Raw genomic sequence first — 70,708 nt, forward strand, 5'->3', positions numbered from 1 at the left:
TCCCAGGGGTGCAAGGTCGACATTTGGATGGAAGTGCTTGACCTGAGCTTTGCAAATTAGGAAGTCGCAGATACGTTCGTTGGCTGTCGCGAAAGCAGCTTCTCTCCTTATCTGCTCCTCCAAGGCGATGGCCTGGGCATCCTTCTCGGCCAAGAGTTTGCATTTCGATTCCAAATCTGACCGGACCTCAGCAAGTAACTCACATTTGGTCGCCAGCCTTTCGTGCAGATCGGAAATCTCCTTAACTTTGGAAGCAAGGCTTTTCTCCTGAGAAGCAATAGTGGCCTCCTTGGCACTAAGGTCTTTGCTGAGCCCCTCAACCTGGTTCTCAAGTCCCCTCTCCTTCTCGTCCGCCACAGCCTTTGCAATCATCGCTTCCGCGAGTTTTTTCTGAATCTTCTTTGTCCTATCCACCTTAGTGGCTAACTGGGCAGAAAACTTGGAGCAGGTCTCGTTGGCTTGAAGGTTGATGGAATGCAGCTTTTCCACCTCTTGGCGAAGCGCCGCAATTCTAGTAAGGGGCCAAGCCTGCCAAGCCACCTGGGCGAACATACATCCGGCGCGAAGGAGATTTGACACAGCTTCTTGGGCCACCTCTTGCGGGTTTTGGCTGGGCATTTCCCTCAACTTCTCAAGGTAAGGATGAGAGAGTAAAAAGGAGAAGGGATCGGCGGAAGAGCTGCTAGAGGGGTCCTTTGGGTGGTCCAAGGGAAGCTCTTCTTCCTCGCCGCCAACCTTAGGAGAGTTAGGAGGAGGTGAATCATGACTAGTTTGGACGGGCGGAGGAGACAGCGGGTGGTCAGTGGACAGAGCCTGCTGGCCCGCCATTGAGTCCAAGGGGCGAGAAATATCCACGGCAGGGGAGGTGCTGCCTCACCCTGGTGATCGGGCACCAGAGAGTCACGTGTGCTATCCGGGACAGCAGGGCGGACGCGATGGATCCCTCGCCCGTGGCAGTCAGAGGTGCAACCCGAGAGCCTGTCTCGCCTAGCTTCTTTTTCTTAGGAGAGCCCTCGCTTATCGGCGAGCCTTGCCTTTCTCCCTAGCTTGGGCCGGAGAGGGTACCTTGACGTTCCCGGAGAGGAAGGCCTCCAGCAGTTCGGAAGTAGAAAACTTCATGTTCCCTGAAAAGCAAAAGAAAGAGTCATCAGAAGCGAAGAGATTAAGAGGAAGGTGTGAAGAGGATGGTAAAGGGAAAACCTAATCGAGGAAACAGTTTGGATCCTGGGGAAACACCAAGTAGGTCAGTGCAACTGAAAAGAGGAAGTTGGGATAAGACACCAATGGCGAAATTCTCTCTCGAGGAAGAGCGCGTCTCGAGAGAATTGGATGTGGTTTTGGGACACTGTGTCCAATAAAGAGGGAAAAGGGCCTTCCCATCTTTCTGGGTAAATGACGAGGGGTAAGCAGGGTGGACGATGACCCGGAAATACCGGCGAGCCAGGCAAGATTCAGAGCCAACCTGGTGGGGAGCAAATCGTTCGCGACTTGCCCGGGGCACCAGGGTGACCCAGCCATGGGTCTCCAGAGATCGGGGATCTGCTTCGAAGAAAAAAGAAAAAATGGCAGGGGAAGGAACCACATCAACGCTGCGGCAGAGAATTTCGAAGCACTTCAGATAAGCCCAGGAGCAAGGGTGAAGTTGACAAGGAGAAACGTTAATATCACATAGCACTTGGGTGAGAAAGGGTGAAAAGGGGAGTTTAACACCAAGATCGAGAAACAAGTATTCATATACAAAGAAGAAGTGGGAATACTTGGGGTCGTTAAACACACAGTGTTGCCAAGGGCGATCTTGCTCTTGGCAGCCGGAGGTACGAAGGAGGCCCTCTAATAGCGGGGAACTGCAAAGCCCACCAGCCCTGTGGGCAAGGTCCGAAAGGGATCCGCTAGTAGAGAGCTCTGATGGTTGTTCAAGAACTCTCTATTCAGGAGCCTCAGAGATGGGGGAAGGAAGAGTGGCAAAGGTTGCCAAGCGATGGGCTTTGATCTCCTCCACGGAGGAAAGGGCCCCGCCGGAAGGCATCGTAAAAATAGAAGGAGAAAGAGAGGATAAGAAACTAACCAGGAAAGGACTGTGAGAGGAGGAGCAAGAGGGGCCGGAGCTTTAAGTTCGCAAGATCGGCAAGGGGAACCGGAGCGTGTGAGAGTCAGGAATGAATATAGGAGCAGTTGATGGGAAAAGGCAAAAAATGGAAGGAGAAAGAATTTAAAGGCCATGGAGAGTAGCGGTTGGGGAATCGTACGTGGCAAGGTAAAATGATTACTCAAGGGAGTGCGCCATGAGTTTCGGGAAGAAGAAAACAATGCATTAAACGAAGGGTTACAACAGTTAAAGCTTATTGGTTTGAATTCAAATTGTCAGACTCTACTGTGATTCGAAAGGACGTTCCAGAGATAGCGATTGAGATTCCCTGGATTCACTGGCCCTTGCATCACCTCAGGGCGCAACGCGTGGCGCAGGTTTGACACTTGTCAAAAGTTACGGTTCAGGGCACGTGCGTAACTATGGCGAGGCGAGCAGATCCAGCATCATCGCTGCAAGTTCGCTTGTGGGCTCAAGCCGCCAAGGGAGCGTAGCAAGGCGTTCAAAATTTCAAATTTTTAGGCTTTAAATTACCAAGCCATGTTGGCAATTGTTCCCGTACCTTATGTTTAGCATTAGTTAGCTTCTTACGTCCATCGTCTTGTCTCTTTTGTTTAAAGACACACTTAGCTCTCATGCTTCGAGCTCGGTGTCTTGTGGACTTGTGGACTGGGCGAGACCTCAGGGTCCCTCGCCCAGGGGCGCTGGCCTAAGGCGAGGAGCGCATCAGGGACTTGGGCCTTCGTCCCGGAGGCCCAACCGGCCCATTAGGATGGTTTAAAGGCGTTAGCCCCAACTCCCCCAACTATAAATAGGGGACGGTGACCAATTGTAAGAGACTCTTAGCTCATTTGAGAAATAACAAGCTAGAAATTCAGTGACTTTCTCTCTCTAAGCGGTTACACTCTCATTCTCTCTAGGAATCTCACATCACGTTACTTGCACCTTAGATACTATACTTCATCTCAATGTTCATGATGGAACACCCGACGTCGCAATAAGGCGCGTACGCGACGCCCAAATTAATCCATCCATAAATTGAAAGATGATTAAGTGCAAAACTGACAAACAACAACGAGGCTCATGCGGGAAGCGGAAGGCATCCGCCCAAGGGTAGACAATTTTGCTTAAGGCTTTTGTGGATTTTCAGCCACAAGCCTTGGGGGGTGTAGACCGTCTCGCGACTTGGACCGGGCGGACGAGGTACCTTTATCAGGCCGGTCGAGCTACCTTGGAGGCCCATCCACCCACAACCACTCTAGAGTCAACATAATAGTACGAAATCCTTCCGCAATCACGCAAGAGTAACATAGTAGTAGGAGATCCTTCTGCAATCACACAATAATCAACATAATAGTCAGGCATACTATAATCTTGGCAGGATCAAGGGGAAAGTCAAGATGTCCAACCTAATCAACACAGTTTGCGCCATATGGTCAGCCGACCATGTAATAGATGTAGAAGTTAGGGTTAGAGTGTCCACCCACTATGAAAGGGGGCCCTCCACATGTCTTAAGATCCATCCTTTTCATACATGAGCAATATACTAATCTATTTCATTTGTCTTACTTACTGAAAGTTCATTCATGAACAACACTTCTAAATAAAATTGAAGGGTAATAGTAATCTTTGACTCTAGAGTTTACAATTGTAATTATGCTACTATTTTTATCAAACACTCTTAATTTAATCATTTAAGTTAACAACTTTCAACTATCATCTTTCTTTTCTAAACTACATTTTCAACTTTCAAATAATTTTATCAAACATTGCAAATAGGTTTGGAGAAAAAAAAGAATACATGTGTGCAAATAGGTTTGGAGAAAAAAAAAACAATACATGTGGGTAAATTAAACTATGTAACATAAATACAAAAATACAACTCAGTAATTGATGTAGAGGCTGCATATATATAGATTGTGAGGGGCAGGGCAGAGAGTGATCATCGGTACTATGAGAAGGCACGGACAAGCTGTGGATCCTGATAAACTCTTAGGCGAAGGGACACATGATGAACTGATCTCACACCCAAATGAGAGGTATTACGAGATTGTATTGGTATGAGTTTATACAGTTAAGGAGGACATAAAGTACTTGATTGATACCACTAATGATAACAAGATGCATCTTCTTTTGAGTAACTCAATTCATAAAAACTCAAAGGTTAAGGAGGATGAGCAATATTTGAATATGTGACATCATGGAAGTTTTTTCAAGAAGCACGTGAGTCTACAAAGCGTGCCAGAAAAACTCGTATTGTTAGGCTAGTCGCCAGATCAAGATGTTACATACATCAATCGCATTAAAAATCTTTTCAAGTTATTGAAATCAAACAAATAACTAAACTAGAGCTGTCAATATGGGCCAGCCCTGCCCATATGGGTCAGCCCGTATGGGTTGGGTTGAAAACGGGTTGGGTTGTGTCAACCCGTGGTCTTAATTAGCCAGGAAAATATGAACCCAACCCGCTCGCTACAGGGCTAGCTCGCAGGTTGAGTGAAATAAATAAATAAAATAGAGAAATGTGCGATCTGCATCCCCTGTGTTTAAAATGTGCGGTCAAACTCCCTCATGTTTCTAAAACGGTTGTTTGAAGCCCTTCCGTCCATCTCCGTCAGTTGACCAAACGGAAATGCTGACATGTCACTTATTTAATTCATACAATATGAGCTACTAATTGGTGACGGAAATAATCCGTCACAAAACCCTTCAGCCAATACCTTTTTCTTCTTCCTCACATTTACGTTCTTCTTCTTCAAACACACTGCAACCAGCCCCCACCTCCGCGAGTCGCCACTGTCGTCCCAAGGTCAAGCCACCACTTCGTCCTTCTCCACAAATTCATCATCTTCACCCTCGATCATCTTCAACCCCATCAGCAAGGTTGCACCACCCAAATCCACCTGCAAAAAGACCGAAACCCACTTGCAACCGCAAATCCAACATCAACAGAAGCTACGCGCGGCGGATCTGGCAACGTGGAGCACGCTGGTTGGTTGAGCTTGCTCTTGCAGCCGCCACCGCTGCCATGGCGGAGGCCAAACTCACCGTCGGGACCAGATCTGGAACGAGAGGAGACTCCATCGTTGTTGGCGGCGACTGGATCGACGGAGCAGCGGACCTAGTCTCAGTAACGGCAAAGGCGTAATGAAGAGATGGGGGTCAGATCTGGAACTGAGGAGTTGGAGGAAAAGGTAAAATATTTCATGAATGAAAGCTAGTGAATTGGAGATTTCGATTCGCTATGCTTGTCTGATGCTGGATTGTCTGCTCTTGCGAATGGGTTTCCTAAGCTCCAGAAGCTGAAGTTGATTTGGTGTTCTAATGTCACTAGCAAGGGATTGGCATCACTTCTCGCAAATGCGAGTCTCTGAAAGCCTTGGACTTGCAGGTTTTCTTTAAATTGATTTTGTTTTCAACTGATTCGAATTCGATTTGGGATTGCTATCATTTTGCATTGTTATGTCCATGCATTTTGATGGAACTGTGTTGTGCTTCTTTGCAATATTTCATTGGATCATAGTCTGTTTAAGAATTTGATTCCTGACTTGTTGAGAAGGATAAGCATTTCAACTTATGTAGAATATACTTATAGTCATTGTAAGATCATTTCAAAATTCAATTTCCTGTAAGTGCTTGTGGAATAGTTTATCTAAACTGGCAATTGATCAATCACATCAATTGAAAAAAGTTCAAACTTTTCTGGTAGAAAAAATGTTTCATAGTGATTGGCCAAAGAATTTAGATGCTTCGAATGATAGTTAAGGTTATGTAATAGAAAAGCTAGAAGGGTACTTAATTTGCAGTTTTCTTTTTGATTGAAACGTTAGTTTATTATCAGTGTCCTTGTCTTCTGAAAACTATGAGATCTGAGTTTGCTTCTCCCTTCTCTCTTCTCCAATCCCCCTTCCTCACAAATCAGAAACCCCAAAACTCAAACCTAAACCCAAATTCTAACTCTCATCTCAAATCTTTTTCACATACAGAAATCTAAACCCCAAAAGACCAGTATTGCAATTGAGATGAAGACGAGAGAGATCTGAAGAGGGAGGTTCAATTAACTTGATATTTTGTAATTAATAAATATGTATTTTTTTTGGCTAAAGGGTTTTGTGACGGATTATTTCCGTCACCAATTAGTAGCTCATATTGTATGAATTAAATAAGTGACACATAAGCATTTCCGTTTGGTCAACTGACGGAGATGGACGGAAGGGCTTCAATCGACCGTTTTAGAAACATGAGGGAGTTTGACCGCACATTTTAAACACAGGGGATGCAGATCGCACATTTGTGAAACATCAGGGGCTCAAACTGGAATTAAGCCTAAAAATAATAATTTCAATAAAATACTTACAGAAATTGGTACCAACTCGTAAGAAAGAGGTTTATTAACACAATTACTTTTATCTCACATTTGAAATATAGAAAAAGAATTTAGTTTATAGGTTTTGAGAACACAATTATTTTACTGTCACATTTAAAATGAGATAAATAATAGAATAACAATAAATAAAACACAAAAAATCGGCTCAAATTCAAAAAAAAAAGAAGAAAATTTCCATTTTTCTATCTAAAAATAATCCATAAAACAAACCTGAAATTAAAGACAAATAAAACAATTTTTTTAATAAAAAATGACTCTAACCCCGACGGGTTGGCCCGTCTGACCCGCGGGTTGGCCCGTCTAACCCGCGGGTTAAACGAGCCGGGTTGCACTAACCCAAGTTCTTTTCGAGCTGTAATTTAACCAACCCAACCCGGCTCATTTAGCCAACCCGTCGAGCTGGCCCGCGGGTTGGAACCCATATTGACAGCTCTAAACTAAACTAATTAAGTTAAATAAACTTAGAACCTAATCCAATAAATTTTTTAGGTAATGTTTGAGCTTATAACATATTTTTTTCAGGCGCGTATCTCGGGAGGGGCTGACAGGGGCCACCGCCCCCAAGAATTTTGAAATTTCCACAGACTATAGATTTTATTTGTAGTCATAGTCTCGCCCCCCAAAATTTGTTGTTGTTGTAGAATTTTAGTCGGTTCTCTCAGTTATCACAAAACTTCATTATTTAAAACAAAATCAATTCAAAATCTGAAGTAATTGTTGAAAAAATCTCTGTTGATGCAATAATAGATAAATTTAGTACTACGAAAGAACGAAGAGTTGTATTTAATAATTTTTTATTAGTTAAAATTTATATAATATTCAATGAAAATTGTTTTAGTCTTATATCTCGCCCCAACAAGAAAATCCTGGATACGCCCCTGTATATTTTGATTCTCATTTTACCCTTACTATTTTAATTAAAACAACTTCTTAAATATTTCACAATATATATATATGTAAAGCTCACTTGAGCTTTTGCATTAAACTCATTAGCAAAGAGTATTAAATGCATTAAACCATATAATTCTTAAATTAAAAACTAAAAAAAAATATTGTCAATATTAAAAATTAATTTTGTTAAAAAAAACTGAAATTTTCTTTAGTTTTGCATTTGACAAATATTGAAAATTAAAATTAGTTAATAATAAAATAATATTTTTAATAAATAACGTAGATAAATAGTTTTAAAATTAAAAAGCGCCGCTAAAATGAATTTAAAGTTAACTATAACATATATGTGCATTATTGAAAAAATATCTAATAATAATTTTGATCTATGATATATTAGTAAAAATTACTTATCCATGAGAGGGTTGTTCTCATGAATCATTTGCTATTAATAATATTCATCTTTTGTTGTAAAAAAAAATTACTTAAGGAAGCATAATAGAGAAAAATAATAATGGTCAAAGTTGAATAAATGTTCGTTGTGAGAGGCATATCCATTTAATGTGATCGTAGAACCTCGAGAGATTATAAGTCTCTTGGCTATCGGCTTTGAGAAAACATTTGGAAACCAAATAAGTTAAATAAATTTAAATTCGCTTGATAATATTTTAAGCTATTTATGTTATCACATATCATAATTCTAAAATTTAAAATTAATTTATTCTTCTTGACCTTGACAAGTCACAACAAATGACTTTCTTGGTAAAAAGTTGGATTGGGCGAGCACCCCACACCCTAGAGGAACTTGCCCAAGGACGAACAAAACCTAAAAGAGAGGAACTCGCTAGGGGCGAGAGAAAGGACTTAGGAGATTAGGGACCCCTTAGGGCAAGCGTCAGGGGCGATTGATGTATGTAAGGGAGTTGGGCCGAGTGAGGTACGACCCAACAAGCCCCATTAGTGGCAAAGTTAGGGTTTCATGTAACCTCTATAAAAGGGAACTTTATGGTCATTGCAAAGGATCATTCGGCATTTATTCTAAAGGATTAGGCTATTACTAGACTCATGCTTTACTAGGGTTTGAGGCTTATACCATTCTTGAGTGTTCATTTCCAGAACAAAAGTATAAAAAATGATATTAAAATTTATTTCATGACACTAGCACTTAACATTTTTTACGTAATTTAAATATTTCAAATTAACTTAATAATTTTTCATAAACTTTTTTATTTCTAAAAATCATTTCTATGCTAATAATTAAATATCAATAATAAAATTTGAGTAATATTAATTATTTATACAAAAAAATCTAATAATATTTATTGAAATGTCTTAACACAGTTTATTTACAATTATAATTAAAAAATATTTTTTTATTTATTTAAACTATAATAATTTATATATAATGTTAAAAAATATTGTAAGTAAACCCGTGCAACGCACGGGTATAATATCTAGTAACTATTATTCTTAAAAACTTAAATGTCATGATTATAATGATAAATATTATTATGCAAATAAATTAATGTTTTTCTGTTATACAAATAAATAAATTAATATTGAATAATTTATGCATAAATATTTTTTTTTGTAAGTTCATAATTCATATCACTACAGCCGATAATAAAATCGGGTCGGTACCCGACCCACCACCCACACAACGTGGCTCTATAAAAGTAACCAAAATGAAAATTAGGGTTTCACTGCTGGCTATTGCATTCCTTTCTTCGCTTCCCTTTCACTGTGCATACAGCGCCTCCGATCTCGTAACCATGGTACCCTTCTTCTCTTCCACTCATTTGATTCTGTAAATCAGTATTCTACTTTTCCTTTCTCTTCTTATTCTGCATCAGTTTTGAGTTGACTCTGTTCCGTTTTTGCAGACTAAGAGAACAAAGAAGGCTGGCATCGTTGGAAAATACGGTGTGTAATCCAATCCCCCTTCGATTTTGCTGAGATTTTCCTTACTTTTTTTATGTATATGTGCTTGATTTTCTAGAGGAATGGTTATTTCATTTCAGTTTTATTGTTTAGATTTGCATGTTGATTGATTGATTGGATGTGCTACAAGTTGCTAGAACACTTGTTATGTATGCACTCTGATAAAACATCTCAACTTTCTCCCTTGTGCATTATTTGATGAAATGAATTATGTTTAGATAATAGTGGAATCCTGATGGGTTTAAAGATTTTGGGATCATAAAATTGAGGTGCCTGACCTGGCTACTGTTATTCTTCTGAACCTAATTTATTAGTTGAAGTGTTTATAGATTGCTTTTATTTTTTACATCAACATATTTGGATTTAACAATAGCTTTTTGAAAATGGTGCTATATAATGTATTTTGATTGTGTTCCAATAATTCATGAGGTGCCATTTTTTCTTATATCAGGTACCCGTTATGGTGCTAGTCTGCGGAAGCAGATTAAGAAGATGGAAGTTAGTCAACACAGCAAGTTTTTCTGTGAATTTTGTGGAAAGGTAGACCTTGTGTTATATTTTATATCTATAGGACATAATCCTCTACCAACTACTATAGTGTTTAGTAGGCTGCTAGCTTTTTATAAAATGTTGGAATTCTGATTACAATTTTTACTTGCAGTATGCTGTGAAGAGGAAAGCAGTGGGAATATGGGGATGCAAGGACTGTGGCAAAGTGAAAGCAGGCGGTGCCTACACTTTGAAGTAATACTCTTCTCACTTTTTACTTCAACATTTTATTTCATTGATCTATGATGGGTTGCCTGACTTTGTTTTCGCTATTTGACAGTACCGCAAGTGCTGTGACTGTACGGAGCACCATCAGGAGGTTGAGGGAACAAACTGAGGGTTAAGCTTTTTGGTCGATTTGAGTCTTTTTCTATAAACTAGACTCGCGAGTTTCTCCTAGTTTCTTTTCAGAGAACTATATTGATTGTATTCGAAGTTAACTTTTATTTCAAAGTTTTACCTGTGATGACAAGTAATTTTGGTTGCCTGGAACTCTTTCTGCTAGAGCAACTTAGTTTCAGTTTCCTTTTGTTGTTTGCTGCTGCAATTGGCTCATTGTTTCTTTTAATGCTTGCTAAGCTAAGCTGAATTTAACTTGCCCCCCAAATGTTCTTGAGAGCTTTTACTATGTTAGTTTCCTATGATTTTGACGGGTTTTTGTTGTTAATCTAGTCTAGTGTAGGACTAGATTCATTAATATACTATTTTGGCCTTTTGATGATTGAATGAACAAAACTTTGGACAAGTTTCTTGTAAAATCCACAATGTTCAAGCAAGTTCATTTACAGGAGTTTTTTCCCAAAAGATTTTACCTTGTTTGAGAGTAAGGGTTTACTGCTTAGTAGAAAATCATCCTACTGGTTTAGAACTTACAGATGGTACAAAAGTCATGTACTTTCTTTTAGTCCCCCCTTAAGAACTTCCACATGATTTCTGTATTTTGTCGGGGTTCAAAATGAATCAGAGCCTATTTAAGCCTGACTTATTTAAGCCCCTATCATCAAAAGTTACAAATTTTACAGGGATGGAAAATACATTTAATCCTTTGATTTAATTTTGCATGAATCTTTATTCGTGATCCAAAATGATTGTTTACCTGAAACCCGTGTTTTAACTCCTCGAATGTTTGAAGCTATACAATTAGCCTGTAGTATATTTGTAATCTTGCCTATCTATCATCATTTCTAGAGCTTGTTGAACTGCCTTGTCAAATTGTTAGGGATGATAGTGAACAGGATCTAGGCAAGGTATTATAGTATGTTTGTCCACATACCTTTATCTACATCCAATATTCTTAGGCGTGGGTCACTACTTTAATACATGTGTTTTAATTAGCTTAAATATTGTTTTCTGTGGTTTCTGAAAAAAAATCGTAAAGCGAAAAAGTTGTCAAGCCTTATAACTTGGAAGTTATTAATGCTTAAGTTTCATAGTTTTTCAATATTATTTAATCACTGAAATCATACTCCTGTACGAGTTTGGACAGTGAGGATCCTGTTTTGGTTTTTTCTTTATGTTTCTGTTGTTTTTAGTTTCCTATCTACCCAAAAAATAAATTAAGCACTGAAATGGTAAACCATACTCCCTCCATTCCAAAATGGTTGTTGTTTAAGGTAATTCACACAGTTTAAGATTCAATTAATTGATATAATATTTGACTAATGCACCCCTATTTAAAGTTGAGTTTTACTCCCTCCGGTCCTATTTATAAGTAAAAAAAAAAATCACATAGTTTAAGAAATGTAGTTAAACTAGATAAAATGCATTAAATTTGACTTAAATTAAAATAAACTTTCAAAATTACCTTTTGTTATTAGTGTTGGAAAGTGGGAAAGAGAAAGAATAATTAATGAGACACATTTTACAAGTTAGAATTAATAAGGACATCATTGGAAAAAAATAATTTAGTTCTTATAAAAATGATCAAGATTTTTCTTCTCTTTCATGCTTATAAATGGTGCCCACTAGGGTGGGTAACCTTTTTTTTTTGGTCCATCGGTGCACCACGTTTAAATACCATTGGATCAAAGAATCTTGGAATATTCTTTGATCAAACGGTTAGGATTTGATGATGATTAAAAGGGCAAAAATGGAAATCCACAATCCCTCTTCTTTCTCCCTTCCCTGTTCCTGGCGTGTCTTCTCTACCCATTCATTTGTACAGTGATATTTTGCTGGATCATTATCTCAAATGATCTTAATGCTGAATTTCAATCCAAAATAAAAAAATTGGTGGCTGGATAGGAGCCAGAATTTATAAGCCTTGGAGAACCTTTTGATCGACTATACAATTATAAAATGTTAAATGCTCAAGCTTACTTATGTCAACGTGAAATTTCTCTCATACTAAACTCAATTCATCTTTAGTATTTGAAATTTGAAGGTCGTCTTCAAACTCTTCAAGCTTCTTCCGCAATGTCAGTAATTCTTCCCCCGCATCGCAGATACACGCAGAAAGAAATTCTTCACTTGTGTCTTTTGATCAGGTCTGAATGGATCTTTACCAAGTCCCTCGGCGTACAGAGATTGGCCAATTTTAACAACAGATGACCAAGTCACTTCTAAACCTTCTCTACACATTCATTCAGAAGCAATGTTAGAACTCAGAACAATGCACTGAAAACCTAAACAGAGAAGACATCTCCGACACCTAAAAACCTAGATCTGAAACACAACCTTCATGGTATCCCTTTCTTGGTGGTAGAGAAACGCTAGATCTGAGGGAGAATCTGTTTTTATGTTCCCAGATCTGTTTCCCCTTTGAAAATCAGAAACAGTTTCCCCTCTGAAAATCAGAAACCCAGACCCTCTTCATCTCAATCACAACATTGCTTTGATTTTCTGGGACGTGAGGAAGAAGCGTAGGCTTGGAAGGGAGAAGAGAAGAGGACTGGCTATGGTGTTTTCCGATAACCGTCGGCTTGGAGCTCCTGCGATCGAGTGGGTGGCAGTAACTCGGAGCTCCGGTGACTGGAGCCGCCGTGCCTCTTTCTGACCGTATGTGGTGTTTTGGGAGGCGTGAGGAGGGTACTCAGGGTAGAGGGGAAGGGAGAAGGAAAGAAGGGAAAAAGTCTAAAATACCCCCCGGTCCACCGGTGGACCAAAATGTTAATTCCCCACCCTAGTGAGCACCCTTATAAATATGACCGGAGGGAGTATTAAAGAAAGAGAATGATAGATATTGGTTAAGTGATTGGTGAGAATTGTGATTGGTGAGAATTGAGGGTGGTAGGTGAGAGATACAATATTAAATGAGGGTATATATGGAAGAAAATGTAATAAATAGTCTTGAATTTATAAAACAACAACCATTTTGGAATATATATGAAAAGCTAAAACAACAATAAATTTTCAAAGGATTAAATGTACTAACCATTTTAATGCCTACCCAACATACTTTTGTTATCCAACGAGCTAGTCTTTTCTCTTACTTTTTTTTATAGGCAAATGTTAGTAAATTAATATATATCATCTCTCCTCAGAGTTCGAATCCTGACCCTCCATTTGCAATTATTCTTAGCTCGATCATGTGAGCTGCCCACCCCACCAAGTCATTTCTTTTACTAAACTTTGAATGGACGAAACACACGAATATCATTCATGCTGTTTTTTAAAAAAATTAAAATAAATTTACACAATACCACTTGGAGGAAGACGGAATGCCTTTAGCTACCGGATATTGAAGATGGAAATGATTTTTTTTTCCTTGTCAAAAAATGGAAAATAAGTTACTCACTCCGGTCCTTTTTATAAGAAACACTTTGGAGATTTTTCTTGGTCCTTTTTATAAGAAACACTCTTATAAAATTAAGTCAAATAATCAATACCAATGCAAAGGGACTTATTCCCAATACAAAAATATGGAGGGAAATTGCAAGCACTCAATAGGTATGATCAACATTTATGGTAATTAGCATGATTGTTCTTGTAAAATGGAAAAAACATCATTGAAATTAAGCATAGTAGTTAATTTTATAAAAAATATTAGTTTCCTTGGTTTGTGTGATTTTGTCCAAGTTTTTCTTATAAAAAGGACCGGAGAGAGTATTATACAAATTTGAAAAGTCAAATGGAAGAATATCGAACTTGGCATGGAACCGCCCAAGAATTTGATAGAAGGGCAACTATTCTGATTTTTCATGGACAGCGAGCAAGATATGTAACGATGTAGTGCGTGATGAAGTGCGGTACAGTGGTGTGATGAAGTGTGTTGTAGAACCATCTTCATCGCTCTGCAGCAATCAAGGTTGGTGCAGCGGCGCAGGGTGATGCTGTTGCAGAGCGATGAGATGGTTCTAGACGGAGCTGGATAACGACGCAATGCGTGAACGTTAAAACAAAAGGGAAACCAAAGGGAGATCGTGGTCCAAATATCAGGAAGAGGAAAATTAATACAAAACCTCCCAAACCGTCAATTTTCACTGATTTTTCTAGTTCCCTGGTTTTTCTAATTCTTAACCGATTCTCTACTCATCTAATTTTTTGTGTGTAATGAACCGATCACCAGTCTGATTCCTGAACCGGTCAACAATCCGATTCCTGGTCCAAGCAGTCGTCCATTCTGGGTTTTTAAACCATAAAATAAAATGTTATTCGATTTTAAAAGAAATATTGGGTATAAATTTATTCTACTTAGAAAATTTAACATAACTTTAGCTTAATTTGAAATTTAGGCCTTTTATGAAAGAGCTTATAACATAAATATTCATGCAACTGATTGAAAAACTTTTTTAATAACTCATAGTATACGTGTAATTTTGACCTTATTTTCATTAGTTGGTAATATTCATTTTTTACGATTCTTCTAAAGCTATGTTTAGATATGAAAAGTAAAACCCTCTTTTCACTTAAGGAGCTCAAATTAGTGATCATTTTTTTCCGTGCTTTAGAAATCAAATTAATGATCATTGAGCTATATAAACTTTACAATTATTATTCAAAATATTTATATATTATTATTCATATTTAACTTTACTTTCATTTGGTTATGCTTCAGTTGTGTTTATATTATATGGATATGATACTTTTAGTCGGAGTGTGACAACGTAAATTCTTTTCACACGGTCAACAAATAAAATTTTAAGGATGTGCCGCGTCAACTAATTTCTATGCACTGACGGTGCAAAACAGAGAAGGAGGAGAGTATGAAGGAAAACAAAAAAACACAAGCAAAAATCCACCTAAAGTGTTTAGAAAATACTCACTACAGACCTCAAGTATATAGAAAAACCTCACTAGAGAGGGAGAAATGTCCATCTAGAGTAGAAGGTATATATTCATATCCAAAAACCCCAACAAAGTGGTATCAGAGCTCTTATCCTTAAGGGGGATGTGAGTCAACAGAAAACATAATGGAAGGAGATGCATCATCATTCACAGTGAGTCAACCACCATTCTTTGGTGATGAGGAGTACGAGTTATGGGCAACAAGAATGACTACTCATCTTGAAGAGTTGGATCTTTGGGAAGCAATATAAGAAGACTATGATGTTCTTGAACTACTTGAAAATCCTATGGTGGCTCCGCGAAGGAATTGTGGAGAAAATAGAGGGAAATAATGGTGAAGAGAAATAGAAAGAAGTGAATATGAGGTAGATGGAGAAATAAGAGATGGTGTAGAGGGGGGAGAAAGTGGAACTTCCAATAGGGTGGAGAAGGAGGAGAGCAAGAAGGAAAACAAAAAGCACAAACAAAAATCCACCTCAAGTATATAGAAAAACCACACTAGAGAGGGAGAAGGCCCATCTAGAGTGAAATGATGGTGAAGGAATCATGGAGAAAATATAGGGAAATGATGTTGAAAAAAAGTAGAAAGAAGCAAATAAGAGGAGAAAGGTAGAAGGAGAAATAAGAGATGGTGTAGAGAGGGGGAAAAGGACAACTTCCAATAAAGCGAAGAAGAAGAGAGCGTGAAGGAAAACAAAAAACACAAACAAAAATCCACCTCTAAGTATATAGAAAATCCTCACTAGAGACCTCAAGTATATAGAAAAACCTTACTAGCGAGGGAGAAAGGCCCATCTAGAGTACATGGTCTACATTTATATCCAAAAAAATCAAACAAGTGGTATCATATCTCTTATCCTTAAGGGACATGTAAGTCAAAAAGAAAACACAATGGAATAAGATGCATCATCATACACGGTGGGTCAACCACCATTCTTTGGTGGTGAGGAGTATGAGTTGTGGGCTGCAAAAATGACTACTCATCTTGAAGCGTTAGATCTTTGAGAAGCAATAGAAGAAGACTACGATGTTCCTAAACTACCTAAAAATCCTACAGTGGCTCGGGGAAGGAATTGTGGAAAAAAAAAAGGGAAATGATGGTGAAGAAAAGTAGAAAGAAGTGAATAAGAGGTAGATGGATAAATAAGAGATGGGAGAAAAGGATACTTCCAATGGAGCGCAGAAGGTGAGCATAAAGGAAAACAAAAAGCACAAACAAAAATCCACCTCAAGTACATCTTAAAACCTCGCTAGAGAGGGAGAAAAAGGCCCATCTTCCAAATCTAATAAGTATTTATGGATGCAAACATAGTGAGAGGGTTCACTAATCAATAATCACAAATCGACGAGAAAGCTATAGAATCAGCAAAAAGTACGAATCCTTTGAGATCAAATTCACAAATTCAGAGGCTACACAAATGGGAGGTAAAGGATTAAAATGGAAAATAGATATGTAATCTGAACATAAGACAACATTAAGTTTCATGAATACAATTTTTGATAAGACATTAAAAAGTGTCATGTACCTAAGCACTTGCTCTTTGAATTTGAAGCCGAGAGTGAAACTAAGCTCTTGCTTCACATGTCTGCATATTTCTTTACAACACGCTCTTACAACAAGTAAAAGGGATGGCTAGAGTGTGCTGGTTTGGAAAGCTTATGAACCGCTGTATGTTGCAAGGAGTACAACAGGAAGAGTTAAATGGAACATGGGCAGCCTCCTACTTTCCTGATAGCTTAAACTTCAGCTTCAAGGCTTGTGAATTTTGAACCCAAACACTCTTGGAACATAGCCCTGTGATGGTTTCTGTGGCTTCAGTTGTCCATAAGTCATCAGGAAGAGGTGCGGAAATGTTGTTCCAAAATAAGCTCCATCAATGTCTGGATAGAGTTAAGGAAATTTGGCAAGTACATGATTCAGTATTCACCAATAACTTAAACCACAATTATAAAGCCAAAACATAGAGCAACATGCAATCATCCCAAAAATCATACACATGCCAAACAAATTAATAAAATGATTTCGGGCAGCAATATAAAAGTAAACCAGAAACACAAGGATAACTAAACTTTTTGACATTAGTGTGTGTGAGAGGGAGAAAGAGAAAAGAGGTCTTCCAAAACTTTTCCAAATTCCAAAAAGTTGTTCTCTTTTCTGCAGCTTTTTCTAAACCATATCCACTGTTTTCAGAAACTATCCCTAAGCTACAGGCTGCAGCAGCTGGAAGTACAATTGCAGATATAGTTTTTCTCGGAGAAGAAAATGTGGTATTGTTATTATAGAGTCACCAAACAATTTCAAGATATCAGACAGCTCTTAAAGATGGATCTAGATAACAAACTCTACTCCCCATAATGGCTTAACTTTAATCATTCATTGTTTCAATATTACTTTCTCTTATTCCATTATGGACCAGCATAGGCTTGTCTATATTAACAACTGTTAGAATATAAAAAGATGATCAAGATATTATAAGATACTCTAAGGTATTATGTTTTTTATATTCTAACCATAAGAATTTCCAGAAAAGTTATCGCGTTCACAGTAACTAGTTATTCTTAGATATGGTTAATCTTGCTTAGCAAGTAGTTTATAAGCTACATGCAATCCTTTTTTTCTTTTCCAGACTGCAAATACAAGCGGATATATGTAATGAGAAGTAATTGCCAAAATAAACTAAACCTGAAAGGATACATAACAAAAATACAAAACGTATATCACAGACGAAAGAATTAAACTCAAAAACAAGGAGGAAATGAGAGGCGCAAGAGAATAGAAATATTTTCAAGGTGAGACAATATATAGAAGCAGCAACTTAAATCAATAGAAAAAAAGATGAATTAAAGGTATAAGGATACTGCCTTGATACTTGGACCGAGGATAGTAAAGATCTTCACACCTAGGGCAGTATATTTTCACAGTACTTGACCTAGGAATATCTGACTGGCCAACAGGGAGGCAGGGTTGTCCAGAGCAGTAAACTCTTGGGCATCTGCCAAAATCATAATTCTTGTACTTGTCCAGCTGCAAAAGTTCCAATATCATTAACAGTGTCAATCTCCTGGATGGTAAAGCATGAAAACAACAGTAAGTGAAAGTGAAGTCTTACCATGGCAGTCATTCCTTTGCTTGTCAATACATATCGAGCATGAATCAGGCCATAAAGCATCTCTGCTGCTGATTCAATTAACTCATTCTGTTCCTCTGTGAACATGTCACCTAAGAGTTACAACCAAACCATAGCATGCATTACACAATAAAGAACAAACAAAGACCAAATAGGTAATCAGAACTACAGAAATACAAGCGTGCAATTTGAATTCAGCTTCAAGGATAATAGTTTTCACAACAAAGTAGAAAATAAACTGAGGTATCACATACACACACACAGAGACTAGAAAATATGAATGTAAGCTTACCATGAGAGGATTCAACATCCAAAATTAAATCAAGAGCATAATCATAGTATGGCACTTGGCTGCTTAATCCACATAGGTTGAAGTCATCTTGGATGTAATCATCATCAACCTCACAGAAGAATTCATTTCCTCTCAGATTGCAGAACCAAGAGATCCAAGATGTGTCATCTCCGTCAGAACCACTAACATCTGACTCTTCACTGTCCGTTTCAGATTCCTCTGCAGTCAATGCATAAATATAAGAAAACTAGCTCATAAATGCTGGAGGTAGCAACATATATATTAAGTTTCTTTCTCTCTCTCACTCTCACTGTCAACTCTTGCTACCTTTCTGTCCCCCACAACCAATATACTGACCAGTCACCATTGTCTAGAAAAGTATTATTTATGTTTGTTTGAAAGGGATACAAACAATGAACTATAAACAACAGCACAAGAAACATTACAACATAACACAGAAAAAAAGCAGATTATGAAGTAACATTTTCCTGAAGCAGAAAAGGTGGTAAAAGCACAGGGTATCAATCAAATTAATGCATTTCCACCATAGCTTTCCATTCCATTATAAAAAAAATTGAGTTCGGAAACTACTTTAAACTCTCACAGTACATGATAGTAACAGGCAATATCTGCAGATTTCACCAGCCAGATAGCATGAATCAATCACTTAAATTAACAGTACACCATGCATGATCATTAAACACCATTTCAGAGTAAAGTAACAAAACCCAATTAGGCAATGACAGAACCTTTCACATCATTCAACCCAGAACTGACATCTATCACATCTAACATTCAACAATATGAACCAATTGAAAGCTCTATCTAACTCCATCATTGAATTAAACTACAAAAGTAGCTAGACCCCACAATAATAAAAACACAAAGCAGTACAAGCACAGAAACTTAAACTAAAAGGGGTGTTTGTGAAAACAAAATTAGGTCAAAAAAGGGGGAAATTGGTAATGGGGGAAAAGATAAGATTTTGATATTGCAAATTGAAAAAAAGCGAAAATGGGTAAACAGATAGAGGTAGAACCAGAGAGATTGGAGGTTTTGGAGGCGGAAGCGGAACGAGGGTCGTTGTCTCTGGTGCTATCTTTGCCGTTGTTGATGATGGGCTTGGAAGTGGAGGGAGAAGATCGCTCGAGCTGCTTGTCGAGAACGTCGTTGATTCGCTTCCGATCCTCCGATTTGGAGGCGGAAACACCGCGCTCTTTGTACATCCTCCTCCTTCGATTACCACAACGCTCACTTGTTTGAATCCAAAAATGGATGATGATTCAATCAATGTTAACTCACTCACTCACTCACTCCTCATACCCCTTCTTCTTCTTCCTCTTCCTATAGAATTTGGATTTCGCCTCTTCTTCTTCTTTTCAGTGCCAGTTAGAAAAGAGAAAGATCCTCTAGGGTTTTGGTTTCAGGGAGAGGGACCCATACCCACGTACCAAACAAACAACACACACCCACACCACAATGCTATTTGTATTTGTCAACTACAAGCTAGCCCATTTACAATCCGGTCCAATCCCACATAGGCACATACTTCTATCTCACTTGGATTTGGATTTTCTACCATCATAGGATATTGTGTAATTAAGGAGCCGGCATTTGCCGCAAAACGCGTAGATCAACCGGCGCTTCTAGGTTAAGTGGAGGAGGTTCGAGTTCATATGAATGCAGTTGTGTTAAATAATTGGTAATGAGAGCTTTGGCTGTTGTTTACGGTGGTCTGATTTATTTTCTCTCGTCGGAGGATGCCTGTGATTTAAATAAAAAAAAATAAAGTAGTTAAGAGTTTGGAGTAGTTCGATCATGATTGGAAAACTCATTTTTCAAATTGAAATGTAGATGTGAAATAGGTAGCTAAGAACATGAGTCGTCCAATTTCGATCAGAGACGACAGTAAACTATTGATTGCAAGAATGTAAGAATTTATTAATTGCAGAAAATCTAAATCGGTTTAAGCTTGAGATATTTTAGTGGGGCTTAATCCTGTCTTTTAAGATGAAATATGAGTTTTCTCGACATTTATCAAAGATCAATTTGAGTAAATTTTCTAGTTACTTGACTCGCCCCTTATATATGACAATATTTATTATTTATAAATTTTACATTTTATAAAGGGTTAAACTCATTATATATTTATCGTTTCCGTTGATGATTGGTTCTTTGAGTACGGTATTCTTTACCTGGTATTATCGACTAGGTCCATGTTGCTGGACCAGATAAAAAAAATTACAAATTTTTATCCACTATTAGATATAACTTGTGCAATAACCCGTGCGCTGCACGGATTTTATGTTGTAATTTTTTAAATTATAAATAAGTTAATCGTGTATGTGTTAACCGTGTAATAATATATAAAGAAAAAAATGGAATAAATAAATGAAATTGTGTTGAATACATTAAAAATTTTCAAAAACTTCCTTAAACAATACATTTACAGTATTGGTCTGTATTTTGCCCACATCATCCAGTATACAAAGTTTAAGACCCTTTCTTGAGCTTACTCTAGAGAGAGCTACATATAACTGATCATGAGTGAAGACAAGCCTTGGAAGGAAGAGCCCAACCTGAGATTGTATTAATCCTTGGCTTTTGTTTATGGTCATCGCAAAGCATAATGCAATTGAAAACTGTCTTCTTCTGAATTTAGCTGGAAATCTGGAATCAGAAAGAAGCAAGTCCATTCTTGAAATATGCACTTTGTTATTAGAATTTGTTCGCGTGATAACAGTTGCACCAATAAAACGTTCACCAAGTTCATCCACAATTAACTTGGTTTCATTGCATAAACGTGCTGCTTAGTCTATATTTCTCAAAAGCATGATTGGAGTACCAACTTTCAATAATATTTTGTGGTTAGACATTCTGAACTTTAGTGTCGTTCAAAAATCCTCATCAGATCACTTACCTCAGATTTCAGAATCCTCATCAGATCGCAAGGCAGAGTCAAAGCTCAGATATAAGGTGCAGCTATCATGCCAAGCATGTAAGTGTTTATCATTTCAACAGCCTCCAGTGTAGGGCCAATATTGCTTTATCTTGAAAGAATTGCGAGTCTTTCATTTTTTGCAGATCTGGCAGGATTTGAACATCATACTCTCATGCTATGGAATCAGGATGATCGTCATTTACAATTTAAGAACCCAATATGCAAACTCTTTGATTTCTTTTGCTTCATCAGTCGTCTCAATTGTGGTTAGCCGCATGTTCTTAGACAATTTCATAACTTTGCAATGCTTCCACAATGAGAAAGAGTTTACAGTAGTTTCCACAAATTCTTGTCTGCTTCCTCTAGTTATTACAGATAGTATTTGTCTAAAATCACCTCCAAGTATTACTACGTCTCCTCCAAAAGGTTTATGTATGTTGTCTTTATTTTTCAACCTCATTAAATCTCGGAGTGCAACGTCTAGAGCATTGAAACAATACTTTTTCAACATTGGAGTTTCATCCCACATAATAAGGTTTGTTTCAAGTAGAAGTTTTGCTCGTAGACTTCTCTGTTTTATATTACATGTTGAGGTTTATGTAGCATCTAATGGAATGCAAAATTTACACTGAGTTGTTCTGCCTCCAGGCAAGAGTAATGATGTTATGCCACTAGAAGCAACATTAAACACAATTAGTCCTCTAGATCTAAGTGACGCGGATAAGGTGTTTCAGACAAAAGTCTTTCCGGTTCCACCATAACCATATAAAAAGTAGAAGCTTCCTTAGATTGACAACACAGATGTGACAACCATCTCATATACAGACTTTTGCTTAGGTGTAAGCATACTAAGCAACTCTTCATATTGTACCTTTAATGCATATTTGTCATATTTTAATTCATCGACAATAAATCTATTTTCAAATTGCAGGACTTCGTCATATTCTGGAGTTGTAATCATTTAATGACCTACCATTTCTTCGGAGAAACTTCTCAATTTCAGTGATACATAAATTTTTCAAATTAGCATCTGCGATTCATAGTCCTGCAATCGAGAATGAAGAGTAACTAATGATTTAACTGTATCGAATATAACTAATGTTGTTCACACACTTTGCATAATTATATCGCGCAACGTGATTTTTTAAAGTTTTGAATTTCAATTAAATTAAATCCAAGCAATAATTATATTATTATAGCAACATTTCAAATCTTAGTAATATAACTTGAAAACCTACATACCTGGATTATGAAATGTTTTTCTTCTATGGTATAGAATCTCTTATGATAAGAGAAGTCAGAAAGCGTCTCAGACATCATTAGGTTTTGAGATTGAATTCATCATTAACATTCTTATAAAGAGTTTTATCATTTGTCTCCGGAAGCTAAATTAGAGACTTCTTTAATTGCGTCTATATATTCTTTGTCATCTGTTAGCAATCTCAATTGATCGCATACTTCCTTAAAAGTATTACATGTTATTTTCTTCACCGTTCTGATACTTCTATATGTTACCAATCTCAATGTCTTTTTTCTTGATTACAATCGTTGCTTGCCTTCTTCTATACTGCGGGTAGCCTTCTTCGTCAATAGTGGTGGTCTTTTGAAATTTTTTTTGGAAAGAATCTAGTGCGCCTACCCTTCTCCATGCACGGTGATTTTTTGTTTGCAATACCACACGATCCATGTATCATGAAGTTAGAAACTATAGCGTGCAACTTGGGATATAACACTGGATCAGGAAGCTCTGCAGATATGACTTTGTCAATATCGTCCCCAGTCTTCAACTTGTTCTCTCCTTGCAACCAAATCAGTATGTGCGCATGAGAAAGTCCTCTTTTCTAAAAATTCAATTGTATACATACTAAAAGAACATATTGATGATTAAAAAAGTTTCTCTGACAACTTCACACAATCTTTAGTTTATTACAAATTACAATCATATTCTTTTTCTCAAAAGAAGATGAAAAGTAGAATAATTCAAAAGTGGGTTTTCATGTTAGCACCCATGAATCATGCTTATAGACAGTTGGGAAGGAGTCATTGAAATGAGTTGGTTGATAATAGTGTGAGGAGGGTTGAGCCTATTGAGGGGGAGTATAGGGTCATGACTAAAGCTCATCAAACTTGATCATTTAGGAAACATATGGGATGGTGGAGGAATGAAGGTAGCGAGAGGACATCTATATCAACGGTTTAGCATAGCAAATCAAGCGCGATCATCCTAGTTGGGATGGATTATGTTTTAGGTGGTATTTTGGTGGGTGGGTTTGGTTTTTTTGGCTACCATAGTATGGTCTTGTTAGGGTGGGTGTTTGTTTACTCTGACTCTTTTGTTACCTTTTAGGTGACTTGTGTACATTCATCTTATTTTATTTCATCAATAAAGTTTTCTTTAAAAAATTATATTTGAAATTTGATATTTAAAAAAATATTTTATGTGCACTCCACGTGCATTGCAAGACTAAAATAATAATTTTATGAGTTGTGCGATGGTGAGTGTAACAAATTTAGGTTTTGGTAAAGGGATGTAGATTTGGATGAGCAGTGCGGTGAGAGGAAGCTTTCAAGATTCAATAACAGGGAGTAGGTTTTGGCAAAGGGATGTAGATTTGGATGAGCAGTGCAGTGAGAGGAAGCTTTCAAGATTCAGTAAGAAGGAGCGATGGTTGTAGGTAGCTTCACCATGGAGCTCATGACAATGAAAAATGATAACCTTGAAGTGGTGGAGATGACAACGCCCGAAAACTTGGTGGGTCGCCGAAAAACTTGTTGGAGTCATCGCCAAAGATGACAATGTCGGCCGAAGAACTTACGGTGCCTTCAAGAAAGAAAAAGAGTTAATTAGGAGGGAGAAGAGAGAAGAATTATAATCTTAGAATTGCATTGGTAAAACTAATTGAATCTAAACCATTGATTTTTTTTTACTGAAATTGCAAACCCTAATTAGACCTGATTACCCCCTTTTAGAGTCACGTGAGAAGCATGTGACTTGTCTAGTCATCAAGCTCTCTGAAGAAAGTCACGTGAGACACACGTGAGTGAGCCACATCAGCTTCTAACGTTAGTTTTCTCACGGAAGGTAAACGACAGACCAAAAGTGTAATGACATGTATAGTTGGAGGACGTTTTTAGCTAATTTTGAAGTTTGGGGACGATTTTCGCAAGAAGGCAATAGTTGGGGGACCAGAAGTGCAATTAAGCTTATATACAAAGGTATTCTTTTTCCAATATCAAAAGGTATTTATTAAAATGTACCATGGTGGGTGACTAAAATACAATACCCAAAAGTAATCCATGTACTTTGATAATATTTCACATAAAAACATTGTTAGGCTGGTAAGAATCAGCCTATTTGAAACCTCTGGAATATAATGATCCAAAAAGAAAAACAAAAACCTCCTCAAGTTCCAGTAGAATGTGGTGCCATGCCTACTTAATCATACAAGATAATATACTTTGCATTCAAATATGTTACATATTTTACTATCTTTGAGCCAATAAATCATACAATGGCATAAGCATTTGACTCTTCAGTCTGACCTTTTGTTACCCCTCTGGTCTTATCCGATCGTAAATATTTTGAGCTTTCTAAAATTTGAACCCTTCACCAAACTTACACACAACAACATTAACTGGTGGGTGACTTCATAAATGCACCCACATGGATAGAGACATACACTAACATGTTCATATAATCAGAAGCCAAGATGTAAATCCTTATGTAACTTGAACCATCTTTTGGCACTTTTGCCTTACACATTGTAACTTTGCTCTATTGTTCTAACTCTTCCTATACACATAAAATAAAAAGCAGCCACTAAACGTGAGGAACCTATTTGCTCCACAATCTGCAATCAAGTTCAATGACAGAAAGTGGTTCCAGACAGGAACCTCCGAGCTGTAATAAGAGGGGAGAAGAGGAAATGTACCATAACTTAATTAGCAATCAAAATTCAGAGATCTCATTCTTTTTGCACCTTCTCTTTGCTTTGTCATGTATAATAATATTCTCCGTGCAACGTGTGATGAAGGATGACACAGAGATGAAATGCTTTTCTACCATCACAAGACTAAGGATATGATTGGAACCATTTATTGTTATGGTGGATCCTGTTTTGCACAGCCTTTACAGCTGCGACTCTAGCTGCGGTTGCTGCTTTATTAGCTGCGGCCACTACTTTATTCACCCTTTCATCCGCCTTTTCCAAATTGTAAGCCTTGCCAGCAGCACAATGTGCATCCTGCTCAGAATGAGACAAGTACTAATAAGTACAACATTTCTCATAAAGGAAGGAGGCTTCTTCCTGATTTCATTATTTCAATGTCCTTTATGATAAAATCAGGAAGAAACAAGGAGATCAACTATTAGCATGTTGATTACAGAAGCTTCTCACTAGAATTGATTCTGTCTTTAGCATCAATTGGAGAAGGATTTCCAAAGATGCACTATAATGAGCACTAAAGAACACATGATTATATCAAAGTTTTAAATTTCTTTTATATATATATATATATATATATATATATATATATATATATATATATATATATATAAGAACAACTTCCTTCCTCATCCCTATATATATATATAAAAGAACAACTTCCTTCCTCATCCCTTTCTTATCCAAACTTCTACCTTTTAGTATTTTTGGTAGAAGTTTTGTATTGATCCATCATAAGTGCAAAAAGGACTATTACCTGGACCGCTTTTAAAACTTTGGCATGGTCCACTGCACATGGAGACCCGGTGTTACTGTTTTGCCTTTTAGGATCATCAAGAATCCCATTCTGCCAGTGACCACATTGTGTTTCCCCATTTCTGAATGTGTACATTCCCAGTCCTTGTCTTCTTCCTTCGTGCCATGCCCCCTCATATCGATGACCATTCTGGAATTGATACACTCCAAAACCATGCATCTTGTCTGCAAAATATTCCCCAGCGTATATGTCCCCATTTCTGCAGTAACACAAAAAATCACCATTAACACCCAGTCAATAGAGAGATATTTCATACTTGTTGAGTAAACCAAACCTTCCAACCCCAATAGTTCTTTTGTAATGCATTAACTAAATGTAGAAACCTTAAAATACTACAGAATTAGTGACAATAACAGCATTATACCTCCTTCCAGATATAAAGGGTGTAAGATCGAAGAAGAAAGTTAGACAGAGTTCGGAAGTTATACAGTAGCTTAGAAGTACTTTAAAATGTTACAAAATAAGAGATTCAATATTCCAATCCCTTTCCAAGTAAAATTGATTGCACATAATATTCTTGATACTCGGTCAAGTTTTCCTATTTAGCAGAAACAGGAAACAAATTAAACATCCTTCCAGCAGATCGTCAATAACTTAGAAGTTAGAAAGCAATGGTCTACTAGAAATGTAGCATGGACATCTTTGATCTATTGACACATGCTTACAGACAGGCAGAGCTCTGTAGCAAGAAAGTTGAGAAGTATACAGAACATTTGATTAAATTATTGCCTGGTGGCTAGCTAATGAGAAACTAGACCAACCCTTTTCATTTCTGATATTAAATATTATAAGTAACTGATTCAAGTTTCAACACCAGACTAAAAGATAAAAAGAAAATCTATCACGTCACTGACGTCAGCCAGTCAACAAGATGTTGTTGGCATTTTTGTTTGGCTAACTGCAGAGCACAGTAAAGCGAAATCAATATCCCCCTAAACTTGTTAAACAAAATTGGCAAGGTAAACAAATCAAAGTTGTTTTTCATACATAGGTTATTGACAATTTGAATGCTCATATTTTACAACCAAAACTTTATACCAAAAAAGGGTCCTAGAATCACAATAACTATCGTATGTGAAGACTAACAGACTTGCTATGGGTAATTTATGAAGTCATAAGAAGCATTGGTAATATGCCATATAGGATAATGGATATACATATTGTCCAATAATGCTCTGACACCTACCTGTCCGAGCCAGATGAACAAGAAAACAAAACTGGCTTGAATCAGACGCACACATAAGTTGCCGTATCAACCACACTTTAGGAAATGCTCAACAAGTTACAACCAGAAAAATTTGCACTAAACAACCCGAGAATACTAAAACTATACAGAATCTCAAGTCTCTTAACTCTATATCTTCCATGTTGTGTTTCAGTGGCAAATTCACGACCAAATGAAACTGTTAGTTAGTTGGTTACAACTACGAGCTAACAAACCTAAGAACCAAACCTAACTCTAAACTCCAACCCAGGGATTTGTGACCAATTATTCCATTCTTACACGCTTGGTGAAGAATAAAACATTAACTACAACAACACATGTAGTTCTGCTAAGGGGGAATAACCAAAGTTTGAGCTGAAAAACAAAGACTCACCTGAAATGGTACTGGCCTATTCCATGCTTGACACCCCATTTAAACTCCCCAGCATATCGGCTCCCATCACTGCAAGTGTGAATTCCAAACCCATGACACTGGCCATTATACCACTCACCAGCATAAACATCACCACCATAAAACCTATAGATTCCAATTCCATGCCTCAAACCCTGCCTATACTGCCCGCGATACCGGCTCCCTCTCGCCCATGTCTCAACACCATACCCATCATACTCTCCATCAACCCAATCACCCTCATACCTCCCACTCATATGATAGTGATACACCCCACTCCCAGAACTCTTCCCCTTATGAAACTCACCCTCATACACATCCCCATTGCCATAAACCTGCACCCAAGACCCCGAATTCAACCCTTTCACTTCCTCTGACTTCGACCCAATAGACCAAAGCACAGGCTGAGAAGAATTTGCAGAGGCAAAAGATGAAGAGAGCTTCACTGGCAACGATCGAGCGAGGAAGAGACGAATCGAGGGTAAACGAGGGAGTGCCAAATTGAGAGAAATCAAAAGCGCTCCAGAGAAAGAGAGCACGAAGATGAAATCCAAAAGGCTAGGGTTTGAAATTAGAAAGTAGAGGGTAGGAAGAGGGAGGAAGATGAGGAAACGGAAAACGGTGAGAAGCTTCAAAGTTAGAAACTTTGAGCAAAAGGGTATCGTAAATAATGGAGAACGGTGATGATGGTAGGTTCTCTTGTGCGGTGAAGAGAGTAGAGGAGTTCGAGATGGTGATGATGATGATGATGAAGATGGGTTTGAATTTGATGATGGTGGTGGTGGGTGGTGTGAAGAGGAAGAAAAGGGTGGCGAGAAATGGGTTTGGTTTTGGTTTTGGTTTTGGATTGGAGATGAGGAAAGTGGAGTGGAAATTGAATCGGAAGAGAGTTGAATGTTATCTTTTCCGATTTGAAGCTCAGATTTGAGGTGCTGACGAATTAACATAACAGAAAATTAGGTACTGGTGTTTGTGTGTGTGTGTGGCTCTTCTCTTCTGTCTATGAATCTATGAATCTGTGTTTTGCAATTGTGGTTTGGTTGTTCTTCTTCAATCTTGGTTTTGTGATGCTACAACGTTGCTGGATGCTGCTGCTGTTTCTAGCTTTGGTTTTGTTTGATTTGGAGAAAACAGTGTGTGTTTGTTTTGGCCTTTTGAGGCTTCAATGGGATGAAAAGTGGGATTTGGAAACCGGCGTGTGGTATGAACAAAAAGGGGGAGTTGGGTTTGGGGCCTCCCCTATGGGGCTGTGCGCCCCACCCTTTTTTTTTAAACCCAAAAGTGCCCTACGGAAAGGTACTTTCCGTATTCAATTTAACTGAATACGGAAATGTACTTTCCGTATTATATTTTGATGACTACGGAAAGGTATTTTCCGTATTTAACTCTGACAGGATTCCCCCTTTTTCCACCATTACTCCTCCCTCACCAACCTTCACCAACCCCTCACCAGCCCCCCTGAACCTCCTCAATGCCTCCAGACCACCCTCTCTCTCACCCTCTCCTACCTCACTTTCATTCCCAAGCTCTCCACCACCATCCACTCCTTCATTTCCCAAGCTCTCCACCACTACAACAAGTGTTGTAGTAGAGGTAAGTCTATGTGTTTATTTGTTGTTATTTTGTAGGATTAAGTAGTGGAAGTAGTTAGATTAAGTAGTTTAAGTAGTTAGATTAAGTAGTTTAAGTAGTTAGAAGGATGGGTTTTTGAATTCTGAGTCGTGATATAATACGGATTGTTATCTTCCGTATTGAATATGGAAAGGTACTTTCCGTATTCAGTATGGAAAGTAACAATCCGTATTCGGTATGGAAAGTATATTTCCGTATTGAGTATGGAATGTAACTTTCCGTATTCTCTTCCAGGGATGACAGATTCATTTTTCTTTGGTGAGTCACAATTGATTGAAGCTGGATTTCACAATGGTCAACCTGAAGAGGCCACTACAGAGGTGCCACCACCAGCATTTGTGCCCCCGTGTATAAGTATAGATGTCTCGCATTTATTTGCAACTGATCAGGTATTCTTTGAACATATTTTTGCATTGTTTTGAGAGTGTAATATATCAATTCTTATTATGTCTTGATCACCCTTGTAATCAATTCTTATTATTATAACAGATTTTCCCTACCCGTGATGATCTTATCAATTGGGTTCATGGAATTGCGATTGAAAATGGATATGTTACGTTGATCACAAAGTCAGATTATGGTGGGAATGGAAGCAGAAAAGCTTATGTTATGTTGGGGTGCGAGAAGCATGGTAAATATGTTCCTTATAGAGACCCTGACCTTGTTGAAGGGACGAGATCACAAAAGACAGGTTGTCCTTTTAGACTAAAAGGACGACCTAGGAAAAATGGCATAGATAGAGATTGGCGGCTAAAGGTGATGGAAGGTATACACAACCATGAACCAGCTAGGTCACTACTTGGGCACAATTTTGTTGGTCGTCTAAAACCCGGAGAGAAGGAGCAAGTGGGAAAAATGACAAGGAGTTGGGTTCCACCGAGAAAGATGTTGTTGACTTTGAAGGAAAACAATCCTTCAAACTTGACTACCATATCTCAGATTTATGGTGTTTGCAAGAGGTTAAGAAAATCCCTCCGCGGGGGATTGACAGAAATGCAACACTTGTTGAAGAAGTTGGACGGTGACAAGTATGTCCACTTTGAAAGACATGAGCCTGGATCGGAAGTCATTAGGGATGTATTTTGGGCTCATCCAAATGCTATCAAACTGTTCAACACATTTCCATATGTAGTGATTATGGATTGCACATACAAGACAAACAAATATGCAATTCCCTTGCTTGAGATTGTTGGACTGACTTCCACAGATAAGACATACTCCATAGCCTTTTGCTACATTGTTAATGAGGGCACAGATGACTACGTTTGGGCACTGGAGTGTATGAGGTGGTACAAATAAAATATCATGAACAAAAAATCACAATTGAATGGAAAATAAAATTCAAACTTACCACTGCACTGAACTCCTCCCTCCTATCATCAGGGATGATGAACCGATGGGACACAGCGCTGTACCACCTCATGTAATCCTCCACAGCCTCTCCCGGATATGTAGCGGGGATCCCCTGAGGGCGGAGGTGCGGCGCAAACTCAGCAAAGGCAGCATCTGCGGTCTCAGCAAGGGACCCAGACGTCTGGATCTCAGAGGGGTGTCGAGGGACATCCTGTATGAAGCCAAACTGGCGCAGAACCCTCTCTGGTAGATGCCGTCGAACAACACGGCCAAATGGCGACCGGATGTAGCCAGAATACATGGCCCTCGGATCCCGTGGTCGATGAGCCCGATGGTCCTCAAATGGGGTCCATATAACGTCATCCACCGTCAGCTCATCGAGCATGACTCGCCTCTCATCAAGGCCTGCATGCCCGACCCGGGACATAGCCCACCGCCGCGCCCTAGGCTGGTCCTGCGAGTACTCCGGATCCGCCCTACGGATAATGACGCGGTCAGAAAGGTACTCGTAGACCCATCCTAGCAGGAGCGAGCTAAAACCTCCCATCTGGGCCGTCCCCCTCCTGGACGCTCGACTAAGCTGGTCGTATAGCGTAGCAAGCGCAATCGCGCCCCACGCGTACTCGCACACTCGACCAAGATCCTCCAACATCCCTATCCAGTAGACGGTCGTATGGTAGCCTCCGCTCTTGCTAGCAAAGAGCGTGGCGCCTAGCTGGTTCACCAGCCAAATCCGTGCAGCGTCCTCATATCGGTGCTCTACAATGAAGTGAATTAAGTTAATAGTTTATAACAATACAATAATAATAGATACAAAGACAATACAATAATAATTAAGACATACCCGCCAACGCAGCCTCATACCGGGTCTGCAAGACCCCAAAGCGAATAGTCTGGGACCTATTCGTATCAAACTCAGCCTCATAAATACCAACAGATCCTCCCATCAACTGAGCACAGAGCGCTGCACACTCGTCCCTCTCCCCCCTCCCAGGCGTATAGAACCTCGACCCCATGGGGAGATGGAGAAGAGCCGACACGTCGTCCAAGGTGATAGTCATCTCCCCGAACGACATGTGGAAGCTACTAGTCTCCTCATGCCATCGCTCCACAAGGGCCAAAATAAGGCCTGCATCTGTCACCGGGTAGCTGCAATAGGGTAGCTGATGAAGACCCGTCTGCTCAATCAACTCTCGAACCCGCCTGTGACTGTCTGAATCACCATCACAAGCAAGGTTCCAAACCTTCCCCCCAGCTGTGGCCACCTTCAACTGTCGACGGTCCACATACCGCTCGTCTGTGCGTAGGAGTGCATGCCACGCCCAGGGAGCCTTGTGATCAGCATAATGGGTGAGGAGCGATAGCTCAACAGGCCCCCCCGGAAACGACGGCAACCTCTGGATCAGGTCCTCCTCGCCACCCTGTGCCCCCTGCTCCCCCTGCTCTGGCGGCAGGACATCAGCATCAACAGTAGGCGGAGGAATACTATCCTCGTCAGATCCTCCCATGCCGGATGAGGCCTCGCCTGATGACTTCTCGCCGGAAGACTCCTCGCCTGAGGACTCCTCGCCTGAGGACTCCTCGCCTGATGACTCAACCATGGGAGAGGGCGGAGAAACAACTGTAGGTATCTCAACCGTGGGAGACGGCGGATAATCAACCAGAGGAACCTCAATCATGGGAGACGGCGGAGAAACAACTGGAGCTGAAGCCTCCACCGCCTGAGAGGTTGCAGCATGATCGCCGCGCCGGCTAGAAGCATGTAACCGCCGGTGTCTATCCTCAGTAGCCCCGACATCCTCACTAGAAGCATGAGACCTCTTTCTGTTCTTCATTCTCACTATATATTCAGAGCAAACATTCACTATATATACCATTTCAGCCATAGACAGAAACATGATGCAAGCAAATGGAAAATTCCTAGAATTTTATAAGTACATAGATGATAATCGGATCTTCTGTGGATTATGCATGCTTGGATCAACTTTTATTTTCCTAATAATCAATTATGGCATCTAGAAACTACTCACAAATGCTTTGGAAACCTTCTATAATTGATTCTGAACCCAGAATCAATTATAAGTGTTGGGTTTGGTTCTGAGATGAATACGGAAAACGTTTTTCCGTATTCAATACGGAAAACCATGTTCCATACTGAATACGGAAAACCATTTTCCATATTCAATACGGAAACCTGTGATCCGTATTTACCCAGAAACACCATTAACGACAATGAGCTATCGGCCCTAAACCCAAACCACATTCAAGACATTTCAGCCAACAATACCTCTACACAAGCAACAATCGACTACCCTAGGGTTCAATGATTAACATAATTTCAAGTTAAATGGGGAAAATCCAAAAATCCTTACCTCTAGGTTTCAATTCTGAGAATGGGGTTGTGAAGAGCTTTGATGGAGATGATGGAACCTTTCAAGTACACGGTTCAAGCAAGGGGAGCGACAGAGATCGAAGGTTGAAGAGGGGAGAAGAGCTTGGCAAAATACGGAATGAAGTTTGAAATGGGTTTGAATAAACCCTTGCCGGTTTACATACTAATATAATACGGATATAAGACTTCCGTATTGAATACGGAAATGTTGCTTCCGTATTCTATTAAAGGGGGGCGTTCCAGTAATTTCCCCACTTTAAGTGGGGCGGGGAGCCCCATAGGGGGGCCCCAAACCCAACTCCCACAAAAAGGTCATGTGCTGTGTTGGATTTTCCAAAATGCCACTTATATACAATCCTATCGTATGTGAGGATTAAATTCTAGTTGTGCCAATTGCAACTCATGTTGAGAGAGAGGTACTATGCAGTGCAGTGATATCTACAGAAATAAAAACATTAGGATTGTTGTGGGGATGCGTTGAATTTGGTTACATTAGGCGACACGTAATCATATCAAAATCTGATTCTATGACGGTTATATTCGTTATTTAATTTGGGGCGTTAATGGAAATTAATTGAGATTGAATGGTCATTCTTTGTGAGCTGGAATATATTAATGATGTTCTTTATATTAATTTCATGAACAAATATACCAAAAACTAAATGGAATATGATTTGGTTAATCCATAGCCGACCGTAGCGACTAATTCTATCATCCTGAATACTTGCACTAAATGTTAAACGGCCGAACAAAAAATATACTTTATTCTCATGGACGCTGATCAAACTCCTGACCTTATAATTACAGGAAAAATAATAATTCATTTTTAAGTGAATCGGTAGCATATGATTGATTATTTCATCTCAATTAATTTTCTTCTTCTTCTTCTTCTTCTTCTTCTTCTTCTTCTTCTTCTTCTTCTTCTTCTTCTTCTTCTTCTTCTTCTTCTTCTTCTTCTTATGAGGAGAAGCTTTTTTTAAATAAAATTTGAAATTCTTTAATTGGAAAGATCAGACATAACTACATCCAATATGTGAGGACAGACACATTTCCCTTCCAAATTGAATTATGACAATAACATAGCTGTAACATGTGCTAAACTGTTGTGTTGTCTATAAATGTGGACAAAGAGAGGATAGCAGCTTCCTCCTCAAGGAGATGCTATCATCAGTTATGTGTTTACTATCAAGGTAGAGCTTCTCATATCCTCTAGTAACAATGCAAATTGATTCCATGTGAAGACTAGAGAAACCAAATTGGAAAGCTAGTTTTGTTGGGGGAGACAGGGGAGCCCATGGGCCGAGGAGTAAGACACTAAGAGATATCGACGCCACATTTTAACCCAAAACCGTAAGGCATTAGGTTTATGGGTCACATCTCTTATAAAGTTTTCTCCTCACACACACTTAACCAATGTGGAACTCTAACTTCGCACTTTAATTCTCAATAATCTCCCCCTCAAATGTGAAATCACCTCCACATTATCATGGCCCCCTCCACGGAAGCATATCCACCCTTGTACCGGCGTTCGTCAACGGAACCCGCCGCCTAGCCACACTACTATGAAGACTTCCGATACAAGGAGCCGTTACCATGGTCCCACGAACCATCGGTTCTGATACCATTTATTGGGGGAGATAGGGGAGCCAATGGGCCGAGTAGCAAGACACCAAGAGATATCGACGCCACATATTAACCCAAAACCTTAAGGCATTATGTTTATGGGTCACGTCTCTTATAAAGTCTTCTCCTCATCCACACCTAACCAATGTGGGACTCCAACTCCGCACTTGAATTCTCAACATGAGAGTCCACCTTAGAGTTAGTGCTTCAGTAGTATAGGTATCAACTCTCATCTTAGCTCAGCTAGATCAGCCATAGAGATGCACCCCTCATGGATCTTGACTGCACATCCAAACCCAATAAAATCCCCTTTAAAGCTAGCATCCACATTAAGTTTTAGAGTGCCTATAGGAGGAGACAAATTTCGATCTCTTTGTGTGTCTCTGTTGGATTTACCTTCAGAATTGTGATGGATAAATTCCTTATCAATGTAAGTCGCAACCTAAATGGTTCTAATAGGACATGTCAACCTTCTTGAGAAGCAAACTTCATTCATAGATTTCCATATAGACTACAACAAGTGGCAGAGTAGAGACACATGATTAGTGTTTTTGTTACAAATTAACTCCTGAAACCAATATGTGATCTCAATACCAGAGATAATCTAGGAAGACATGTTAATTGTATCATTGACAGAGTGGATTTCAACTTCCCTTATCTTGCTACTTTCTTTTAGTCCTCCCACTGCGTTGATGGGTCTGTGTCACCTGCAACAGTTGGTTTCTGTCTGATTGAAATCTAGTAGTAGATAGGTTTGTTTAGGACATCATTTCCCGACCGTATTCATGACAACAATTGCTTTTCATAGTCCAAAGCTTGTGTGTGCTTTTGTTTTGAACTCTTTTCTCCAACTAGGAGTTGTCAAATAATAGATTGGGAGCTTCATGTATGTCGAGTTCTAAACGGATACGTGCGCAAGATAGGAAAGTCTATGTATCTCTCGCTTTCTCATCTCCTGTTCAATTGTTTTTTCTTCCTAAATCCTACACCTTATTGAATCTCGTCGTAATCGTCGCTGGGGGAATGGTATTTGCCCATAAGAGCTATAGGGGCGAGGTGCTTGGATTAGCATGTCAAAATCACCAACTTTCATAGTTCCACCTCCGAAAAGAAAGGGTCGAGAGTGCCCTTCTATCTTGAATTACATAATTTTCAAAGCCTCATCTTTCTTAACGTTCATTCATAATGACACTTTGAAAGAGAATGCATGTTCTGATGCTTGCAGGGTGAGAATCTACTTCCCCTTCAACAAGAAGGAGTACTAAACCAGATCACTCTAGCAAAATCACATTCGAGGAACAAGTGTTGTAAAGACTTAGTGTTGTACTATGTGAGACCCAAGTTTTTAAGCTTAGAATAAATTAATTAAATTCATATTCACGATTAGGTTTCGATGTATCGTGACGGAAACCTGAACAAGTGTTTACCAAATGGACTAAATTTATGAAGGAGAAAGTTCAGGAAAAGACTAAGAATAGTATTAAAGTCGATATAAGTTATAACGCGAGTCTTATACACTTACGCCTAGGGCAAGAGCGTTAGTAAACGATTAATTTACCCTTAAAGCACTATAGGTACTAATTCCAAAAATCTTCAGAGAAATGTTAGAATTTCTCTTAATCTTTTCCATGACAAGCGTTTCGATACGAAACCCTGAGATATACGAACGTCCGATTCCAATTCTCGGAGGTTTGCCGAAACTAAATCCCTGATAACTCAAGAAACTTAAAATAAACGGTCGATGAAGACTTTTTCTATTCGGAGCTTCAAACGAAGATTCCACACGCATACACATATTTCTTTCGAGGTTTCTAATCTTTCTTCAGAAAGAAGTTTTCTCATCCGACATCAACTGCAAAAAGTAACTTTTCGGGTTAAATCGATTCACACCGACTTTGAATCGTTTGATTTAATTCCAAGAAACCTATTCTGAGTTTTGGAATTCTGTCGCCAGAATCTATCTTAGAATTAACAGAGGAACGCGCAGGAAAAATCAGAATCGCGAAATTTTCATTTTTCCGCATTTTCCATAAACTATAAATAGCTTGAAAAAAAATCAAAAAAAATCCCACACCACCATAGCCAAACCCGCGAGCTTGAGGAAGGAAGGGGAGGAAGAGATTTTCGCCGTTTCTTGCCTGATGGTTGCACCGTTCGTTGCTACGCGTAGACCTCGAGGTATAGATGCTATTCCTTACTTCTGATCGTCAATTCTGTCGCTTTTCTCTATGTCTTCCTGTGCTCAAAGTTTTGAGCTTTTTGTAAAACTGTCCAAATAACTTGATTCCAGTGTCTAAACTTATTGCCTACATGCCCAAGAGCATGAATATCCGGTTGTTTTCTGCTGAATCTCGCCGAATTTCCGCCGAGTTTCAATTCTGCTCAAAAAACCCATTTTTGGCCAAAGCTTCGTTCTTTGGATTAAAAACTCTTGACTGAGCTTAGTGTCAGTAGGATTAGTTGTTATAAATGTCGTTAGGAACACGCTCATCGAATTTATTTCTCAAAATTCCGACTTTGAGTTTTCAGGCTAAAAACACTGACCAAAATACCCCCGTGTTAGTTTTCGACCCGATAATTTTTCTGAGAATTTCCCTGGCCTAGATATCGCCTAAGAATACCTAGGAATTAAATTAGATCGAAGAAAAAGTTCGAGAAACCCTATTTTGATAGTGGCCGAAACTTATTTGGTAGGGTACCGTGTCCAAAAATAATTTTTTGGTCTGTATGACCTGAGTTATAGCGTAGCTCTCTCCGTTGTCGAAATTTTGGCTTTGGTTTCGTGTCATTCTGAGTTCTGTAGCTCGAGTTATGGATGTTTTAGCGAATAAAGTGTTTTTGTACAAAACTTGAATCGAGTCAAAACTCATCCATTCGGGGAAAGCCCTTCCATTCGTGCCTAAATGTTGTTCTCAGAAGCTTCTTGAGCTTTGTCTAATGTTAGTTAGTATTGTTTCGATTGTACCGACTTATTTTGATTGATTTTTGCTTGTTTGCTCTAAGGTTTGTTTGTGGAAACCTTGGACTTGACTGAGCAAGCTTGTGAGCGTGACTTATACCGTGATTCTGAAGGAACTAGAGGTGAGGGCAACTTACCTTGCTAGCTAATGTTTTAGGTGTCGACGAATTCGACTTGATTTATTATTTATGCACTTGATTGTTATTGATTGGGAAATGTGTTCTGAGGCTTCGGCTGACAATGATGATCATTTATCGCTGGAATTGTTTTTGATATTGATTCACATGCTATGTGCTAAATGGTTAATCTAGGATGTGTTGATATATGTGCCATGACTGTTTGATTGTGTTACTTTGATTATGAAATTACACATATATCTGTTGTACGTCAGAGAGGATAACAGGCAGTTATGCCAAATTTATCATGAGATTTTGGAAAAGTTTGACGGGACGAACGGAGGTTCGGGCCTTGTTATTGTTTTAGTGGATCGAGACATTCTCTGGGAATTACTTGGGATGATGGGATCTTTTAAACTTATAAGATTAAAGATAAACCTAAATGGAAACTATTTTACAAGGAAAATTCATAATACATTAAACAACATCTGAACCCTTTAAATAATGATAACAATGTCAGATGAAAGCTTAGAACTTGGATGTTAGTTTTGGAAAATGAGAAGTGTCGCCGAATCCAAGTTTTGGGGGAACTAATGAGTTTCTGAGTATGTTGGTACTCTTCGCTCGATGAGCAGTTTGTTGTTTGGCTATCTAAAGGATAAGCCGGGGAACTATAAGTTTCCAAGTACATTGGTACTCCTTCGCTCTTTGAGCAGTTTATTTAGCCATCCAAAGGATGAACCGGGAAGCTTCACTGAGGCGTGAGACTTCGTGAAAGCATGGAACTTCACTGAAGCGTGAGACTTCGTGAAAGCAGAAACTTCACTAATGCGGGAGACCTTGTGGAGACGGGAACCTTCGCTAAAGCGGGAGACTTTGCGGAGGCGTGAAACTTCACTGAAGCGTGAGACTTCGTGAAGGTGTGGGACTTCATTGAAGCGGGAGACTTCGTGAATGCGTGAAACTTCACTGAAGCGTGAGACTTCGTGAATGTGTGAGATTTCACTGAAGCGTGAGACTTCGTGAAAGTGTAAGACTCCATTGAAGCGTGAGACTTCATGGAAGCGTGAGATTTCATCGTCGTTTACCCTAGGGAAAACGACAGGGAACATTTGTTTAGTTAGACACTTGTGCGTTGGGAGGACGATACATTGTTTGACTAACCTTATCACCTAACTTCATATGTTGAGATTTTGATGATTTGATATTGGTGAACATTGTTATGTTATTTGTTGAATTGTTGAGATATTGAATATTGTGTTGTTACTAGAGATTCGATAACATGTCATGTATATACCTTAGTGTAGGCAATGCAGAACTTATATGTATATATACAACATATATATATATACCCCCTTATTCTTCACATGTTGCTTGTATTATCTATCATATTCTGTGAGTTGACCCTCGCTCCTTGGCTTTGTGTTCATGTTTGTGTTTGGGCGGTCGGCCTGCTGCCAGACGCTCAACAGCTGATTCGTGATGGTTCGTCGTTCGGGGAGGACCCGGAGCGAAATGACTACTACTGAGCCTTCGACGTGGACCCGAACTTCATGCAGGATCGGATGAGGGTCGATGTTAGGGGTGTAGTATATTGGGTTTCGTTATCATAGCTCTGATTTTCATTTCTTATTTTGGGGAAGGGTAGGTCCCCGACTATTAGCTTTTTGTGTGGTTCTCTTCCATGAGGATCACAGGGAGTTGTCGGACGTAGGAGGTCCTTTGGAGGCCGTTTTGGGCTGACTTACTTTCTTGGAGGACTGTATTTATAAAACTTATGACTCTGGCTATGGGTCGCACTTGTTTGCCGTTGGGCAATACTTTTAGTTACTTAATGTTACTTTCCGTCACTTGAGGACACTCGTGACGATGCTTTTGGTTACAGCGAGGGCTGTGCTTTTATAGTATATTAGTCGCTGTTAATCGCAAATGGGTTGAGTCTTTATTTCGACAAGTCTTTTTATTTAAAAAAAGAAAACGAAAAAAAAATATCTGCTTTTCCGCTCTATTTTATTTTTGAGTTACTAAAGTGATACCCGAAAATCGGGGTGTTACATACTAAATACTAAACCAGATCACTCTAGCAAAATCACATTCGAGGAACAAGTGTTGTAAAGACTTAGTATAGTTATGACACAAATGACAACATACATCTAAGGTCTTACGATCCTTTTTAAATTGTCACTTTGTAGCTGGATCCAATTAACTAATCTCCAAATTAAGAGCTTTATTTTATTAGGGACTTCTACATTTCACGGAAACATTCATTACAAGAAATTATAGACACTATTTATATTATTGGCCAATGAAAAGCTTACCAACCCATTGAATTAACTTATTGCACCAATAAAATTATTAAAATGTTAAGTGAGTAATTACGCCTTTTGGACAACCATGTAAACAACACCTAGTGTATCTAAATTTTGTAATTTTTATTAAGAACATTTCTTTCTTTTGCAAATATTATTAACATGTTTAGTTATACTATGAAATGTTTTAGAATCATTTTTTTTAAAATAATATGTATTAAGTTTTTAGTCTTAAATTTTATGTAAATTGTAAAGAGTAATGATATATACACACCTCATTTTTAAAACACTTCATTTCCACCTCTTTTTGTTTCTATCTCTCTCTTCTTACTATCTATCACATCTCATACTTTCTCTCCCTTATTTTTTCTTTTCTTCCTATCTCTCTCATCATTCCACCTCACACACCTCAAAAGAGAGGTGTGTGAGTAACATTATTCAATTGTAAATTGTAAACGTGGTGTATGTTAAAATATCGAATTTGGAGGGTTGAAGTCAACAGTTCCTAAATTCACGCAACCAACGAATTTTTGCCGATCATACAATGTAAGACATCTCTACCATTTGATTTTGGTGTAAAATATAAACCACTTTCCAAAGATGATGTCTATGTGGCTTTCTGGCTCAGTGACACGTTGCAACCTACATGCTCTTCATTGCTCAATAATCCTCAATCCTGAATTGGAAAGAAACCTTGAGCCTTAACGAGATCACATGGTTCTGCAACTGCAGCTAGATTTACGGAAACGCCAATGCTCTTTCTCTTTCCATCCGGAAACGTCGGTGTTAATTTTATTTCTCTATTTTTCAAATGATTTATTTTGAAAATTGTATTTTTCAAATGATATGAGGTTTTAATAACTTAATAGTTAATATACAAAATTCTAGCATTTAAAATGTATCATTCTAATAATAATATGTACTGATATCCGAGCATATAAAAAAAATGTACTGTTTTCCGATGTAACAAAAAAAAAATATGTACTTGGTTAATTTTCTTGAAAGTTTTATATTAACAATCAGGTTATTAATTATTTTTTTCAGTCCTTTAATTTTATTTAAAGTAACTTTACTCTTCAAGTTTAAATTACAATTATGATTTTTATGATTGTTTACAATTAAGTTATTTGACACTGAAGCACTAAAAAAGAAGAAAGTTCAAAAAAAAAAAAGAAGTTATTTGACATTGACATGAAACCCGTTTTGTTGATGGAGTAGCTCCCCTCGTGATGGGAGGAGGTTCCAATTGTAGAATAGTGTTATTTTATTCCATGTTAATAAATATTAAATAAAATTATTAGCTATTATTATAGTATTCAAAATAGAATCACAAGATTATCAGATAGATTCAATGATTACAGATAAAGAATTAGGATGATAACATTATAACAACTGAAAGGAAAAGAGTAACTATCAACCGGATTCAAGGTATAATTAGAGGTGATAAAGAATTGAAAAGGGGTGAAGCCTCCACATGTGCATGATTGTGCACCTTGGTTGGGTGGCCTTACTTTGTTCTTATCCTTCTTTGCCTATCCTTAAGTCGGATTGGATATCATTACTTAATCCAATTTTTTGTCCTTATCCATGTCACAAATCTTCCATGTCTCCTTATCTGGCTTTGAGCCTCTGCGCCTCCATCTATCATTGTCCAAGCCTTACTAGCTTCATTTGCAATCAAAACATAGAAAAAAGCCAAACTCTGGAGGAACAACATATGGAACCTTGTACTATGGTTGTTTAGCTTACAGTAAAATTCTCCTTCATTCCATTTGTTTCTTTTTCATTATCTCTGTTTGAAGCTGGAATCTTTCATGTATTCAATCATTTGTGCATGATTTTGGTTAAAGGAAGGAGCAGCAGCTTTTAAACTTCACACCCACATTTTGATATTTTTTACCAAGCTCTTTCTTCCATTTTTTATTATTATTAGAATCAAGCTGAAATTGTATATTTTGTTTTATTCGATTTGATTTAAAACAGGCCGCAACATTTGACCTTAGTCCTTTGTGATAACTTCAAATTGGCATTTTATGAAAAAAAATCCCTCATCTGAGGAGAAAATATGTAAGGATGGGATACCGAAAGGAGAGACGTGGAAAAATGAAGACTAAGAGCATGCTCCAAAATCACTTCAATCCGAACATCATTGTCATTTATAATAAGATGCATAGATCTTGTACTACATGTATAGATTTTATATTTATCAGGTGAGCAGAAAATAACTTTGTGATTTCAGCGCCTCCAACTTTGAAATACCCTCAACATCCAAACTGTACACATCATATATTGGTCTTCATCAATGTAGTAATCTTGGGAATTTGAATAGATGCATGTGAAAGTGTGAAACTGAAACATAATTGAGGCACAAACCCTTGAGGTAAACTTCTTTTTTTATACTTCGGAAGATTAACAGAAAAAATGAACTAACTAAACCCAATAACGTCCTTGAACAGAAGGACTTCAAACTCCAGGGAGGGATTCAATGTATGAAAAGACCCTCTCTTCGCCAACCAATCCGCTACCATGTTCACATCCTGACATCACCAAGAAAGCTCTACTCGCCAGTTCCTTGACAGCAACGTTAATTTTCTTCTTTTTTCTTAAAAAAAAGATGAATTAAGAGAAGGGGAATAAACAAATTATCCCTCTGAAGTTTGAGTCACGTGCAAATTAGTCCCTAACAATTTACCTTATATTAGGATCACAATCCATTAATTTAAGACCATTAAAAGTTTCAAGATGGGCAAATGGAGCAAAAATGATACAATATCTGCAATTTGATTCCCTGTTACCCAAAATGATACAATATCTGCAATGTGATTCCCTGTTACCCAAAATGATGCTATAGCTTAATCATCAGCAAAATATCTCTCTTCAGCATCAATATTGGCCTCCCTCTGCCAATGATCGTCAAGGGTCTCATCATTATCTATTTTAGCGTAATCTAGGTATTCATGGTCTTCCCCTAATAGAAACTTCTGCTGCATAATGTACGCGAATTGATTCATCCGGTCCTCCAGCTCTTCTGAAGATAAAGTTGATTCCTGACTCTCGCTAGCTGAACCAGATGGGGCATTATCAGTTACATCTGGCTGATTCATATCCCTCTGTCAGTAACAAAAAAAATTATCACTCAAATTGCCTATGCCCAGAAGATGAGGAACAGTGGATCCAAAAACAACATAGTTTTAGTAATAATCGAACTGATTAACACAGACAATCAAGCCAAAGAGATCATAATAATAAAACAAGCATTTGATCCGAAAAATAACTTCTGAGTTTTGAAGACAGCACAGGTTCAGTGCTTGATCACACTATAATCACTGTGAGAAAAAATGTCGGTAGTGACCATAATAGCAAATACAGAAGGAATTATTATACACAAGATTTTACACATTGAGATACCATCTTACATGTCATTGATTAGTCCACGCAAGCTACAAAGAGCGTTGCATCAAATCTAGAAGAAAGCTCATGATGTGGATTCCAAATTGTCATTTGTAGTTGGGATTATATAACAGATTTGACTACGTCAGGACTAAAATAGTATGCAGTTCAGTTGAATTATTTATCAAATGGTCAATTCTCTTATACTGCAAGCACACAGAGAATAGGAGAGAATTCTCCTTCCAAGGGTTTTCCCTTTTACAACTGAGTCACTGCTTTGTTTTTCCAAGCTAACACATCTGAATGCGCCTTATACCCTTTCGACTGTAAGAAGTCCCACTGGCCACTGCCTTTCTAACCATAACCACGTAACTAATTTTATATCCGCTTTGCAACTAATTCTTTAACCGCCTAACTTATTCTATATCTACATTTCTCCCTTGCGCACCCCTCTCAGAGTAGTAGGTGGCCCAGCCCAGTACCACTTTGATTAGGACTGAATGACATCTGGCTTATATGGGGCTAGGGAAGCCCATCGAGCTGATCCACCGGTTACTATTACACAGGCCCCTTCTTCCAAACCTCTGGATCAAGGCTGAAATGAACCCCTCCTATGATAAATCAAGGCTTTGTTTGATTGAGGAGAGAAAGATAGAAAAGAGAAGGAGAGAAGAGAGCAAATGAGTAGAGAGAAAGAAGTGAGAAATAGAATAAATTGTGTAGGTTGTTTGGTATGATAGAAAATGAAGAGAAAGAATGACATGGATTTTCTCTCCCTTTGTTTGGTTGTATAGAGAATGAGAAGAGAGCAAATTACTTCTGCGTAAAAAGACATTCCAACTCCTTAATATATAAATAATTAATATACTGTTACACAAATAGTGTGAAGGAAAGTGGGAAACTTAAAAAGTAAAATTGGACCCTGTCCATTATCTTCACAACTTTGAGAAGAGATGATAAAGGTAAAAATAAAATGATGTGCTCTGAGATCTATCTTCTCATGTGTCTCAATAAAACCAAACGAGGGAAGATAGAAGATCTCTCTCCCCTTTCTCTCTTCAGTGTCTCTCTCTACAATAAATCTATTATAACATACAGGGCACAAGTGTTTCTTTCTTCAATGAACAAATCAGAGCACACCCGTACCATCCTGTTAGACCTCCAAATAGGATGTACTAGGAGAAATAGAATCTGGCCCAATTCATATGGGCTCGTATCTGTTGGTGCGACTATGTAAAGGGGAGAGTAAGTTAAGGCAGTTATACTGCTGTAAATAGGAAAGTAGCGGGAAAAGAGTAAGTTGTGGGAAATTAAGAGAAAGTTAGGAGAGACACTCTCGAAAGTCCTGGGCCATTGTACTCTGTAAATCATTTCTCTATCTATTCCCTTAGAATTCACTGTACCAGATAGAGGTATACTGTAATAATGATTCTCCATATTCTTTCTATCTATTTCCTTTTGCTGGTCAAGTACCTAATACATCCATGCTAATAAAAGCTAACTGCTTCTTAGAGGGATTGATATGAATATTTCTGCCCTAGCTGTCCAGCCCAAGGGGTTGCGACCATCAAAAGTGGGCAACTTAAACCCTCTTTACCAAATATTGTGATGCTTCATAGCCACTTAAAGCCACCACCTCTAAATTCTCCCCAACTGCTTGACTGAATGTGGAGCCACTTTGTTCCCAGAAAGCTGTTCATCCATCCCTTCATCCAGAGGAACAATATCTTGTTGTGGCATCCATCATTCCAGAAGTTTAATCCCTACAGTTCCCTTTATTTGCACCCTTCTTGACCTCAGATAACTGCTACTCATGATTTCAGGCCATTTTCTTCATGATTTCAACTAATTGCTCAAAGAGTCAAAGGTTTCAACTCAGATTCAATTTTCCCCAACCAGGGAGTCCAGAAGGTCTGAGCAATATGTTTCCGACTCACAAATAAGAACAAGGAAAACATATGGAAGATAGAAGAAAAAGGAACAACTCAACTATTGAGGACTGCCAACACAGCTGAGAAAAGGAGAGAAATAGAGAATTTCCTCTTTAAATAAGGGTTCCCCTTTAAGAGCCGAGTCTCTGGTTTCTTTTTCTTTTCCCAAACTTACAAATAAGAATTTCCCACCCTGGTAACCCGTCTACTATTTGAGAGGAGCCTTCCTGTTCCAACTATAACCACATAACTTCTATAAATCCTTTTGGAAATGTCAGAGAATATAACTGTAAAATGCAAAGATAATTGCTGCTTGGCACAAGCATGGAGATTAATTGACATCCTTAGTATTTATGGAGACCAAGGCAAAATCAGTTTTTGGGAATGAGATAATCTCTTGAAGAGCAAAGGTGAAGCAGGATTTCAATTCAAAGAAAAATTAGAATATGCAGAAGTAGTATTCATTCTAAATCTGGTGTAACCAATTTAGGCATACATTAAAGGGTTCAATTACCTACTATAAGCAACACTTCAACTAATTTCAATTTCACTCGTCACAAGCAGAAACTGTCCCAAAGAGAGAAAGAAAGGAAAAGTGTACAGAACGGCCGTGGCTTCTACGTCAAGCACAACACATTGATCTAAGATCTATATAACATGAATTCAATAAACTAAATTTGCATATCTAAATCTGTAGATAAACTGAAAGAAGATGATAAATTTACCACGTTAAGTTATAAAATATCTTAAACAAGGTCAGCAGGAGATGAAACATTAACATATTACATATATACTTTCAAGAGAATAAGACTCAGCAGTTGAAATATTATGATAATAATTATACATTAGAGAACGTGAAATTTGTGAGGAGGTAATTCTTTCCCCTAACGTGGCCACGGTACTTGCTCACAGTCAGTTCCACATCTGTCATAGTACCGTGCCGCATTGGTTGTTTTATGGAATTCCGTATTTAGCATTTTAAGTGAATACAAGGTTTTCCCTAAGCCCCTACATCATCATTCATCAATTCATGCTAATTTAAGATTAACTTTCTTGGTTTCAGTAGACGTAAAGAGTCTAACTTTTTGTCATAATGTACAACCTGCTACTTTTTTATAGCTTGGTGCATTAAAGCAGAATTCTCATATTGGAGGTTCATTTCATTCAGCTCAAGACTAGATTTTCTAGTGTCAAATAACTCTAGTAGGTAAATATCTCAATAGATTAATCAATGCCTTGTGAATTTCTTATCCTCCTCTCTCATTCATTACAATTTCTCTCCTCACCACAACAAAATTTACTATTTAAGAAGGAAAAACCAAACTTGCATGATAAAAAAATCACAAAATACCTGAATTGATAGTTCAGAGAGTAGTACCTCTACAGGAAGTGCAGTAACACCACCACTTGTCCTCTCTCCCTCTTCCTCTTCCTCTTCTTCTTCCTCCTCCTCTTCCTCTTCCTCTTCCTCTTCCTCTTCCTCCTCTTCTTGTTGTTGAAATCCTTCATTACCAACCCAATCCCTTTCAGCAACCCCCATCCTCTGCTGCTCCCCTCTAATCTTAGCCACCAGCTCCGCCTCCTCACACCGTCTCAACAGCGTCTCCGACCACCGCTCCCCGGGCCTCGCCATACCCCTCCCACTCTGATCCTGAAACCTCCCCACATACTCATGATGCAAGTAAGGCTCCCTCTCCCTCATCGCCTCCTCGGAGAAGTACCGCCCACCCATCACCAACCTATCCAGGTAAGCACGCCGCCGGTTCTTCACCCTCACCTTGGTCCTCCTCAGCTCCTCCGCCGTCGGACTCATCGCGCTCCGCAGCCGCGTCACGTGCCAATTCACCTCGTAATCGTCCGTCATCGAATCGAAATCGCCCAGCTCCGTGCACGTGAGTTCGGAACCGTAGCGTTCGAGGAAGAGCGCGGCGTCGCGGGAGAGGAGGTCGCGGAGGAGCGTCTTGCGCTGTGAGGGGAGAGTGGTGGTGGATTGGACGGCGCGTGGGAAATAGAGATTGTCTAAAGATGAGAGTCTCTCTGTGATTCTCTCCACCGCTTCGTCATTCATCTTCTTCTTCACCTCCTCCATCAGTGTTGTTGTCTCAGTCTCGTAGTTGAGGGAAAAAATTATAGCAAGTTTTATATATATATATATTTTTTTTTTTTGTCAAAAGCAAGTTTTATATTTAAGGGTTAATCCTCTAATTGGTCCCTGTGGTTGTGTGGCCGTCTGAAATTAGTCCCTCCCGTAAAATCTAAGTCCTCGTGTTTGAAAAAGTGTGTGTAGCAGGTCCTCGCCGGAGGGACTAATTTCCACACACTTTCCAAACACGAGGACTTAGATTTTACGGGAGGGACTAATTTCAGACGGCCACACAACCACAGGGACCAATTAGAGGATTAACCCTATATTTAATTGCTCTCTTATTCTTGTTGGGTCAAGTGTGTTATCGGCCCATTTCATAGGTGTGTTTTTTTTTAACTTCCGAAAGATAAACTACAGTTCTCCAAAGTTGATCTCTGTTCTCCATAGTTGATTCTTGTTCGTTAATCCTTGGATCTCCCCTCTCTAACCCAGAAAACGAGAGTGGTCACTGAACTGTTTGAGGCACTAGTACAAGGTTCTGCCTTTGAAAAAACTAGTACAACGTTTTATGGTCAAACTGTGGTTGAATCGGTAGTGATTAAACAACATTTTTAAGATTATTTACTTTAATATGTAATATACTTACAAAAGATATTAAGAAATTTAAACTAACAAAATTTCAAATTATTATAGTTTGTTCATTTTATATACTTTATATGATGAAAAATAAATAATAAATAGTTTTTTTAAGTCAAAATATAAAATTAGATTCTTACCGGTTCAACCCGGTTTTTATCACCGTTTTAAGAGCTGGGGCTTGGAGACATAAGGGTTGGGTGAGATGAAGGGTGAAAGATCCAGGATTCGAACCCTGAGGAGAGATTAATTTACTAACATCGCTAACAACTAACATTTGCCTATAAAAAAAACAATGTTCTAAACCAACTACTGGCCTGATTTACGGTCCAACCGGCCAGTTCGGTTTCCTAAACATTCTTTTTGAAACGAAATGCATTTATTAAGAAGAAGAAACATGCAATGAAGTCAAAAAATTCAGTCTGAACCAAAGGAAAGACCCCTTATGAAACATCCTCCATCAAAACAAAAGAGCCTAAAGAAACAGAAAGCTTAGCCAGACTATATGTCACAACATACTTGAACGACAGACAAAAGAAAAATCCACGAAATCAAAACTAGAAGCTAAGTCACAGAAGCAAAGTAAGAGGTGCCTCTTGATTCCTGATGGACGCTTCCAAGCCTCGAACAGCTAAGTAAACTGATTCGTGTTATATAAAAATGTATTTTCTTGAATTCTTTTTTTTTTAAAATTTGAATATTTAGGATATGAAATAAAAAAACCAGTTCGAATAACGATCGAGAATTTCAGTTATAAAAAGGGTCATGTGACCATTCACTGTTCCATACTCTATCTGCAAATGTTAACCAAACTCCTCCCTTAACAATGGTGAGAGCTCACTCTAGAGAACCTAAAAACAGCATATCATCAATTACCAGTATCCACAACTTAATAGAGCTAATGAGTATGAGAGACCATATGATGGACCCACTTCAAATTAGGTTCCTACACCATCAGTATGAGGAAATTCATTCTTATAAATTATGGTCATGGTAGGGTTAGTGACTACTGAAACAAAAATTTCCACCTAACTCCAAGAATGCTAAACTTAGCCAGAACCAAAACTAAATAAACTTCAAATAGGCATAAGACGACATAATTTTCCAATGCCCATTACTGAAAAAGATAGAGTACATCAGCGCATGAACGTTAAGCAGAGACCTTTAGTCAATACCCACCCATTTCTGAAATTCCTGAACATGCTCAAACCTTTTGCTTTGTGCTTCTGTTCTAGCATCTGATGCTTTTAAACGCCTATAAAGATTCTTATGAAGTCTAAGGAACTCACTTTTGTACATCCATTTGTCAGTATACATGTTATGGTTTCTCATATGATCAATGACCTCCATCACTCTCTCAAAGTAACCACCACGTAAAAAGTTTAGGAGCAATAACTCATACAAATCTCTATTTCCAACTAAATCGGCACCCTTCATGAGTCTCTTAATGTCTCCCCACACGATAGTGATTTCACGATACATGCCAAGAGAAGAATATCCACACAGCATATAAGCAAAAGTTTGAATTGTGGGTTGAATTTTCATTTTGCCCATTCTTCTATACGCCTTCAGTGCATCCTCTATCATTCCTGCCTTGCAGAAAAAGAAAATGGAAGAATTGAAGTTGTACACCAAAGGTAAAACTGTTTGATCTTCACCTTTCAAAATTTGAGCCAAGGCGACAGCCAAGTCTGATTTACCAACTGAGTATGCTGTTTCTTCACAGATGATGTGCTTGTCAAAAGCATCATCAGACAATTTGTGGTGCAAACTAACCTTTTTCATTTGTTTTAGCAGTGCTTTCGCTTCTCTTTGCATTCCCCCATTCTGATATGCTGACAAGAGTAACATATATGTCTCCCGGCCCATTGGAGACCCAGTAGCCTCTACATCATCCAAAATGTCATGAGCAGACTCAAGCCATCCCATCTGAATGCAAGCACCGATCACATCAGAACACAAACTGGAACCTGCAACTGCATATAGTCCCTCTTGAAGGCTAAGTAAGAGTTTTGAAAGTTCACTAATCTGCCCATCTTTCTTGTAACCACAGATAAACATGACCATAGCTCTGTTACTGAGAGCAAGTTTCCCACCCTTATAAAAGATAAGATTCTGTCTCCCTTCCACTTTAAGGACAGAATCCTTCTGCAGTAGCTCAGGCTCAATATGTATCTTCAACCCGTTCTTAAGGTTAGATGATCCAATGCCAATAAAACAAGGCTTTTGCAAGCGTTTCGTACACTCTTTACTAATATGACAATCACGCAACCTATTCATATCCAAAACAAGCTTAGCAGCAGCATCAATGTCATTAAATTTGAAGTGCAAGCTCAACAAACTATCATAAAACTGGCTATAGTGACGAGCATAAGCAGCCGAAACTCCATCAATATGACCTTTTAGCTCCATCATTTCATCTCTCAAACCATTCATCTCTAGGATCTGCGAAATTAACACAATGGAGTGTGCATCAGCCACCGTCCCAGTCATCGCCATCAATTCAATCAGGCACAGGCCTTTCAAAGACAATTTAAACCTCACACAAGCATCAAGAACAAGGTTAAAGACCACGGTATCCAGCTTAACCATGACAGCAAGGTGAGATTTTTTATCATTCAAGCAATTATAAAAATCACAAACTTGAGACAGATAATTGGATGCTATCTGTGTTCCGATTTCAGTCTTCACAACATGAAAAACCACCAAAGACAATAAATTCATTGGGGGCACACACCCTTTGTTAAGCATCAACCTAAGTATCACAGAAACATGAGATAGCATTTGCAACCTAGCTAGAGACAAAGCAAGCTTAATTAAGCCATCAGATTGAAGCAAACCTGACTTCTCTTCAACAATCTGCAAAGCCAAATCACATGCTTTTCTTATCCAAACATGATCATTTGAATATGAAGACTGAACAATGAGACGGTTCACAAGGTGAACCTCAGGGTACCCATAAAGGGTTCTAAAATCCTGAAAAGATTCCCAAGCTTCATGCACCTGATGACTCCTCAAAGCAGATTTAAGCTTCCCCAATAGAATTTCTTCGGTGGAACGTTCCCATGGTAGTCTTTCACAGTACCCAGAACTGGAAAAATGTTGCAGGAAACCAAAACTGACATGCCCACGAAGAATTGCGAGTAAAGGTGGAGGCTTTTGGACCCAGTGGTTGCGTGAGAGAATGTGTTTGGTGAAAGGGAGCACCATGCCGCCACCATGCCTGTGCTATTTGAGCTTTACCTATTATGCATACAAATGCAATGCAGAGTGAAAAATTTCTACTTGGTGTTCAAGGAGCGAAATTTCGCACAGTTTAGCAAGAAAATGTTGATGAATTTTCGATTTGAAGAGGTGGCGAAGACGAAGCATAACAATTTTCTGACTAGTATTGAATTGAATGCTAAACCCTTGGCCTTGAGCAAAGACTTAATGCCATAACATAGATGAAGAGCAAATGCCAACAAATATTTTTTTTGGTTTTTTTTCATAATTTATCAAAGTTTGATAAAATAAAGAATACGCACAACTAATGAAAATTAAAATTTAAAAGAGTTTAATGGATAAAAACTATCAAAATCTAGCAAATCACAATAAAAACTCATAAAATCATGCATTAATTAAAAATCCGAAAATTCAATAAAAATTAATTATTATACTCTATAAATAAATGTAAAATAAAATAAAATATTTTCTGAAAGTAAAATTAAATAAATAATAAGATAAAATTAAGAAATAAACAATCTAAATCCTAATCAAATCTTAAGTTTAATGGATATGCACTGACAGTGTAAAATAGTTTTACACAGACATCCAATTGAATTCCGTCAAATAAAAAAATATCATATTCTTTTAATTAAAATTAAAGTCAAATGTAATTATCTCTCCTATGTGGCGTGCTTTGATTGGATGACTGTGTAAAATTATTTTACACTGTCAGTGCTTATCCATTAAACTCAATTTGAGTTTAAAAATTTACATGGTTTATTCACTTTATTGTGATTTTATTAGAGTTATGATGAAGAAGAATTATGACGACTTGGGCCCTACTTATATAAGGAACTTTAAAAAAACCTATATATAAGGATTTTGTTACATTTTCTCTTTAGTTTTGTTTTCACGATTAAACCTTTCTTTGTTAGTCATACAAATAATTCAGAATTAACATTAACATTATGTTTGGTAAGAATAAAGGCATATGATAAACCTGAAGTGTTGGTGTGGTGGTGCATGACATAATCTTGTACTTGATTTGTCACATGTATGAACCTTCGTTAGTTTTCTGGGATAAAGTAAACGTAAACTTTCTGAAAGTGCTATTTGGGTTGAGACACCATCCCCTCACCCTGAAATTTTTAATGAAAATGTATAAATTATAATGGACCTAAGAAATTGGTTTGTTATATAATGTTTAACCAAATTCATTATCGTCTAACACAAATTAGTTCTTTCATTCGGTTGACTAGTTGAGCTACTCTGCACCATCCACCCGGAGGTCGAGTTTCAACTGTCAGTACTTATTCATGATGTAGACGGTGTGATTGTGGTTGTCTAACGAGTATTGAAACCGTTGCAGCGTGAATGTTTAAAAAAAAAAGCATAAAAAGTAAAATAGTACATCGTTTATTTTTATATATAGTTATTGTATATCTTTTATTTTATAGATTTTATATTTTTTTATCCTTTGGTTTTGTCTGTCGTCTTTTGTCGAGAGGGCTTATATCTCGACTCATTATTAATTCAATAAAATCTTTTACTCTAGAAATGAAAAGAATTTTAGATTTTGTATTATCTCAAATAAATAATGTGTTAGAAGATATCTGAAAATGAATCATTTGTTATTTTCCTTAGAAGAGCAAAAGAAAATTTATAATAAAATAACACAATCGTCCCTAAAATAATTATAATTAAAACCTTCAAGTTTATTGTATAAACATATATAAGGATTGAAGGTATGAAAAACGGTAGAAAGGAGGGGTTTGAATAACGTTTTCAAGATAAAACTTCCACCTTAAAGATTTTAACAAATCTTTTCGAGAACTAAGTGCTAAAGATAAGAGATAGGAAAGCACACAAGGATTTTTATCCTGGTTCACTTGATAAATCCCTCAAGCTAATCTATTCCACCCGTTAAGGTGATTTCTTCCTTCTTAGAATGAAGGCAATCCACTAATCAGGTAAATGTTACAACTGCACTTGAAACCTACAAGTGACTAACAATTACACTGACTTAGCTCACACCAAGATTCACTCTCTTAGTCTTCTCTAGGATCCGATCAACCATGATCTCCTAAAAGTAACTAAACAAACTGTTTAAGAAAGAATGTTTACAAGAGATTTGCTTCTGAAAAGCTAATAGTAAACACAATGAATTCAGATGAAAGAATGCTTAGAATGTTTTTGAATATAGCTTGCGCGTGTGTAATTCTTCCAAACGCATCTTTCAAACTTCAGCCTCTATTTATACTCCAAGGATTAGGGTTTGAACGCTGCATGGAAATGCTACCGTTGGAGGGCAGTTCTGGAAATTCCAGCTTCTGCTGTGGCTGAGAGCGTTAGGTAGGTCGTCAGGAAAGTACATATGCTTTTGTACTTGGATAGTGACTTGACCTTTAAACCTAGGAGACTTCTGATCAGGGGAATGCTTCATGTTGGAACTTGTGAAGCCGGTTGATCAGAGTCAGAGGGAAAGCACAGATCCTCTGACCGTTGTATCTTCTGATTCAGAACTCAGAGGGAAGTACATGGTCTTCAGAGTTTCTTGCTTCTGGACATCAGAGTTTCCACTATTCAGCTTCTGGATCTTCAGAGTCTTCTACACCATCAGAACATCTGAACCTTCAGAGTTTCTTGGTTGTCAGAACTTCTGGATCTTCAGAACTTCAAGTGACTGAGTCCTTATCAGAGCTTGTATAACTTCAAATCTTCTGAAGCGTTTCTACTGTTCAGAGTGAACATAGATGTCGCGAAAGCGTTGCTTGGGTCACTCTTTATGCACAGTGCTTCTGATTTGTGTGAGATTGAGTTGAGGTCAGAGCCTGTAAATAGCACACTCAGAAAAACACGTTAGAGTACCATAATTGTTCATACTCAAATGTTAACTTGTAATCATCAAAACATAGAGTTGTACTACTCGATCAAAACTTGATCTTACAATCTCCCCCTTTTTGATGATGACAAAACTAAGTATTTTGATGAACAATTCTTAAACAATAAACTGAATTCACTCAGAGTTAAGAGATATAGAATTAGACTTATCCTGATGTGAATAGTTTATTTTACTCATTATGAATCCAAGTCACAACTTGATTCTGAGTATAGCTCCCCCTGAATCTAAGACTTAATGAAAACGTTAGAAATGTCTAGATTCTGAGCTAAATAATGTAAGAGTTCAGAGTAAAGGCGCATGACATAGAAGAAATAGAATATTCAGAGCGCATAAGTATTCAGAGTCAACGATAAGTGATATCAGAGTCAAATATCACTTCAGAAGAAGTGAAATGTATTCCTTGTATTTGCCCAGTGACACATCTATGGTCATAACGATGGAACCCTTAAGTTCTCCAAAATAAAAAATAAATCACACTAACACAGCTTACACATCAAAAACTGGGTGTACTCCCCCTTTTTGTCATAAGCAAAAAGTATGGGGTGTGAAAAACTTAGCTTGAAGTACAAGGTACTCCCCCTTAGAGAAGGTCTAAGTTTAAGAAAACGGAGAAATAAACGATGCATGAATGAGAGTTACGCGAAGTAAAGAATGGAGTTAATGCAGGAGAAGAACGTTTACCACCGACCACGGGAGTAAAGAGAACTGCAGTTACCAAGGACTTAACCTCGAGAAACTGTAGGAGCAATAACTTCCAAGGAGAGAAGGAAGTTTATATAAGGCGAGTTAGAGGAGGGTAAGCTTCACAACTCGATCAATTCTAAAAAAAATGGCATCATACATGGTTGCACTGGAAGAGCTCAGAAGGAAGGCCTTCAAGGAGGACATGTTCATGAACATAAGGCATCCAGATGGTACAAATACCATACACGAGCTGACGAGGACATTGCTTGAGGAGGACCTTTGTCCAGAGCTGAAGAATGACTTGAAGGAATTTCTTGCCTTCGTGGAAGAAATTCAAGAACTCAGCCAGCTTGAGCTGAGGCTATTGGAAGAAAAGGACACTATAGAAAAGAAGCTCAAGAAAACAGAAGAGATTCTGGAGAGGAATGAGCTGAACGTCAATCTCAACAACATCCATTATTCACTGGATCGTCTAGAGAAGGAGAGGTCAGAGCAGCGCCAAGAGTGCAGAAGAATGAGGAGGGATCCTCCATTCTAGATTGTAGAAAAAGAAAGAATGTATGATGTAAATGCATAATGATTATGAATAAAGAAAAGAGAATTTTGCAAACACATAGTGACAAATATATATATATATATATATGTATGTGCAAGGATAATCACAAATTAACAAAGCAAAATAACTAAAGTAACGTAAAGAAAATAAAAAGAAGTTAAAATAAAACAAAGTGAAGAGAGAAAAACGAAGAGATCCTAAGACTAGGGCTTGTCAGAACGACGTAGAAGTTCTGTAAGAATTTGCTTCATGTCCCGCAGCAGAGACTCATGAGTATCAAGACGTTGTTCCATGATGTCGAGTCTGGACGAGCTTGACGGTGTGGAACTAGAAGGAACATCCTGAGCAGCTTGATGAGCTGGAATGGAAGCAGAAGCAGCAGGAGTAAAAACCACTGGTGCAAGTGCTTGACATCTAAGGGCTTCAGCTTCAGCTTCAAGACTCTCTGCCTCTAATCTTGCTTGTTCAGCTTGAGCTGCTGCTTGACGTGCAGCTTCCTCTGCTTGCTCTTTCTTTCTTCTGGCCTCTTCAACAGCTTCAAGGAGCTTGAGTCTTTGTTGTTGTTCATGAAGAACCACCCTTCTTGCAAACCTCTGCGTTGCAGCCTCGATCCTCTGATCCCTTTCTGCAGTCAGATGCTGCATCATAATTGGAACCTGAGCTACTAGCCAAGTACTCAGACTATTCCACTCTTCAGCAACAGATTCAGCATTCTCACTCAGGTTTGTGTGACCTTGCACGTTGCGTAGCATCAAAGAAGCTTCATGATTAAAAACATTGATGCACTCAGAGAGAGAGAGGTTGGTCTGAGGTAAGTGTAGGGAACTATGGAGAGGTTGGTTTCAGGAGAGGTTGGGTGATTGCTACTGTTAGCTTCAGAAACACCTTGAGGAGAGCCAATGTTAAAGGTTTGGACATGTGGTTCAGAGGCTCCAAGGTGAGGTTCAGAAGTTTCAACCAGAGGATGGGGTGATCTAACCGAAGAGTGGTTAGACACAGAGTGTTCTGGTTCTGGTTGAACTGGCTCTTGATGGACAGGATCAGGTTGAGCTTGTTGAGCCAAAGGGTCTGCCTCATGTAAGGGGTTAGCCAAGATAGGTTCATCTAGGTCAACTAGACGTTCAGGTCTAGGTCCAGGATATCTCCTAGGGCTTGGACATGTGAGGTAATACTCTGGGATGGTAGACACTTTTTCTTTTCTGACCTCCATGAATTTACGAAGTGACTCAGAGTTATTGGAAGGTGAGGAGTCAGCAACGTTGGTTGGGAATGATACAGGAGTATAGGCAGTGGAGGAGTCTGTATCAGTGGTTCTGGCAACCAGACGTTCTGATGCTCTGGGGACAGAGTGATCAGATGTTTTGGGTTCAGATTCTGGTTGGACAGGAATTGTGAGTTCAGGTCCAGAGGGTTCAAGAATAATTGGTTCTTGTTGAATTGTGATGGGTGAGGTTGGTTCATTTGGACGTGGGGTTTGAAGCATATTCCACAGAGGGGCTTCTTGTTGGGAAGGCTGGAAAAAGAAAGACCTTGGGGAATTTGGTGGAGAGGTGGCTTGGCCAGCAGGTTGAGACTTTGGGATTGTAGTGAGTTGGGTGGATGTGCGTTTGAGGAGGGTAGAAATGGGAAGTGCATCAATAGAATTTAAATCATCATCAGATTCAATGATAGCAGACTTACTTGTACGCACGGCAGAACGAGTCACTCTGGCAGAAGTCTCCATCCTGATGACTGTAGCAGCAGGTTCCACCCGTGTAGGCTTCACCACGATTCTGACTTGTTTCTTCTTCTTCTTGGGAGGAGAAGGACCATCTTCGTTATCACCATCATCACCATCATCTGACTTGTTGGTTTCAGCATGTTTCCTCTTAGGCTGGTCAGTCTTCTTCTTCCTCTTCAGAGGGACATCAGATTCCTTAGAGGATTCTTCTAAGACCATCTTCCTCTGAACTTTCCTCTTGGGAGGAGAGTCAAACTCTGGAGCCGGGGGCAATCTTCTGAAGAACTCATCTACATCAATCTTATATCCTTGGTTCTTCAGATCATCGATATAGCACAGAATTGCTTCAGGGTTGTCTGCTTGGGTCCATAGAGGGAAATCGTTCAGAGGCACCCTTCTTTGTCTGATTTCAGCAGACGTATCTTCATGTGCAGGGGCTATTTTCGTCTTAACCAAGCCCATCTTCTTCAGTGAATTGGCTGTGAAGACATCACTGACTATTGTGGACAGATCTTCTGTGCAGCCAGCATTGATCAGATCTTGTACTAAGTGGCTCTCAATGAAGAGATCTGATAGCAGTCTCCCAAAGGGAATATACTTGATGGCAGACTTGATGGAGGCAGTTGTTCTTGACTTCTTGATACACTCCTTCAGGTAAGAGAACAAGAAGAAGGGGAGACAGATCTTCTTCTTATCTTGAATGAAGAATAACATCACCTTCTGGCAGAAGTTGATGTAGTCTGGGGAACTGCCATTTGGCCTCTGATTGATGCAGTGTAGTAGAATCTTGTGCCAGATTCTGAGTTTAGGATGAAGATCCACCACCTTGTAGTCAGTCTTGCCCGGTTTGTGTGTGGTGTACAGAGCCTTGTTAGTTTCATCCTTGGTTTTGGGTTTTAGCTTCGATTCTGTCAGTTGAAATCGATACCCATTTGTAGTTTCTGCACCCAGCAGACTCACAATCGACTTCTCAGTGATGATGATTCTCCTTCCAGCAATGTAGGAGACCACTTGAGTGTCATCGCAGTCGGCATGCTTCCAGAATTCCTTGACCAATTTGTCATAGATTGGTCCTCTGAGCTTGTTGAAGTACTCTTCCCATCCCTGAGCTTGAACTTCAGGACGCAAGTCATACCCATTTGCAGCAAGGTTGTCGAGGTCGAATCTCCATTCTGCAAGTACTTGGAGTTCTTCAGGAGCATACACGCAGTGAAAGGCACAGCCCCATTTTGCGATTGGGATCATCTTCTCCGACGCTTGATCTTGATTTGGGTTTTCAGGACCCAATTGCCATGTAGCCTGCCCTACTACCATGTGAGGGAACCTGGTTGCATCCGTAACTTCAGTTCTTGTTTGTCTCACCATTTTTGGAGTCGGTTGAAGGTTTTGGGTTGAAGATGAAGGATGAATAGAGAGAGAGAGAGAGAGAGAGAGAGAGAGAGATAGATCGTGGGTAAGAGGTTTTTGAAAACTGAAGAGAGATAAGGTAAAACCGTAAGTGTAGGAGATCGTGTGTGTATAGTGGTTTTGACAAGTAACCGTTGTTGATTCAAAAAGCAATTTAAAATCAACGGTTAAAAATTAAAGACATGTTGGTAACAGTAAAACCACCTATCACACGCAGGAGAGAAGCACATCAACACTCATTACAACAGACTGTCAGCACGGGCACAAGGAACTATGTATCAGAGATACTGACACACGTTTACTATCTTAGCTTCAGAGTCAGCACCAATGGGAACATAGACTCTGATAGAGTTACCTTCTGGACTAGACATCTTCTGATAGAGAAGTATCATAGTCAGAGGTTCTGATCCATCTTCATGCTGGACAAAAGTCCATATTCAGATTTTTCAGAATGAAATTAAATCTATCCTCTGCTAAGGGCTTTGTAAAGATATCTTCCCATTGATGGTCAGTATCAACAAACTTCAGAAGAAGTACGCCCTTCTGTACATAGTCTCTAATAAAGTGATACTTTACCTCAATGTGCTTGGCCCTTGAATGTAAGATAGGATTCTTACTCAATGAAATTGCAGCAGTGTTATCACAATAGATTGGGATATTGCTCTCTAGGATTTGATAATCCTCCAGCTGATGTTTCATCCAGAACATCTGAGTGCTGCATATTGCTGCTGAGATATATTCTGCCTCTGCAGTTGATAGTGCAATGGTTGATTGCCTCTTGCTTGCCCATGAGACTAAGTTGCTTCCCAGAAATTGACAATTTCCAGAAGTGCTTTTTCTCTCTGTTCTATCTCCAGCATAATCAGCATCACAATAACCTGAAAGCTTATACTCTGATGTTTTCTTATACATCAAGCCAAGGTTAGTGGTACCTTTCAGATACCTTAGGATCCTCTTAATAGCAGTTAAGTGGGTTTCCCTTGGATCTGATTGGAAACGAGCACATAAATGAACACTGAACAATATATCTGACCTAGATGCAGTTAAGTATAGAAGTGATCCTATCATACCACGATAGAGCTTCTGACATACTTTACCACTTGTATCTTCTTTCTCCAGAATGCATGTAGGATGCATTGGAGTTTTGGCCACTGTAGAATCCAGCATATTGAACTTCTTCAGAAGTTCTTTAGTGTACTTCCTCTGATGGATATACGTTCCTTCTGATGTTTGACCAACTTGTATTCCCAGAAAGTACTTAAGTTCTCCCATCATACTCATCTCAAATTCAGCCTGCATCATCTCAGAAAATTCTTTGCATAGAGATTGATTAGCAGAACCAAATATAATATCATCAACATAAATTTGCACAATTAAGATATCATCTTTGTAAGTTTTGCAAAAGAGAGTTGTATTTACTTTACCCCTTACAAACTTATTCTCCAGATGGAATGAGCTGAGTCTCTCATACCATGCTCTGGGAGCTTGCTTCAGACCATAGAGTGATTTCTTCAACTTGAACACATGGTCTGGGTTCTTCTCATCTTCAAACCCTGGGGGTTGATGAACGTAGACTTCCTCTGATATGTATCCATTTAGGAAGGCACTCTTAACATCCATCTGATGTAGAATTATGTTGTGATTCACTGAGAAAGAGATCAACAGTCTGATTGCTTCTAGTCTTGCTACTGGAGCAAATGTTTTTGTGTAGTCTATTCCTTCCTGCTGGCTGTAGCCTTGAGCAACTAGCCTTGCCTTGTTTCTGACTACATCTCCTTTCTCATTCAACTTGTTTCTGAACACCCATTTTGTTCCAATTACATGGACACTTTCAGGCTTCTTCACTAAGCTTCAAACATCATTCTTGGAAAATTGATTCAATTCTTCTTCCATGGCCAGAATCCAGTCCTAGTCCTGAAGAGCTTCATCAATTGACTTGGGTTCAATTAAGGACACCAATCCTTTCAGACTAAGCAGGGTCTCTTTAGAGGGTGTGAAGGCTGATCTGGTTCTGACTTGTTCGTCTTTGTTGCCCAGAATCAATTCCTTTGGATGAGCTGCAGTGATTCTGCTCTTCTTCAGAGTTTGTGAATCAGAGGGACTAGCTTCTTCTTCTGGTTCATCTTCCTCTGGCTCAGCTTCCTCTGGAGCTTTGCCTTTGTCAGAAACATTTATACTTAAATCTGCAAATTTCTCAACTAGCTTTGACTGGTCAGAGTCAAGCTTATCGTCAAATCTAACATGAATAGATTCTTCAATAGTTTTAGCATCAGTATTATAAAATCTAAAGCCTTTAGATCTCTCAGAGTAACCAAGTAATAGACATTTAGAAGACTTAGCATCAAATTTATGCAATCTATCCTTAGTATTAAGAACTTAACAAACACAACCAAAAGGATGAAAATAAGAAATGTTGGGTTTTATGTTCTTCCACAATTCATAGGGTTATTCAGAATTGGTCTCACAGAGATTCTGTTCTGAATGTAACACGCTGTGTTTACTGCCTCTGCCCAAAAGTGCTTAGCCATGCCAGTTTCTTGGAGCATGGTTCTAGCCATCTCCTGAAGAGTTTTGTTCTTCCTCTCAACAATACCATTTTGTTGAGGAGTTCTGGGACAAGAGAAATCATGTGCAATTCCATAGGAATCAAACAGAATCTCAAACTTATCATTCTCAAACTCTCCACCATGGTCACTTCTGACACGCACAATCCTACAAGCCTTCTCGTTTTGCACTTGGGCTATGAAGGTAGAGAACACAGCATGAGACTCATCCTTGTAGGTTAGAAACTTTACCCATGTCCAGCAGCTATAGTCGTCAACAATGACCATCCCATATCTCTTGCCACCTATAGACTCAGTTTTCACTGGTCCAAAAAGGTCGATATGCAGAAGTTCCAACGGCCTTGAGGTTGAGACAACATTCTTTGCCTTGAAAGGGACTTTTGTGAATTTTCCTTTCTGACATGCTTCACAAAGAGCGTCTGAAGCGAACTTCAGAGTGGGCAAGCCCCTGACAAGGTTTAGCTTGCTCAGTTGAGAAATCTTTCTCATACTGGCATGCCCTAACCGTCTACGCCATACCCATTGCTCTTCATTAACAGACAGAAGGCACTTCACATTCTGAGCCTCCAACTCAGATAATCTTATCTTATAAATGTTGTTCTTCCTCTTGCTGTTAAACAGAACAGAGCCATCGATCTGACTTACAGCCCGGCAGGACTTTTGATTAAAGATAACATCATAACCCTTGTCAGCTAATTGACCTATAGACAATAAGTTATGAGTTAAGCCGTCTACCAATAACACATTATCAATGCATGGACTACTATCTACACAAATAGTACCAGTACCAACAATTTTACCCTTTTCGTTGCCACCAAAGCCAACTTCACCTCTAGGCTTAAGTTTTAGCTCTTGGAACATACGCCTTTCTCCCGTCATGTGACGCGAGCATCCACTGTCCAGATACCATGACTGGTGTTTCAGTGGAGCCATCAAGGATATCTGCAACATAGATAATCTTATCCTTAGGTACCCACTTTCTGGGTCCTCTCTTGTTAGTTACCCTAGAGGTTCTGAACACCTTGGGTTTCTCAACATGATAATGTAAAGGAATTTTTGCATGATATTTAGACATGGAGAAAGTTCCCTTTTTAAGAGAAGGCAGGTAAAGGATCAGGCAATATGGTACCAGAGGGAACAAAGCATTCATACAAAGATTTAGCTTTAGGCACAGAAGGCTCATTTCTAATTGATTTAGAATAGCCAATGCCATGCATTCCATTTCTGCTCACGCCATAGATCAATGAAGCCATCAAGCTTCTATCTTCGCTTTTAGCCAGGAATCTTTGAAAGGATTTTTCATACTTAGATTCATGCTTACTATCGGAGGCATCGCAGGCAATAACTTCTTCTAACTTAGCAATTTGATTCTTAAGCACAGAGTTAGAATTCACTAAAGCATGGTTATCATTTTTCAAATCAGAAATGATTTTCTCATGTTCAAAAGGAGTTTTAGAAACAGCAGATAAGTTCTTTTTCAGCTTCTTATGCTTAGACAATAAAGAGTTATACTTATCCTTAATGTCAGACAAAGCATGTTTCAGTTCAGAGGTTGAGAAAGAAGCGAATACCTCATTTTCATCGTCTGAGTTAGGATCTCCTTCTGATTCTGTGTCAGAGTCAACAGCTTCCTTTGACTATGATCCTTTGTCTTTGACAATGGCCATGAGTCCTTGGACTTCACCATCAGAGTCAACATCCTCTGACTCTGATTCATCAAAAGTCACCATCAGACTTTTCTTGGTCTTGAAGTTCTTCTTTGGCCTCTTGTCCTTCTTTAATTTTGGACAATCACTTTTGTAGTGCCCTGATTCTTTGCACTCAAAGCATGTGACTTCCTTAAGTGAGGACTTCTTCTGACCTGAGGATTCAGACTTTCCTTTGGCCTTTCCAGAGCCTTTGTACTTGCTTTGCCTGTGCTTCCAGATTCGGTTGAGTCTTTTAGAGATCAGAGTCAGCTCATCTTCATCAGAATTTTCTGATGCTTCTTCAGATTCTTCTTCTTCAGATTGAAGAGCTTTTGACTTTTTTGCTTTAGCCTTCTCAGATTTGGATTTTAAGGCTATTGACTTCTTCCTCTGATCTTGCATCTCTGAGGATGCTGATGAGTTCTTCTAAACCCATACGCTCAACATCTCTTGTAAGCTCTATTGAAGTCACCAAGGGCATCCAGCTTTCAGGAAGACATCTGATGACCCTTATGACATGATCTTTTGTTGTGTAGCTCTTGTTGAGAGGTCGTATTCCAGCTACAAGCAATTGAAATCTAGAAAACATTTCTTCAATGGACTCGTTTGGCTCCATGACGAAGGATTCATACTTTTGGATCAAAGACAATGCCTTTGATTCTTTGACTTTCTTGTTTCCTTCATGAGACATCTTCATGGATTCAAAAATGCCTTTTGCATACTCACGATCTGTAATCTTCTGGTACTCTTCATAAGAAATATCACTTAGAAGAATTGCTCTAGCTTTGTGATGTTGTGAGTAAAGCTTCTTTTGATCTGCAGTCATCTCTGACCTTGGAATCTTCTTGCCTTCTTCATCAGTTGGACGCTCATAGCCATCCACAATAATATCCCAGAGATCTGCATCAAAACCTAGAAAGAAACTTTCAAGTCTATCTTTCCAATATTCGAATCTTTGACCGTCGAACATGGGAGGTTTTGCATTGTAACCATCTCTTTGAGTTTCACTGGTGGTAGCCATTGTTTTTCACACCGGCCCGGATCACTGAACACTGTTAGGTGTGGTAATCAGAACTTGCGCTCTGATACCAATTGAAGGTATGAAAAACGGTAGAAAGGAGGGTTTGAATAACGTTTTCAAGATAAAACTTCCACCTTAAAGATTTTAACAAATCTTTTCGAGAACTAAGTGCTAAAGATAAGAGATAGGAAAGCACACAAGGATTTTTATCCTGGTTCACTTGATAAATCCCTCAAGCTAATCCAGTCCACCTGTTAAGATGATTTCTTCCTTCTTAGAATGAAGGCAATCCACTAATCAGGTAAAGTGTTACAACTGCACTTGAAACCTACAAGTGACTAACAATTACACTGACTTAGCTCACACTAAGATTCACTCTCTTAGTCTTCTCTAGGATCCGATCAACCATGATCTCCTAAAAGTAACTAAACAAACTGTTTAAGAAAGAATGTTTACAAGAGATTTGCTTCTGAAAAGCTAATAGTAAACACAATGAATTCAGATGAAAGAATGCTTAGAATGTTTTTGAATATAGCTTGCGCGTGTGTAATTCTTCCAAACGCATCTTTCAAACTTCAGCCTCTATTTATACTCCAAGGATTAGGGTTTGAACGCTGCATGGAAATGCTACCGTTGGAGGGCAGTTCTGGAAATTCCAGCTTCTGCTGTGGCTGAGAGCGTTAGGTAGGTCGTCAGGAAAGTACATATGCTTTTGTACTTGGATAGTGACTTGACCTTTAAACCTAGGAGACTTCTGATCAGAGGAATGCTTCATGTTGGAACTTGTGAAGTCGGTTAATCAGAGTTAGAGGGAAAGCACAGATCCTCTGACCGTTGTATCTTCTGATTCTGAACTCAGAGGGAAGTACATGGTCTTCAGAGTTTCTTGCTTCTGGACATCAGAGTTTCCACTATTCAGCTTCTGGATCTTCAGAGTCTTCTACACCATCAGAACATCCGAGCCTTCAGAGTTTCTTGGTTGTCAGAACTTCTGGATCTTCAGAACTTCAAGTGACTGAGTCCTTATCAGAGCTTGTATAACTTCAAATCTTCTGAAGCGTTTCTACTGTTCAGAGTGAACATAGATGTTGCAAAAGCGTTGCTTGGGTCACTCTTTATGCACAGTTCTTCTGATTTGTGTGAGATTGAGTTGAGGTCAGAGCCTGTAAATAGCACACTCAGAAAAACACGTTAGAGTACCATAAGTGTTCATACTCAAATGTTAACTTGTAATCATCAAAACATAGAGTTGTACTACTCGATCAAAACTTGATCTTACAAGGATAACTTCCTCGAATGACAGCTTAACATGCTGTTTGGCTCAAAAGAGAAGAGGGGACGAGAGATGAGAGATTTTAATACTTATTACGTGTGGTTCATACTTCATACTTCATAGGAGGGGAAGGGAGAGGCGAGGAGAGAAAATAACATATTTTTATTTGGTTCATGAGGGAAGGGAAGAGATTTTATAATTAAAATTACTTTTATACTCTTTTATATATTTACTTGAATTTAACAACACAATATAACATCATTCTTCATCAACAATTATTCTGCATAATTTTAAGTCTTTGCCACAACATCACAAACCAGAATTTGACAAGCTCTGCAAGCTAAGAATTGACAGTTCTTATTAATAAGCAAACTATGAATACTGTGCAGTGCCTGATCTTTGGAAGGAGAAAATCTTGAAATTTCTTGTTATACTTCATTGCTGCAACAGCTGTTTTATAGCTTTTGTTTACTGAACATAATGTTGCTTTCAATTCTTCCTACAATAGTTCTGCAGTGAATTCCCTTTTCCTTATGGCACGACTAACCTGGTGTATTATAGGGCCCAATTGCTGCAATTGGTACAAGAGATAGCACGTTAAATATTCTCATTGGAGATAATGGCTGGGTCAATCATCGAGAAAATGGAATACTCTATTCTTTTGATGCTACGAAATGCATGTTTTCATGGGGCAATCTTTCTGAGAAGCTCCGGATGAGTATGCAGGATTGAGGATTGTAAGGATGAGGTTATGGTAGATCTGTTTGCAGGCATTGGCTACTTTGGCGCAGCTGAGAAGGAGGCGGCGGCGACGGAGAGAGAGACAAGAGAGAGGGACCAAGTGACCAACGATTCGTATGAAGAAGGAATGAAATAAAAGACGTGAAATAAAGAAGGGAAACCCTAAGATAAAAAAAAATCAAATTTTTAGATTTTATAAGGTTATTTTTGTCCGAAATTTATTTCCCTTCCTAATTCCCCCACTTTTGGGGGAATAAAAATTTGAGGTTGGAGGGATTTTGCTCCCCTCCATTTCCCTTCCCCCCTCCTAAAGTTTGAACAAAACAAAATCAGATTTTAAAAATCTCTCTCCTCCATTCTCCTCCAACCAAACAATGCGTAAGTGGTAAGAGTTAGATGATATATGCTTTAAGTAGGAAAAGGTTCAAGATCAAACTAGTACGATTCTAGGGCATGTCGAGCTAGTGGAAAACTTTCCTAGGTTGAGATCATGATGCTCGGACTCATAACCTAGTAGGTGACCAACAAAATGTAGATAGCAGGTTGTCTAAGTGGGTCAAGAGCCCAATAGCGCATAACTTCTCAATGACGCTTTAGCAAAGCTTTCTAAGAGCATCTCCTCTTTAAAAAAAAAGAGCATCTCCAATGCTAGTTCTTAGTTCATAGCACTATTTATGTGAGCCTGTACTGCCACATGTGTTTAAGCAACTATTTGCAGATTTTGCTCCAACCACGAGTTCTTAGTTCTTAGCATTATTCATCCGGTCACACAATACCATTATATCAATATTTGTTATTTCCATATTATTTTTATTTAAATTTAAATGCTAATTCAATACTTAAATTAAATGAATGAGAGAAAAAATATTTTTTTATGCTGAGAACTCAAAAAGTAAAACTTACTATATAAGAACCTAGCTCTTATTTTTAAGAACTAAAAACTTCACGTCATCCCCTCTAATAGTTAAGAACTCAGTTTTTATTTATTGACTCAAAAATTAGAAACACCTTGCATTGGAGATGCTCTAAGGTTTTATTGCCTAATGCCAATTGGAGGTTAACACATTTTTTTTTAAAGTGGAATTGGAGGTTAACACATGATTACATGTCCAACGTCCCTCACGACAAAGGAAATTCATAGGTAACTTACTTTATATGGTACACGCACTTTCAATTTATATCACAACTAATTTGAGCGTAGTGTTTTTGAAGGCATTACTCATTTAGCATCATGCTCGTCATACACACATTTGTTTATAGATTATTAATTCAGTTTGAACTTCAACCAACTTTCATGGTAACAAAATATTTGACCTCGTTTCATTTTGGATACCTCGAAAAACATAATGACTTTCCAAAGAATGCAAAAGGAACATTAACTGAAATCCAAACATACCATGAACATATCAATTATATGTACTTCATTAATGATTTCAAATATTTAAAAAAATACTAATTTAAAAGAAAAAAAATCAAAGCCCTAACTAACCCCGACTGGAAAATTTCAATGATAATGTGATTTACAACTAACTGAGCGTGAGCAGAGCTAATTAAGACTCTGATTAAGCTCTTACAAACACATCCAATTCTCTCAATAATTGCATAACTGAGAGTTGTGTGCTCTCAAGCAACAATTTCATCCACGTTAGAATTAAATACAAAACTTGGGAAAGAAGTTGTGATGTCCCTGCATTAGTATCAAGAATAACGAATTATATTATAGTTTGAACATCAAAATGTGGATGAAAGTAGATTCACATTTACCGTAAAAATAATTCTACACAAACCTTAAGTAGGGAAGAGTCATGATTTTCAGCAGTGATGGATTTTCAGAAACAAACTTTCGCCACTCGTCAATGTCAATTTTGCCATCTTGGTTCTGGTCAGCGTCCACGAATGTCTGACCACAAAAAATATGATGTCAAGTTCAAACCTTTCTATTTAATTTGTGGTAATTAATTAAAGAAACAAAAAAGAGGTCACAACACACCATCAACTAAAAAAACACAATTTTTCTTCATATTGTAGATGAACTTTCAGGAAAAATTTAACATGCACAAGTAAAAACTTGTGTATGATTGCACATTGGCATTTTGACCCACTATAGTAGGTTTTAAAAAAAATAATCAAAAAACATATTTTCTTAATTAAAAATTTATTGTTAATTAATTTTTTTTAAAAAAATATTCTTAATTAATCTGTTTCTCTTCTCTCTCCCTAATCACTAAATTAAAAACCATGAATTTTTTTTTGAATCCATTATACATAATTGCATTTCCATCAACATAGCATGCATATATCATATTCATTAAACCAAAGGACAATCAATGGGATCTGAAAGTTCAAGGCCAAAATCAAGAAATGGAAGTCAAATCTTAAACCGACATTCATCTTGTGTTTGCATGTTTTTGTAGGGAAGGATACACATTCTTCTTGAATTCAATCGTGCCTTTTTCTGATGTATTCGATCATTTCTCAACCCATTTGCAAATCCCGAACTTTCTCACCTCGAAGCCCGCTCTGATGAAGCACGTTGGCGCACCGGCAAAGCCCACTAAAATCTGGGGTTTTTTTTTTTGTTTTCTTAAAAATCTGGTTTCAGGGATTCAAACACAGATCTGGGTTTTTATCTTCACTGGTTTCTGGTTCTCTAGATCAACGATTCATCCTCCTCCGCGTCCAAGCGACCACACTAAAGATAGATCTGGCAGTTTTCCTCAAGATCAGCTTGCCGTCGGATCAGCTCGTGGTGGTTTTTGGGAAGGAGATCTGGGTTGGGAGAGGAAAACGTAGGTGGAGTTGAGGGAACGAAGAGGGAAGGATTGGGTGCGACAACGCGACGGCAGAAGGATTCCGGCATGATGGCATGGAAATAGGTGGTGGGTTCTGGGTTGGTGGTGGTGGTGGTGGCATGGATATTGGTTGATGGGGTGGGTTCTGGTCGAAGGTTGGTGGAGGTGGATTTTGGTAGATTGAGGGGAAGGGTTGGGGAAGAAAGAGAGATGAAGATGAATGATTTAATAGATCTATTTAACTTAAGTAAAATTATCACAGGTTAATTGTTATAATTAATAAATCTGTAATTTTTATTTTTTAAAAAAAACCGGAAAAACCTGCTATTGCAGGTTAAAAGTAGCTTGTGTAACCTTACACAAACAATCAATTGTGCACCGTAAATTCCTCCGAACTTTCATATCTAATATACTACATTATCCAGGAATACTCACCTTGTCAATAATTGTTTCTACCACCTCATCTGCCAACTTCATTTCTGACTCACAAAGAAGTGCAATTAACATTTGCTTGACCTGTCAGAAATCACCAAAAAGATATGAACGGCACACCAAAATAAAATATCTTTTTTCTGAAGAACAATGAGAAAAACAAAACCAAAATGAAAATCATCAATTTGAACAAAAGACATAAGAATGTAGATTTGAACTTCATTTGTTTCGTCAAACAGAACACTTTATTTTCCTTGAAAGTATATGAACAAATAATGACCGCCTTACCTCTTGGCGTTCAATAAAGCCAGTACTGTCCAAATCATAGAGCCTAAATGAAACTGCAGGAAAATCCCAAACCTAATGGATCAGTACAGCCAGATCGCAGAAAGGAATCAAAGGTAAACCACAATGAGTCAAGGATTTTTTAACTTACAATCTATCTTGTCTTCTAGCGCTGCATTTGGGTGGAAGACATTGAGAGATCTAACAAAGTCATCAAAATCAATAACTCCCTTCTTCTTGACATCAAATAGATCAAAGATCTGCATGTAAAAAAATTCTGAAATCATATCAATAGATATCCAATCAATTAATAATGGTTACTTCAAGGAGACACCACAAGAATGAATGTAGAGAAATAAATTAATATGAAAGTTGCAAAGGTAATCAAATGTTGATTTCTTTCTATTTCAAAAGGAAACCAGGAAATAAGAATAATAATGTGCATATACATTTTGTCAGAGTAATGGACCCATTTAATGAATCAATTACATATCGGGTCAAAATTTAAAGAATGGTATGGCAAAATGTAAGCAGTACATAGTACTTGAAAGTCATGATCCGATTAGCTGCAGATTCTAACATCCTCCATTTTTTTCTAGCAGTATATAGAAATCAGGGTGCTCTTGGTTTGACATCGTTTCTTCTATTCCACTAGAGCCCATTATTTGGGGGTACATGATGGAGCTCGAGATGATTCATTTTTAGGGGCAAGTATCTAAGATTAGTGAAGAAGAAATTTAAGTATACTTTTGATAGAGAAATCAAAAGGATCCAATTTGATCAAGGTCCAAAAAGTCAAAATTTGTAGGAATTGGAAAAACTATTTCAATCAGAAGTATATCCTGTGTTCACAATAAGTATGCTACAGACTTATGTTAGGAGAATAATAAATTGAGTTTCTTCTAGAAAAATAGAGTGAAACAGTGAATTTATTCAATAACCTACTTGAATTGCAAATTGCAAATTGCTGATCTAAAAGCACATTGAGACGCTTAAAGACATTCAAACATACTTGCAAGAAGCAAACAATTACGGCACAATAATTATCACTACGAAAGAAAAGGTATGGTGTTTAATACCCGATTTGCGAAGATATTTTCTTTTTTCCTATTCTTGAAGATTGCCAACTGAAATTCTTCCTGCAAAGCAAGAATGCACATAACCACATTATGGGCTACGAGTTCCGTGTGAAGA

The 70,708-nt window shown here is 38.4% G+C and overlaps 7 protein-coding genes across 11 annotated transcripts in view; 1 reads left to right on the plus strand and 6 right to left on the minus strand.

The window, feature by feature from the left end:
- The first annotated feature begins 9,006 nt into the window (after nt 1-9,006).
- LOC130715679 (60S ribosomal protein L37a-like) lies at nt 9,007-10,501 on the plus strand. The gene is made up of 5 exons (XM_057565792.1): nt 9,007-9,136; nt 9,245-9,284; nt 9,754-9,842; nt 9,964-10,046; nt 10,132-10,501. The coding sequence occupies exons 1-5, from the start codon at nt 9,047-9,049 to the stop codon at nt 10,193-10,195; spliced, it is 366 nt and encodes a 121-aa protein (XP_057421775.1). The 5' UTR covers nt 9,007-9,046; the 3' UTR covers nt 10,196-10,501.
- A 5,935-nt stretch (nt 10,502-16,436) lies between these two features.
- On the minus strand, nt 16,437-19,974 carry LOC130711453 (casein kinase II subunit beta-1-like). Of its 4 annotated transcripts, none has more exons than XM_057561077.1 (5): nt 19,537-19,974; nt 18,498-18,716; nt 18,188-18,282; nt 17,940-18,102; nt 16,437-16,958 (listed from the first exon to the last, which is right to left on the minus strand). In XM_057561077.1, the coding sequence occupies exons 1-5, from the start codon at nt 19,721-19,723 to the stop codon at nt 16,828-16,830; spliced, it is 795 nt and encodes a 264-aa protein (XP_057417060.1). In that variant the 5' UTR covers nt 19,724-19,974; the 3' UTR covers nt 16,437-16,827. The 4 variants fall into 4 exon arrangements, with proteins under 4 accessions (XP_057417060.1, XP_057417058.1, XP_057417059.1 ...); XM_057561075.1 differs by having other exon boundaries at nt 18,188-18,297; nt 19,537-19,973; XM_057561076.1 differs by having other exon boundaries at nt 17,937-18,102; nt 19,537-19,970.
- Nucleotides 19,975-25,133: 5,159 nt separating this feature from the next.
- On the minus strand, nt 25,134-29,002 carry LOC130711193 (phosphatidylinositol 4-phosphate 5-kinase 9-like). The gene is made up of 3 exons (XM_057560704.1): nt 27,798-29,002; nt 26,140-26,398; nt 25,134-25,682 (listed from the first exon to the last, which is right to left on the minus strand). The coding sequence occupies exons 1-3, from the start codon at nt 28,760-28,762 to the stop codon at nt 25,512-25,514; spliced, it is 1,395 nt and encodes a 464-aa protein (XP_057416687.1). The 5' UTR covers nt 28,763-29,002; the 3' UTR covers nt 25,134-25,511.
- Nucleotides 29,003-29,593: 591 nt separating this feature from the next.
- LOC130712792 (protein MAINTENANCE OF MERISTEMS-like) lies at nt 29,594-33,483 on the minus strand. Its single transcript, XM_057562605.1, has 4 exons — nt 33,173-33,483; nt 31,645-32,640; nt 30,805-31,559; nt 29,594-29,674 (listed from the first exon to the last, which is right to left on the minus strand). Exons 2-4 carry the CDS (start codon nt 32,633-32,635, stop codon nt 29,594-29,596), a joined length of 1,827 nt encoding a protein of 608 aa, XP_057418588.1. The 5' UTR covers nt 32,636-32,640; nt 33,173-33,483.
- A 9,389-nt stretch (nt 33,484-42,872) lies between these two features.
- LOC130713615 (uncharacterized) lies at nt 42,873-47,630 on the minus strand. 2 transcript variants are annotated; one of them, XM_057563394.1, is made up of 2 exons: nt 46,899-47,630; nt 42,873-43,309 (listed from the first exon to the last, which is right to left on the minus strand). In XM_057563394.1, the coding sequence occupies exons 1-2, from the start codon at nt 47,607-47,609 to the stop codon at nt 43,052-43,054; spliced, it is 969 nt and encodes a 322-aa protein (XP_057419377.1). In that variant the 5' UTR covers nt 47,610-47,630; the 3' UTR covers nt 42,873-43,051. The 2 variants fall into 2 exon arrangements, with proteins under 2 accessions (XP_057419377.1, XP_057419376.1); XM_057563393.1 differs by having other exon boundaries at nt 46,872-47,630.
- A 1,570-nt stretch (nt 47,631-49,200) lies between these two features.
- Nucleotides 49,201-51,693, minus strand: LOC130715239 (pentatricopeptide repeat-containing protein At4g17616). Its single transcript, XM_057565317.1, has one exon. The coding sequence runs from the start codon at nt 51,450-51,452 to the stop codon at nt 49,407-49,409; it is 2,046 nt and encodes a 681-aa protein (XP_057421300.1). The 5' UTR covers nt 51,453-51,693; the 3' UTR covers nt 49,201-49,406.
- A 15,687-nt stretch (nt 51,694-67,380) lies between these two features.
- Nucleotides 67,381-70,708, minus strand: part of LOC130714379 (calcineurin B-like protein 1) — a 6,032-nt gene continuing 2,704 nt past the window's right edge. The window contains exons 4-9 of the mRNA XM_057564280.1: nt 70,594-70,653; nt 69,666-69,774; nt 69,518-69,570; nt 69,233-69,313; nt 67,793-67,905; nt 67,381-67,692 (exon numbers count right to left, since the gene is read on the minus strand). Coding sequence (XP_057420263.1) covers nt 67,629-67,692; nt 67,793-67,905; nt 69,233-69,313; nt 69,518-69,570; nt 69,666-69,774; nt 70,594-70,653 — 480 coding nt within the window. The 3' untranslated portion in view covers nt 67,381-67,628. The remainder of the gene's footprint in view (nt 67,693-67,792; nt 67,906-69,232; nt 69,314-69,517; nt 69,571-69,665; nt 69,775-70,593; nt 70,654-70,708) is intronic.

The sequence above is a fragment of the Lotus japonicus genome, chromosome 4, assembly GCF_012489685.1.
Source record: "Lotus japonicus ecotype B-129 chromosome 4, LjGifu_v1.2".
Taxonomy (NCBI): Eukaryota; Viridiplantae; Streptophyta; class Magnoliopsida; order Fabales; family Fabaceae; genus Lotus; species Lotus japonicus.

Coding starts and splice junctions, on each gene's coding strand:
- LOC130715679 (XM_057565792.1), top strand. CDS start 9,047: ATGAAAATTAGGGTTTCACTGCTGGCTATTGCATTCCTTTCTTCGCTT. Junction 9,285..9,753: donor TGGCATCGTTGGAAAATACG/GTGTGTAATCCA, acceptor TTCTTATATCAG/GTACCCGTTATGGTGCTAGT. Junction 9,843..9,963: donor TCTGTGAATTTTGTGGAAAG/GTAGACCTTGTG, acceptor TTTTACTTGCAG/TATGCTGTGAAGAGGAAAGC.
- LOC130711453 (XM_057561074.1), bottom strand. CDS start 19,723: ATGTACAAAGAGCGCGGTGTTTCCGCCTCCAAATCGGAGGATCGGAAG. Junction 18,103..18,187: donor GCAAAGGAATGACTGCCATG/GTAAGACTTCAC, acceptor GAACTTTTGCAG/CTGGACAAGTACAAGAATTA. Junction 16,959..17,936: donor TCGGTCCAAGTATCAAGGCA/GTATCCTTATAC, acceptor AACTCTATCCAG/ACATTGATGGAGCTTATTTT.
- LOC130711193 (XM_057560704.1), bottom strand. CDS start 28,762: ATGTTAATTCGTCAGCACCTCAAATCTGAGCTTCAAATCGGAAAAGAT. Junction 26,399..27,797: donor ATAGGCCAGTACCATTTCAG/GTGAGTCTTTGT, acceptor GTGTTACTGCAG/AAATGGGGACATATACGCTG. Junction 25,683..26,139: donor AAGTTTTAAAAGCGGTCCAG/GTAATAGTCCTT, acceptor CATTCTGAGCAG/GATGCACATTGTGCTGCTGG.
- LOC130712792 (XM_057562605.1), bottom strand. CDS start 32,635: ATGAAGAACAGAAAGAGGTCTCATGCTTCTAGTGAGGATGTCGGGGCT. Junction 31,560..31,644: donor GTATGAGGCTGCGTTGGCGG/GTATGTCTTAAT, acceptor ACTTCATTGTAG/AGCACCGATATGAGGACGCT. Junction 29,675..30,804: donor ATAGGAGGGAGGAGTTCAGT/GCAGTGGTAAGT, acceptor CATCCCTGGAAG/AGAATACGGAAAGTTACATT.
- LOC130713615 (XM_057563393.1), bottom strand. CDS start 47,609: ATGGAGGAGGTGAAGAAGAAGATGAATGACGAAGCGGTGGAGAGAATC. Junction 43,310..46,871: donor TCTCTGAACTATCAATTCAG/GTATTTTGTGAT, acceptor TGTTACTGACAG/AGGGATATGAATCAGCCAGA.
- LOC130715239 (XM_057565317.1), bottom strand. CDS start 51,452: ATGGTGCTCCCTTTCACCAAACACATTCTCTCACGCAACCACTGGGTC.